General features: G+C 43.8%; 1 protein-coding gene across 2 annotated transcripts; it reads right to left on the bottom strand.

Moving 5' to 3' along the window:
- Nucleotides 1-370: 370 nt before the first annotated feature.
- SCNN1B (sodium channel epithelial 1 subunit beta) lies at nt 371-38,525 on the bottom strand. 2 transcript variants are annotated; one of them, XM_069984146.1, is made up of 13 exons: nt 38,418-38,525; nt 25,589-25,908; nt 25,201-25,501; nt 22,505-22,695; nt 22,155-22,261; nt 8,638-8,801; nt 6,860-6,967; nt 5,602-5,719; nt 4,680-4,755; nt 4,147-4,204; nt 3,601-3,662; nt 2,973-3,048; nt 371-926 (listed from the first exon to the last, which is right to left on the bottom strand). In XM_069984146.1, exons 1-13 carry the CDS (start codon nt 38,433-38,435, stop codon nt 576-578), a joined length of 1,950 nt encoding a protein of 649 aa, XP_069840247.1. In that variant the 5' UTR covers nt 38,436-38,525; the 3' UTR covers nt 371-575. The 2 variants fall into 2 exon arrangements, with proteins under 2 accessions (XP_069840247.1, XP_069840248.1); XM_069984147.1 differs by lacking the exon at nt 38,418-38,525 and adding an exon at nt 28,993-29,050.
- Between the last annotated feature and the right edge of the window lie 13,076 nt (nt 38,526-51,601).

Below are 51,601 nucleotides of genomic sequence, written 5' to 3'. Positions count from 1 at the left end.
TTCTCAGCTGCTGTATGCCCTGCAGGAAGTGGTTTATTCTTTCTAGTCTGACACAGTGCTCTCTGCTGCCACCTTAGTCCATGTCAGGAACTGTCCAGAGCAGGAGAGGTTTTCTATGGGGATTTGCTGCTGCTCTGGACAGTTCCTGAGCTTCCCATGCTTTATAGGGACATTCATAGGGACACTACACATAGGGTCACTATAGGGACATAGGGATTCATCTAACCCGCTGATAGTTTTCCTTTAAGAACACCTGAACTTTGGTGAGCTCTAATATATATGGATTTATAGATGGGGCACAACTGTCTTATATAATATAGACAATATTCATGAACTTCCTATCTCATCCATAATGAACAGGCAAAGCCGATTCTAAGACAATAAGTATTTAAAATAACTTTATTGTAAAGTTTTAAGTAGATCAATACTGAAAAATGACCCAAAATGAGTCCAAAAATACGATATATCTCCCCAAAAATATACAATAACCTGTCTTAGTGTTACTAGTAGATTTCTTGAAGGTGCAGATTACAGTAGCAGCGGATTGATTAGTATTGGGTGTTATATATAAATAATCATTCTTCATCACTCGATATGACTTCAATGGCATCGCCCATCTGCTGCACCCGCAGGGAGTCATACTTGGGAGGCGGGGTGCCCGGTATGGGTTCAGCCTGCCGGTCTGACTCTTCATGATGGAAGGCGGGGTTGGTGTATGTTTCTACCAGCTCAGACACTGTGGGTGGTGGATTAGAATACTCGGGCTGGCGTCTCTTCTCTTTTCTCGCTCTGTTCCAGGCAAGGAGCTTGAGTATCGTGATCCAAAAACAATCTATAATGATTTCTCCAAACTCGATAATGCACAAGACCGAGCCCCCCATCCAGAATCCAAACTGACCACCCAAGTTGGACAGCAGCCAGACCACCTACGGAGAAAAAAATACCATCGATAATTTGTTTCCTTCATGTTTTAATTGCCAGACATCCTCTGTATCTTAAAGGGGCTGTCCTTGGATCACAATTCTTCAGGCCTGGCTGACCTGGAACACTATCAGGATGGCCGCCATGTCATGTGATATTTTCTCTGCAGGGAATGTAGGCTTGCGATACCTCCGTTCCTCCTCCCTGCCCTCCTTGTCATTAGGAACATTGGGATTTCTCTTCTTCAGGGCTTTCAAAATCCTGCGCATGCTTTACAGCGGGCCAAAGCGGTGCAGACGCACACTGATATGGCCGGGCTCTTTGCTTTAGGCTACCCTGTCATTGCGTCTGCACCGTCTTCTTTACCAATGTTCGTAACTGTCCTTTCTGCGGCGCAAACACGGTGAGAGCAATGACCCAGTAGCATAAAGCAAAGAGCCAGGCCGTGTCAGTGCACCTGAGCTGCTTTGGCCCGCTGTGTGTCACATGCACAGGATTTTAAAATCCCTGAAGAAGAGGAGTCACCCAGGGACGTTCCTAATGACAAGGAGGGCAGGCTTAGGGCACAGACGCTGTAGGCCACACCTCTTTGACACCGCGTCTCTGGATTAAAAGATGTATTTTAGGAAAATAACGCCATCAACAACCGAACGGACCCCGAAACAGGTCTTGGATAGAGATGAGCGAACCTGGAGCATGCTCGAGTCCATCCGAACCTGATCGTTCGGCACTTGTTAAGCGGTGGCTGCTGAACTTGAATAAAGCCCTAAGACTATGTGGAAAACATGGATATAGTCATTGGCTGTATCCATGTTTTCCAGACAACCTTAGAGCTTTATCCAACTTCAGCAGCCCCAGCTAATCAAATACCGAACGTTCGGGTTCAGATGGCATGCTTGAGGTTCGCTCATCTCTAGTCTTGGATTGAAGGTAACTATCCGACAGGACGAACGATTGGGCTTGATTGAACAGCTGAAAAAATTCGATTGAACTCGGACCTAGCCGGACCTTCCGCATTTGATTCCTGATGCCTTCCCGGTCCGTGCGGAAGGAGGAGACATCCTGGGGACCGCCTGGAATTCTGGGATTCAGCCTATTACCTAGACTATTACCTAGGCTGTATCCCGGAATTCCAGGCGGTCCCCGGGATGTCTCCTCCTTCCACACGGATGGGGAAGGCATCAGCAATTAAATGCAGACGGTCCGGCTAGGTTTGAGTTCGATCGAACCTAGCTTTTTCCGCTGTTCGATCAAGCCTTTGAACGATTCGCTTTAAAGAGGTTCTCCACTTAAAGGGGTTGTCCAGGATCTGAAACAGTATAACCTTTACTCAATCCCTAGCATGCCACTTCCAGGTCCGTGCTGACATGGCCCTATAGCTTTCTCCTCAATTGAAGGGAGCAGGTCATGTTGTCAGGGCAGGTACTAGTTGTGATGTTATGTGCCTCTGAAACTATATGCCCCCATGCAGTGAACAATGGCTGCACAGCCACTCCACAGCGGTCCTAACTTTGTACAGTCCTCCCCTTTAAGTAGTGATAAGCTATCAGCTACCTGTCTGAGTGTCTCTCTGTATGGGTGTATGGACGGGATTCATCACCATGGTGGGGTTATGTGACACGGTAGTCCTTTTTGATGGACCCTATGTTCCGGAATTTTACTTTCGAGGAGACAGCACCACTGGGCCTGTTCACCATCCAACCATAGCCAGGAGGATTGTGCTGTCTCCTTGGCTGCTGTGTAGCTGTTAGCTTAGTACAGGGATTCACATAGAGAAAGAACTAATCAGATTATGTGACGGAATACATTTTTATGGACTGTGGTATTTGCAGAGTGATTACCAAGTAATAAAATGGTGATGAACCCCTAACCCATGTCTCCATTGTAGAGCAAAATCAATATTGTCTCAGCGCCAAAAGATTGTCCGGCAGCCTGAAGACAAGGCGTTCATTTCACAGGAATACCCTCCTCCCTGCTTCGTCCTACCCACCAGCCCTTAGATAGGAACCCACGGGCCACCTCCGACCCTTGCCCCAGTACTCGCCACTCACGTTGGTGGTTGCCGACTCCGATATGCTGCGGTAATTGAATTCCTGGAAGTAGACGTTCAGCCTGATGATGCCGTTTCTGAGGAACGAGAGAGAGGATTTAAGATTTGCACGTTCTTCTTTAACCCTATCATGACCAGGGTTGTTCTGGGTCTTCGTGCCCATTGCAAAATATCACTTTTTGGAGGATGGAATTTCTTTATTTGGGGGCTTTCTGAGACAGAGAAATAAAATAGTAAAATCATACTTACCAGGGATCCTAGGCAACTGCTGTCAATGTGACAGCGAGAGAAGAGGGACAAACTTAAAAAAAAAAGCAATTTTGCCAAAGCAATGCATTGGCAAAATTGTCTTCTTTTGCATTTGCCATCATCTAACAAAAGTTTAGATGATGGGACTTCCCCTTTAAGGCAAGTTATTCAGTGTATACTTAATGCACCAGTTCAGGCTGTATGAAAATCTGGTGCATCTTTCAACTGTCTAGTCTAAGGTTTTTCTTTTAGGCCATGCCCCTTTCAACTAAGCCACACCCACTCACTGCTGAGTCATTTCCCCTTATGGGATGAGAGGTCGGACCCCTGTGATCTCTTTTGATTGGAAAACCCCTTTAAGAACAAAGCCTTTTACCCACCTGTTCACGGTTATCTTCTCACTGCCTTCTCTCTCATAAGACAGAACATGAAAAATCCAGTCCTGAAAGGAGAGTACACAATAATCAACTACTGTATAAGTGTAAATCCTGGATAGTCCAAAACCTTGGCTTGTTTAAAGGGGACAATGCTGTCACTAAGCTTCATGTTCAGAACGTCATCAGGAGAGCGGAGAGAGCCCATTATCGGGGTAGGTACATTGGAATCCCCCTTTAAAGGGATGGAGGTAGGCAGTGCATGAAAAAAATTAAAGGAACGCTACAGGAAAAAGTGAAGCACCAATGTATAGGGAAAATGGAAATGAGGACACAATTTATAAGATGGGTATAGCCCTTTAAGTGGATGTTTGATTTCCATGGATGGTTCAACAGTCAACCAGTCACCTGTCTGACCACTAGTAGGGGTAACACACGTCCAGTCCTGGAAACATAGGCAATAATGAGTCACACCATGGCAGGAACGTGGCCACGTAGCTAAGGCACCCATAGGTTTCCACCATTGGGAGCATTTTATACCGGTGCACTTACCTCAGCAGCAGCAGACGGCCAGTCGGCCATGGATATGGTCATCTTATAGTTGCTGTCACTGTAAAAATAACAGAAGACATTAGTCTATATACAGTATGGCACATTCTTACTAATGGTTCCTCACTGATGTTTCTTAAAGGGATTTTTGTAAATGACAATGGTAAAAAAGTACATAGGACCCAAGGCAGCAGTCACCTCTATGGTTGTTGTTTGAGGTCACGGAAACCATTTTTACCTTGAAATCCCCTTTAAGTGATTAAATATTTACAGTCTGCAGAAGGTTACTGCAGTGATTGTGAGCTGTATCAGTCTGTACACAATAGCAACCCCTAGTGGTGGCTGCTGGTCACCAGAATTTTATCACTGCACTCTATACTACACAGGGGATTTAGAGGGCTGTATTATAAATCACCAATTCTAAGCGTATATTAGGAAATGAATCAGGACTGGATTTTGCACGGCTTCACTAAGGATTGCATAAAGATCTTGCCATGTGGACAAAAGGATAAGGAAACAAGAAAGTCTTTACTTACTTGCACGGCTGCTGGCACAGACCGATACACTTTTCTCTCTCTATCACTGAGTCTTTCATCTGGTAATAACAGGACACTGCAAACAGAGACCTGAATAAGTGACCGTACATTTAGGAAGGGGAGAGGTCACAGTGGTTACCAGGGGGTCCAACAGATGAAGATACCAGTATTCTAGGTGGGGGCTCGGATACAGAATCTGCATTGGAGCCCAGTTACAGCTGCTGCTCCATCAGTAGACAGCACCTAGAGAGAAGCTACTCAGGGTGGGGAGCCAGTCTGGGCCGGCGACTGTGCGGGGTCAGGGCAGGTGCTACTTTGAACAGTCCCATAGAGGCAGACTATACACTGTTGAGACGCGCCCCGGGCCATAGCTGCTGCGTGGTCTGCCTCTATCGTAGCTAAGCCAGTGCATGACACCATGTGCAGTGGTGTAGCTAGGATTCATGGGGCCCCATGAATCCTGTACGGGCTCCCCAGATAGGGGGAGGGATCCTGGTGCCAGGGGAGCTTTGCCAGTGGGGGAGGGGAGATGTACTGTCAATGGTGTACTGCAACCACCGCCCCCAATCTCACCTGTCCGGCGCAGCCCTCCATCGTTCTGTCATTCTCACAGCTCCCCAGTGCATGAGTGACATCATTTGCGCACCAGGGAGCTGGAAGAACGAAGGATGGTGCTGCTGTAATCCAGAGGGCGCTGGGACCTTCACTGGGCTCCCTTATCACCTGGGCCCCTTAGCAGTTGCATGGTTTACCTTCATGGTAGCTACGCCACTGCCATGTGACTACATTTCTAGGTGTACAGTGGTGCCAGCAGGATGGTAAAGCATAGGGTGCCCATCATCTCATCTGAATAATAATGACCTCACTGACCCAAGGAGTGAGGAGGATTCAACAGCATTTCCATTCTGTAAGTCGTACATACCCCAGTCTGGATCTTCCTCATTGTTGCAGTAGTGGGCGCCATCTGGTAGGGGATACAAGTAGTGAGCACAGTTACACTCTTCCACCATGGCTTCCTGGAAACACGAGCGCAGACAGGACTGGCGGGGACAAGATAAATGTATAAATACATATAACACAAGCGTATAAACTGTTGTTCATATAATGTCTCCAAACCGGAGTTTAAAGTTTACTTTTCTATCAATCAAGACCCCCGTCTCTAAGGGAGAGAGCCCACAAAGGCAATATTTCCTTCAGGAGGACCCAACACGTCTTTACATTACACAGGCGATCGAATGCAAATTGTGTAATGCCTCATTTTTCCTGCGGAGGTGCTGCAGGGAAATTCATCACTACCAGTAGGTTCACTACTGGAGGTTACAGCGGTGATAACACCTTATTTTAGAGGGAACCTTGGAACAAAATGTGATTGTGTAAAGCAAGCACTCGCCGGTTTTGAAAACTTAAGCTGTCCCTGGTAATGTCGGCTGATTCTTTCTGGCATCAGTCATATTGAATTGATGTAAAATCCATCAACAGGGATTAGATGATATTTGCTTGAAAGGTACATGTAATAGGCAGCTGACACTGGCCGTCTCTGGGCTGACCGTGCTCTGTGTGCCACTCCTAATGGTTTATGCTGAACCAACCAGTCATGGATGCCAGGTGCCCTGAACCATCTGTGTGCTTCTCAACTAACATTATACTGATTACATAACACATGGAGCTCCATCTATATGGAATTTATTACCACTTAGTACATAAAAGGAGTCAGCTGGTCTCAAAGACATTGTCTAGGGTCTCTTCTCTTATCCATAGGTTGTGCCAGGTACTGCAACATTCACTTGAATGGGGCTTACCTGTAATCCCAGACACAGCCTATAGTGGCGCTCTTTCTGGGGAATGTAACAGTTAGAATCGGATTCCTTCAAAGGGGTCTTCTTATACATAAGTCTTATACCACCTACTGGGGGTACGAGGTGGCTGTCAGCTGCCACATCCAGGCATTGGTGGCCACAGATGTCTTAACAAGCTTTGTCCCCTGGTTCACATCTTCTCTGACGCAAATTTTGTAGCCAGTTAACCAGCCAACTGGTAAGTTGGTGTATACCCGAGCTGGAGCTATTGATTTTAATGGAGTCTAACAGTGACCAGTTTGGTCCATTTGTATACAGTTTGTGTGCAGGCGACCCCTTTAGTGCGACCATGTACTCCATACTACTTACAACTTTCGTCTTTACCTGAATTGAATAGGAACTGTTGTATTTTTCATAAAGATTTGCCACAGGAATATCGGAGCCGTCCATTGTGCATGATGAGTACGGGGCCTCTAAGTGCTCCGTCTGGTCCTGGATAGAACAACAGACATATGTGAGGTGTTTTACTGATCTATAAGGGGATATATAACAAGTCCAGGCCTATAGCATCACTTTATAGGTCAACTAATCATCAGGGTTTTTATAAACCACCAGTCCACCAGGGACTATATAGGCCGCTTAATGTTCAGGTATCCACCAATGTCCTGTCTCTCACCGCTGATGGTTCCCAGTTCGTGCCCCCCCTTCCCCCAGTCACGGCCATGCTGCTTTTTTCTTCTGCCTGGTCTGTTCTGCCGCTACCTACACCAGGACCTCTCTTGGGAAGTCCAGCTTAGAGGGTACATAGACGTTGCTATGAAGTGTGGTCCTAAGCCAAATGGGGTCCACCCCCCCCCCAAATTGCTTTGTTACCCAATGGACATTTAGGTGTTTTCTAAGACACTAGGCATCAGGGATATTATAAACCACTAGGTGACTGGGCAGTATATGATCCAATGGATTAAAAGAGATCTTAAAAAAACACTAATCCATTGGGGCTTTTATAAACCACAAACAAACTGGGGATATTATAAGTCGCTTGAGCATTAGGAGTTTTATAGGGCACTAGACTGCCAGGAAGTTTATAAACCACTGGGTCACTGGACACTATATGAGCCACTGGATTACCAGGGATCTTAAAACCACTGGATACTGGGGGATTTATAAACCACCTAAGCATTTTCGAATCATTTAAGAGATAGATATAGAATTTTAATAACCACTAGGCTGCCAGGGACAATAAAATATAAGGATTTCCAGAGATCTTAAAACTCCCTGGGCCATTGGGACATATATAAAGCATTAGAATAGCCAGGGTTTTACTAAACCACTGAAACCAATGATTGTATAAACCTCCTGGACACTGGATCGTTAGGGATTTTATTAACCACTAGGTCACCAGGGATAATGTAAACCACTGGATTATTAGGGATCTTAAAGGGGTCTTCCACTCAAACATAACTTTTGCTATATTGTTGCCCATGGTGATACCAACAATTCATTCCATACTTGTTATTATCTATTTAGTCTCCTTCCCCCAGTTCTGAGCTGCTGCTTTCTGCTGAAAATACAAAAATCTGTGTGTAAGCTTTTCACTCTGTCTCCCCCTCCTCCCCCCCTCCCTTGTGAGACAGCTAATGTAAACTAGTCCCTGGCTGGCTTTATCTGCAACATTGTCGGCAACTTAATCCTACCTTTGTGCTTCAACCATTGACCATGTAACCACTCACCCAAGACCATGTGACACGGAGAAACTTATTATAACATTGTACAATTCGAGTATCATAAAACTCGAAGGCACGAGGCTCCAGTCCGTCACCTTTATGCCTGGATTCCAATGTTAAGTATTACATTTCATGGTAAGATCCTTCGGTTGCTGAAAATACATTCATCTACACAAGGGCAATGAATCCTTCCTCCCCCCCCCCCCCCCCCCACTCCTCCTCATCGACTACCTGGGAGGTTGGGAACTTGAAAGTCAACAAATGAGATAACATCCACTCACAAGTAAAGAACATTGTTATAATAACGGCCATAAACAAGCCGGAAAAGAAACCATTATAAGACTGTCTTAGGTTGGATTCACCCAGTTTTAACCAAACCAGAAGCTGGCCGGCGGCCAATCAGATACCATTGTTCTGTGTACTTTCCCATCAACATACCACGAGAACGGCTATGGAGGTCTCGGTCCCCGGCATGGCATAAATCCCCAGGTCCTTCAGGAATGGGAAGCTTCTCTGCTGGTGGAGAATAAGTCTGGCAGCGGCCGTGGTCTGGAGAAAGGGAATGTATTCTTCCTGGTCAATGTCAAGAACCATCTTCAGTCCTGCGGGGAAAACAAAGGAGGTCGCACACTGAATACTAGTAGATCAGGACTTTTTTGGTGCCAGTCCGAGAACATGATCTAAGGCTGGTGCCAAGGAAGAGACTACGTGTTCTAGGGTCCGACTGTTCTGTTCCTTAGAGCGGAGTTCTCATCTCTTTCTCATTTCTACTGGCTGATGAGGCCAAAAAGCTTTATACCGAGTCCATTGTAGGCCCCAGCACCTATTGTAAGAATGGGGGTCCTAAGAAGTAAGGTGCGGAACCAGTCAGACTGGCCAACACTGACAACTGGTTGTAGGATTTGTGCATCTGGCCATGTAATGTGGCTCTACAGACCCATATGGTACTTCAATTTATGAATCATTGTCCTTCGATCACTACGTGTAATAGTGATGTGGGCTGAGGATTGTGTAAAGGAAAATTATACTCTTTATACTTACCTGTCCTCGCTCCCTGGTGTTCTTCTAGCTTCTCCCTACAGCCACCAGTGGCACATCTGAAACCATCTGTGTAGTGACTGGTCGCTCAGCCAATCTCTGGCTGTGGCACTCTTGCAAGTGATTGGCTGAGCAGTCTGTCACTTCAGAGACGGCTTCAGCATTGCCATTGGCGGCTGCGGTGAGTGGGGATAAGCTAGAAAGACACCAGGGAGCGTGGACAGGTAAGTATATACTTTACTATTTACTATATACAGTGGACTTTGCTAATGATCATCGAGCCATGTTACACATAAAATGTTGGCAGTGTAATACGGCCCTTTCACACAGGCAGATTTATCTGACAGATTATTGAAGCCAAAGCCAGGAATGGATGTGAAAAGAGGAGAAATCTCATTCTTTCCTTTATGACCTGTTCTCGGTTTATAGTCTGTTCCTGGCTTTGGCTTTAATAATGTCAGATAAATCTGTCTGTGTTAAAGGACCCTTAGGATGATGTAGTATATTGGTCATTTTGGTATTTTTTTTTTTTTTTACCAAAACCAGCAAAAGGTACAAACTTAGTCATTACAGTTTTTCTCTGTTCCGGTTCTTCTCGTGGTTTTGACTAAAAATAATACGGCCCAAAGTCTACGTGTAAACCCTTATTACACGGGCCGATTATCTGCCAATGCCTGAGAAATGGCGCTCATCTCACCTGTATAACACGACCTTTAGATGTGACTAAGGACGTTGTGATGATGTAAGTGATGCTGTGAGATCTGTACAGGATCAGTCATGTTACACAATATTACACGCAGCTTTGACCTGTAACATTATGTTCGACAACAGGACACGTGAAACCATTTTCCCTCCGAGAGATTTTCCACAAGTAGTAAACACATATTTGCGGAGAAGACATTTCATCAGAAGACTCACAGCACGCCATAAAGTGATTCAGCTCTCATAGTGTCTATCACCAAGCTCCATCTAGTCACGTGGTAGTACGATGCACAAGATAAAGGAAGCTTACTGAGCTAACAATAGGCTTTTCCTGAAACATTTACGTTGTGTTTTTAGGTCGTGTTCACACAGCGCAGTACTTATGTGATTTTATCTTATGGACTCTAAAACTGTCAATTTGACATTTAACTTCCCCTCACTCTAAAAGGGGTTATTCACCAAAAATGTTTTCTTACAAATCAACTTGTGCCAGTAAATGCCAAAGATATGTAATGTACTTCTATTAAAAAAAAACCTTAAGTCTTTCAGTACTTATTAGCTGCTGTATGTCCTGCAGGAAGTAGTGTATTCTCTCCAGTCTAACACAGTGCTCTCTGCTGCCACCTCTGTTCATGACAGGAACTGTCCAGAGCAGCAGCAAATCCCCATAGAGAACCTCTCCTGCTCTCAAGACTGGAAAGAATACACCACTTCCTGCAGGACATACAGCAGCTGATAAGTATTGTAAGATCTGAGATTTTTAATAGAAGTAAATTACAAATCTCTGGTACTTTCTGGCACTAGTTGATCTGAGAGAATTTTTTTGGTGAACTACCCCTTTAAGATTTAGTCATTTCCATGTGTACAAAGCCTTAGAATGTTTTTTTTTTAAAACTTTGGACATGTATCAGCGGTTAAAATTCAGCATGCCCGACCCTTCTCTCCCCAAGATTGTCCTTGTCAGGAGAGAGTTGGGAGACTGATTAGTCAGTGGGCGAGTCTAGACGCCTATTTACATAAGTGTACGGGGACCCTAAAGGATGCAGATAATGTTGACCTTTAGGACGCAGCCCGATTGGTCAAATCTGACCTGTCTCACTTTAGGTGGTTATAACTTTGTCATGCTTTCACTTATCCAAGTGATGTTTTTTTTCCATTTTTTTTCTACCTAAAATTTTGATTGATACATTCAGCAATCATTTGTGAAAAACTCCAACATTTTGTAAAATTTTTTAGGAAATTTCAAATTCTCTGCTTGCAAGAAAGATAGTCATGCCGCACAAATAAGTTAAGGGGGTCCTCCAGCGAAATGTTTTTTTTTCTTTCTTCAAATTAACTGGTTTCAGAAAGTTATATAGATGTGTGATTTACTTCTATTTAAAAATCTCCAGTCTTCCCGTATTTATCAGCTGCTGTATGTCCTGCAGGAAGTGGTATTTTATTTTCAGCCTGACACAGTGCTCTCTGCTGCCACCTCTGTCCATATCAGGAACTGTCCAGAGCAGGAGAGGTTTTCTATGGGGATTTGCTACTACATGTGCTACACCATTTCCTGCAGGACATACAGCAGCTGATAAGTACTGGAAGACTGGAGATTTTTAAATAGAAGTAAATTACAAATCTATATACCTTTCTGAAACCAGTTGATTTGAAAGAAAAAGATTTCTGCTGGAGTACCCCTTTAAAAATCCACATTTACAATACCTCTTCTTTATGTTAGGATCATTTGGCAAGTCCTCTTTTACTTTTTTTTTTAGGACATTAGAGGACAGGAAATTTAAAAAAATTCTTTAAAATTTCCAACATTTCTAGTTTAGTTTAGATCTGAGAGGTCTGAATAATAATTTCCTATAAGTATGGCAGTACCCTACCTGTGTTCCTTGCTTTCTAAACACACAGCAGAGTTTAGAAGGGAGGAATTGTGCAGATTTTGTGCTGCTAAGTTATAAAATCCTGTATTCTTTCTAAGCTGTAGAGGCCGTGCTGAGCTGCAGTATGCACGCCTATTCCCTCCCTCATCTCTTCTGCCCTGCATGATAGATGTACATGGCTCAGTGCTGGAAGGCAAGTGGGGAGGGGTGAGAGGAGGCATGGATGCTGCAGCTAAGCACCTCCTCTATGACTCTTGACGCTTAGAAAGAAAACATGATTTTATATCTGACCAGCTATCTGTCAATGTCTGCAGCTCTAAGTCTAGTACTACATCTCATTTACTTGAATAATGCAATAAAAGACTGAGCCCATGGACAAGAAAAAGGTGTGTTACATATCAGACACAAACATGAAGGTAATTTACCATAACTGTGACAACAAAAAGGGACAAGACTCTGTATAAACCATAAACACAAGTGATACAGTCTGAAATGAATATAAACAGTGACTCCTGAAACCGGTTATTTGGCGTCCTCTTTATATATTCTTCCAGGTATGAAGCACGTTGCTTTGGCATTACTGGGCACTGCATGACACTATTTTTGCTGGGCACTGTATGGCGGCATAGGCAGCGTATTGCTTTATAGAACTATCATTATTTACGTCCGTAATTATCAAAATGCGGCCGTATTTTCACCAACAAAAAAAGTTGTGTTAATATACCCTAAGGGTACTGTATACGTATACGTATTCACACAGCTTTAGTAATACACCTTTCCTAATCCTATGGATTAAGCCTATTACAGAAACATTGCTGGGTGAATATAAGGGACACACTTGGAAGTGCTGCCTGGATTTCTCTGGTTTTGCTTTTGCGGGGAATGTGGACCCAGGCCCTGCTGGACAAGCACTGGTGTGATATATATAAAAACCCTCCCTAGACGCCTCCTGTGCCGCCAACTACCCACCTGTCTCTAATCTCCCTTTTATCTCTAAACTCTTGGAACGTTTGGTCTATTCCCGCCTAACCCGCTACCTCTCTGACAACTCTCTCCTTGACCCCCTCCAGTCTGGTTTCCGTCCTCACCACTCTACAGAAACTGCCCTGACTAAAGTAATGATCTCCTCGCCGCCAAATCTAAAGGCGACCATTCTCTGCTCATTCTCCTGGACCTATCTGTAGTATGTGACACTGTAGACCACCAGCTCCTCCTCTCCACGCTCCGCTCTATCTGTAGTATGTGACACTGTAGACCACCAGCTCCTCCTCTCCACGCTCCGCTCTATCCGCCTCAAGGACTCTGCTCTTTCCTGGTTTTCCTCCTATCTCTCCGACCGCTCCTTTAGCGTATCACTTTCTGGCTCCACCTCATCTTCTCTCCCCCTTACAGTCGGGGTTCCTCAGGGATCAGTCCTGGGCCCTCTCCTTTTCTCACTTTACACTTTACCCATCGGACAAATCATCAGCAAGTTTGGTTTTCAGTACTATCTCTATGCTGATGATACCCAGCTGTATACCTCCTCCCGTGATATCATCCCTGCTATATACCATCTCTATGCTGATGATACCCAGCTATATACCTCCTCCCGTGATATCACCCAGCTATATACCTCCTCCCGTGATATCACCCCCGCACTTCTACAGAACACCAGTAACTGTCTGTCTGCCGTCTCTAACGCTATGTCCTCCCTATTCCTAAAACTAAATCTTGCTAAGACTGAGCTTCTTGTCTTCCCTCCCTCTGCTGACCGCCCTCCACCTGACATCTCCATCTCTGTCTGTGATGCGACCATAACCCCTACACAACAAGCCCGCTGCCTTGGGGTTATATTTGACTCGGATCTGTCCTTCATTCCTCATATTAAATCTCTTTCACATTCCTGTAATTTGCATCTAAAAAACTTCTCTAAAATCCGTCCCTTCCTTCCTGTCGAATCTGCTAAAGCTCTCATTGTCGCTCCTATTCATTCCCGTCTAGACTACTGCAATTCCTTACTAATCGGCCTTCCTTCCTCTAAACTCTCCTCTCTCTAGTCCATTCTCAATACAGCGGCCAGGCTCATCCCCATGTCCAGCCGTTATACCCATGCCTCCCCCCTGCGCCAGCCGCTATACCAATGCCTCCCCCCTGTGCCAGCCGCTATACCAATGCCTCCCCCCTGTGCCAGCCGCTATACCAATGCCTCCCCCCTGTGCCAGCCACTATACCAATGCCTCCCCCCTGCGCCAGCCGCTATACCAATGCCTCCCCCCTGTGCCAGCCGCTATACCAATGCCTCCCCCCTGTGCCAGCCGCTATACCAATGCCTCCCCCCTGTGCCAGCCGCTATACCAATGCCTCCCCCCTGCGCCAGCCGCTATACCAATGCCTCCCCCCTGTGCCAGCCGCTATACCAATGCCTCCCCCCTGCGCCAGCCGCTATACCAATGCCTCCCCCCTGTGCCAGCCGCTATACCAATGCCTCCCCCCTGTGCCAGCCGCTATACCAATGCCTCCCCCCTGTGCCAGCCGCTATACCAATGCCTCCCCCCTGTGCCAGTCACTACACTGGCTCCCTATTAAACACAGGATACAATACAAAGTCCTCCTGCTCACCCACAAGGCTCTCCACAGTGCTGCACCTCCCTATATCTCCTCCCTCATCTCTGTCTACCGCCCTACCCGTGCCTTACGCTCCTCTAATGACCTAAGACTAACATCCACCTTGATCCGCACCTCTCACTCCCGTCTCCAGGACTTCACCCCAGCTGCATCAGTTCTATGGAATACATTACCCAAGACTGTCAGACTCACCACCAATACACAAAGCTTCAAACGTGCCCTCAAAACACATCGGTTCAAACAGGCTTACCAGGTTCCCTAATTTTGACTGCTACCCTAAACCCCCCCCCCCCACACACAAACACACACACCTACCTACCTCCACCACGCACACATACATACATACATACATGCACGCACACACACACCAAGCATTTAAGCACTTAGACCTGTGCATGCAGGCATTGGCTGGTGACCGATCACCCCCCCTTACCTGCACTGCCTTATTTATAAAGATGGCCGGACCATAAGAACAATGATGCATTTTGCCCCTCTACCATTTTGTCTCGCACCCCTTCCCGATAGTCTGTAAGCTCATGCATGCGAGCAGGGACCTCACTCCTCTTGTATGGATAACTATATGTATATCTCTGTAATGTCTAATTTCTGTCTATGTATGTACCCCCAGAATTGTAAAGTGCTGCGGAATCTGTTGGCGCTATATAAATAAAAATTATTACAATTATTATTATATATATATATACCTGTGCTGCTTCAACCAGATTCCTTCTGTTAGGGTACTGTATGGCACTATTTTAGTAAACCCTATGACATTATTATTAAGTTGTATATATATATATATATATATATATATATATATATATATACACACTGTATATCACTATTATTAGGATACTGTAAGGAATTGTTATTAGGACACTGTATACCACTATTATTAGGATAGTGTATGGCATTATAATTAGGATAGTGTATGGCATTATAATTAGGATAGTGTATGGTACTATTATTAGGATACTGTATGGCCCTATTATTAGGATAGTGTTTGGTACTATTATTAGGATACTGTATGGCCCTATTATTAGGACACTGTATGGTACTATTATTAGGATAGTGTATGATACTATTATTAGGATAGTGTATGGCCCTATTATTAGGATAGTGTATGGCACAATTATTAGGATACTGTATGGCACTATTATTAGGATAGTGTATGGCATTATAATTAGGATAGTGTATGGTACTATTATTAGGATAGTGTATGGCACAATGATTAGGATAGTGTTTGGTACTATTATTAGGATATTGTATGGCACTATTATTGGAATAGTGTATGACACTATTATTAGGATAGTGTATGGCACTGTTATTAGGATACTGTATGGCACTATTATTAGGACACTGTATGGTACTATTATTAGGATAGTGTATGATACTATTATTAGGATAGTGTATGGCACTATTGTTCTGATACTGTAGGGCACTATTATTTGCTCACAGTATCACAATGTTATTTTCTGGACGTTCTTTAATCTGTTCTATTAATCTCCTTCAGAGAGGAGGGAAGAGGGGCCAGCAGTATTCTTATCATATCAGAACCCTACAGGCGGAGTAAGAGAACTAAGGCGACACAGGAGAAGCTGTTTATACACAGTCAGAACATTGATCTATTCTGGGCACTGAATACAGGATCCCAGGCCAGATAAGACCTTACTTTATTGACAACTATTTCTGGACTCTCTTCAGGTCACATATTCTATTTCCATATTGTATTTGAAGACATTAGAAACTTTTAGCTGGAATCTGCTGAGCTTTTAGAGTCTACAAGGTTGGTAAGAACACAAAATTTTATACACCCGTAGCTATGTCTAAGGGTGAACCCTCCCATAATGCATCAGTAGCTTCAAGTGGTGCTGGACATTCTTTCATTTAAACAGATACAGACTCCAGACCAGACCTACCTAAATAAGTACACACCCAAGACCTGACCTACTTTTTTTAAGGATTAAAACCAACACAGCAACTTTTTTTTTTTTTTTTTTAGCAAAAATGTCACCCCCCCCCCCCTTGTGTGTGATATTAGAATCCAGCTGAATTTATTTAAATGGAACTGAGCTGCAAAAGCGTAAGGACATAAGTGGCGCAGTTTTTGGAAGAAAGTGGTCATGTTTTTGTAAGCCTGTATAACCCATTTAAATAGATATCTCCCCTAGACCAGATCTCCCTAAATACATAAAGATGTGATATAATGCACCCTAAATAAATACAGAGCCCATTCCAGACATAAAGACTAAGCCCAGAGCAGACCTCCCTAAACACATACAGACCCCAGACCAGACCTCCCTGAATACAGACCCCAGACCAGACCTCCCTGAATAGATACACATGTGATATAATACACATTAAATAAATACAGACATAAAGACTAAGCCAATCCAGACCTCCCTTAAAGGACAACTCTGGCCAAATGTTTTTTTTTAATTATTACTTATGGAAAGTTAGACAAATTCCTAATGTACATTAATTATGAGAAATTCACATATAGGGCTATTTCCCTTAATTAAGTAAATCACTTCAAATTCTCTCAAAAACAGTGATGTCACGAATCAGGTATAATTTCAATGGAGTGTCCAGCAGGGGATGCAGTATATGAAAAAGCCTATGGACTGTATTGAAGTATATGGAGTATGTAATGTAATGTAAAAACTAAACTTTATTAATGCACTATGTGTATGGAAAAATTTGGGGAGCAAGGACACTTGCTCCCTAAATGGAGGGCACCGAGCAGGGAGGGAGAGAGGTGCCGGTGCATCTAACTACCTCTTCCCTCCCTCCCTGCTTGGTGCAGTGGGACAGATAAACACTATTACTCTTCCCATCATCTGCTCATAGCATGAGCAGATGATGGGAGGAGTAGTACCAGAGAGATCCCCAGCACCAAGCCCCCCCTCAGCCAATATCAGAAACAGCGACCACACACCCGCCGCACATCACTGCCGCCACAGATCACTGCCGCCCCGCGTCCTGCCGACTCGAACCTGGATGTCAACCCAAGCAGCTCTCATCATACTATGGTCAGATGATGGGAGGAGTAGTAGTGTCTATCTGTCTCACTGCACCAAGCAGGGAGGGAGGGAGGAGGTAGTTGGATGCACTGGCACCTCTCTACCTCCCTGCTCGGTGCCATCCATTTGAAGAGTAAGTGTCCTTGCTCCCCAAATTATTCTATACACATAGTCCATTAATAAAGTGTAGTTTTTACATTACATTACATACTTCATATACTTCAATACAGTCCATAGACTACTACATATAGTGCGCCCCCTAATGGACACTCCATTGGAATTACACCTAATTCGTGACCTCACGGTTTTTGAGAGAATTTGAAGTCTCCATGATCTACTAAATTAAGGGAAATAGCCCTATATGTGCATTTCCGATAATTAATCTACATTAGGAATTTGTGTAACTTTCCAAAGGTAATAACATTAAAAAATACTTTTGGCCGAACTTTTACTTTAACACATACAGACCCCAGGCAAGACCTCCATAAATAGATACAGACCCCAAACCTCCCTGAATAGATAGAGATATGATATAATACGACATAAATAAATACAGAAGGAAAGATGAAGATATGAGACTCAGGAGACTCCAGGAGTCTTAGAGGTCTCCTCTTCTGCTGGTTCTGTTGGCAAGTATGTTCTTGTGACTAAGATGTTCACATACCTACCAAGCCCATGTAAGCAGACCAGGCCAGTTATCAGTCTATGGTCTTGTCGAACTGTACCGAAAACAGAACGCTTGGCATTTGACTTCCAGTGGCTGAAGAAGTTGGATGCCGACCTAGGACTGCCAGAAAAACATGAATACAGCCTATGGCTGTTTTTCCGGATTCCCTAGGGCAGCATCCAACTTCTCCAGCCAACAGGAGTCAAGTACCTAGAGTTCAGGTTCAGCACAGTTCGGCAAGCTCTCAACTTGTGGTATGGCAGCTACATGGCGGTATTTAAAATAGTATTTGGATCATCCTGATTTGTACTTATCATACATGGACCATCCTACTAGGGTCAATAGTATTAAGCTGCTGTAAGAAAGCTACAGAAAGCCAAGTGTTTGGGGGAAAACCTTTACCAATATTTCCCCCCACCCATAACCAGACTACTGCTACCTTGTATGTAAGATTATCTCTAGTACAAATTAATGACTTATAATTATGTCTGCCCACAGCGCATGGTTTTTCCGGAATTCTTCATTGCTGACGCCCATGTTCCGAGCTGCATGTCAATACAAATACCACAATTTTACTAAACATAAATAAAATAACAAATGTGTCCCAAGACACACATGACATATCTGAAAGATTCCACAGCACCGAAATTGCAACACCAAGAAGTCGCCAAGAAAGAAGCAAACTGAGGAAGTAGCACTGCTCGGCATTGTGTATCCTAGTGGTTGGGAGGCCAACAAGGAACTGGAAGGACAGCAGGGATGCAGAAGTAAATCTTCTCCATGGTTGGATCTTAGAAGAATGGCACATATTGGGAGATTTATCAAACTGGTGTAAAGTGAAACTGGTTCAGTTGCCCCTAGCAACCAATCAGATTCCACCTTTCATTTTCCAAAGAATCTGTGAGGAATGAAAAGTGGAATCTGATTGGTTGCTAGGGGCAATTGGGACAGTTCTTCTTTACACCAGTTTGATAAATCTTCCCGATAGTGATCAGTTTTGTACTGCAAGTGAAATTGGATGTGACATACCAAGCCTAGGCTGCTGAACAGTGTCTACACAATCCATGTAAATTTAGCAAATTTTGACAGCTCAGGGGGCCCAGTGTATTGCAGCAGTGGGCTACTGGGCCCCCTGGTAGTTACGCCCCTGGTCTGAAGACCACATGGACAACACCATGAAGAGGTCTTCACGAGGGAATGTCACACCAGTCCCACTCCTGGGAATATGGTATGGGGCATAATATACTGTAGCTGGGCCCTTCTAGTCTTTATTTTAGGTACATAAACAGCTTGGTGGTGCATTGAACCAATGCTACGGCCCAGGAGTTGTTTTTTAACACCATAACACCAGGCCACATGTTGCTCATGCTATGGTAAGCAGCCTGTGCGGCCTAAACATACTTCTATAGCCTGCAGTGTCTCCAGACTTGTCTCCCATCAAGCACATATCGGACGTCATTGACGTCAATGGAGCTGCCAGCAGGGGATCCTGATGATCTCAATGCCCAAGTGAAGTGAACATGGCAGGAGATTCCTCAGACAAAAGAACTCTACTGAAGGAAAGGATTCCGGGAATTTTCATATAGTAATGAACAACTACATGAGACAATACTAGGTGAATGTTATATTGGCTGACTACCTGCATGATGAACAATATAAAATACGGGAGTGCCTCTTTAAAGGCTATGTCTGATCCTTAGATAATGTTTTATTCCACTCTCTATCTGTCCCGTCTTCTTGGTAAGCTACTTACAATAGGGGTAGATGAGGTAGATTGCAGAACCAAGGTGTGTCGGTAACTACTGATACACATAAGCCTGCATGGGAGCTGTATACACACAATTATAGGAGAAGTCAAGACTCTTTGTGATGTTGCTTAATATTTATCATATCCTTTCTAAGAACTTGATGTCCCCAAACTCCATCATTAGCTACAGAGCTCAATTTATAATCCCCATAGATGACATGGACGGCCTGTACCTAACAATAGGAAACACACATCTACTATTACTCTCTATTTGCTCTCTGGGACTCTGATGACAAGAAGTAGATCGTATAATACAAAACTGACACACGGTGCTATGGCAGTACTGTGATCTACCCAGTCTGGTCAAGTTGTGGCCGCAACTCCCGTTGTCCTCAACTACCTCGCCAAGTATACAACTAATACACAGTACTGAAAGAGTGTTCCAACCAGTAAATCACTGTATAGGGTTTCAATCAACATCTATGAAGATGCCACCGATAAGGATCATGATTCTATTCAATCTTGGGTAGCGTAGGCCTAGGTAGGTCTTTATCCAGGCTAGGGGCTTCTTTCTCCTCCTTCCCTACTGGTTGTTGGGAAACATATCCTTGCATATCCTTTCTTACCAGAATTCTCAATGGAGCAGCAATGGTCTGTAAGCCTCTATACGTCTTTATGACAAACTCTCCTTAATATGAGTTAGTATTCCTTTGACCCACGTCAATAGACCTCTCACTGGCCGTCCAACTCCCTGCTCTGCACTGATGAGGGGCAACAACCCTGAAACAGCTGTCTGCAGATGGGAAACCTTTCCTTTTGGAGAGATTGTTTGGCTTGGCATAATATCCCCAGTCAATGTTCTAAGACTTCTAGATTAAGCAAGACTTGACTTGAAGGGACATCTCTTTGATCAAGAAGTGTGAGAGATATTTTGCATATCCTTTGTTCCCAGAATTCTCAATGGAGCAGGAATGGTCTGTAAGTCTCCACACATCTTTATGACGAGCTCTCCTTAAGGAGAAATATTATCCCTTTGACCCACGTTGATAAAGAGCTGAAAGCCGATACTACAATGGACCTCGAGGTCTAGCAGAAGGCAACCCCATCTGAGGTGACTTTGGAGCCAATCACTCTAGATCCAATAGGGTCTATAACTGAGCCAAAAACAACCCATTACAACTTATTGATGATAAATCTTGATTAGAGATTACAATCTAGATTTTTTCTAATGGTTTATACTGTTATGTTATTTATATACTAGACAAGGCTAAGAGAACTATAGTGGGTAACCTACCCACACAATGAGGAACCTTTCAGAAGGGAGCAAGGAGCTTGCTGTGCTTTAGCCTCACTAGTAAGAGGAAGTTTAGTTATTTGTTAGAAAGCAGCTAGTGTTGAGCAAACTTCCCAAACTGTTCAGGTTGCCTATGCCTGTATCCATGATTTCCAGGACTCCCTAGGGCGGCATTCAACTTCTCCAGCCAGTGGGAGTCAAATGCTGAACGATTGGGTTCGGAGAACATTGGAGAACCTGAACAAATCGGCAACACTAAGAGCAGCCTCTCTGCTGAGTTCCGTGTTAGTTTCCTTCCATGTGAGAGGAAAGTAGTCCAGGACAACCTGGGGCAAAGTCAACTCCTGTTATGAATCTGATTCAGAACACTATCCTAACCTAGTCCTAATCTGAGTGCAGGACAAGAGAAGAAAGGAGAAGTTCATCTTGTGGGGAGAAGTTGGGCAAGGACCCCATGGCTACAAACCAGAATCCTAATGTGCTTCCAGTCAGGCCTAGTGCAGCATGGCTTCCTGGCCATGGTTCTTCAGATCTGCACCTCACCAATAGGATCTGCAGCACAGATGAGACAAGTAAATGTATTTTAACACCGAGCTTTGCCATGGTAAAGCAACTGATAGCAACCTGCTTACACCATTTGCTATTTTTTTTTTACCAATGAACACAGGATCAGTGGGGGTCCAACCACTTGAACCACCTATAATTTGGAAAATGGAGAGAAATTGCACCCCAGAAGCCCTATAGAGAATGAGTATAGTAATGGATGTGCATGAGCAGTGTGTTCCAATGTGCAATTTTCCCCCTGTTCTGTGGATCAGTGAGTGTCTGACCACTAGGATCAGCATGTTATTCCCTATCCTGTCGATAGGGGATAAATGTATGATAGTGAAATACACCTTTAATTCTTAATCTTTTGAATTTTCCATCCATGCCATATTTAGAATCTGAAAAAAGTTCAAAAAGTTTCTGCATTTTTGTGGTATCACTAGATGAAGACGCACACACCTACCAAAGTCTGCTCCCGGGTTTACAGAGGATAATAGCTCCTGACCATCTTGGCCCCAGTTGAAGATGTAGCAGTTCCCATAGTCCTGGTCGTAAATATGGGTGAAATTTCTGCAGGAAAGAAGGCTGCTGTTACTTTCTGGGTGTATATGGTAAAACAACTGATGGGATTGGAATAGGGAAATAGCTAAGATTCATGCCCCCCCTCTCCTCACTGGGCCAATGAGTAAGTAAATTATAGCTCTGAAGCCTACACAATTGTGTTCTCCCGCCAATAGTATACTACAAGCTGTACCACAATACAATAGGTAACACAAGGATATATATTTGTATTGAGTCCATTCCCCCCGGTACCTGTAACTGCAGGCCTCCTCTCCGAACATGCAGGTCAGAATCATGTCTTCTGCCTTGTAGCCCATTTCAATCTTTTCTTCTATTGGTATTTTCGAGAAAATGCTAGAAAACTGCAGAAGATACCATTCCTTTAAGGCCTGAATACCACTGGTAAAGTTCCGGTATTCACATTGCGTCCCATTGTTGGTGCACTGTCGAAAAAATGAGATATTACATAGTTTATGAAAGGTAATCATTTTCCTTGAGGAGATCGTGTGCTTAGGGCAATGCTCTCTGGGAAAAATATGCAAAATAGCTCATCTTTAGAAGTAAGAGAAGGGTCTGTGGGTGGAGTCCTTGTTAATGTCTGATCCCCATGAGTTGGGTAATGCAACTAAATGAGACTGAACTGTAGTATTAGACAGAGTCACTGAACAGTTCAACTCTTTAAGAGAATTTAGAAATGGGAGGCTTTATGTTTTTTTTTTCTCAAATCAACTAGTGTCAGGCAGGTATATAAATTTATAAATTACTTCTATTTGGAAAATCTTCAGTTTTCCGGTACTTATCAGCTGCTATATGTCCTTCAGCAAGTGGTGTATTCTTTTCAGTCTGAAACAGTGCTCTCTGCTGCCACCTCAGTCCATGTCAGGAACTGTCTAGCACAGTAGCAAATCCCCATAGAAAACATCTTCTGCTCTGGACGGTTCCTGACATGGACAGAGGTGGCAGCAGAGAGCACTGTGTCAGACTGGAAAGAATACACCACTTCCTGCAGGACATACAGCAGCTGATAAGTATTGGAAGACAACATATTTTTTTAAAGTAATTTACATATCTATATAACTTTCTGACACAACATTTTTCTCTGGAGTACCCCTTTAAAAAAGTTCAGAACTGGCAGGTTTCATGGTGGCACTTAAAGGGAAACTTTACTTTTGATAAACTTCATGACAACGATTTATAAATAGCTTATATACTGAGCCATGGAGATATTTTCGAGTTGAACCTGTGGCCCTCTAGCTGTTAATATTACAACTCTCAGCGGGTATATCATGCTGGGGGTTGTAATTTAGCCACAACTAAACAACAGGGGAATGACCACCCAATGACTCCCCCTCCTCCCCCCTCTGGGATATTGGTGGTATTCGATTGCTATTGTTATATTTCTGGCACTGTACATGAGATATGACGATAAAATGCATTCATCTCAATGCGTGACAGTAACTCTGTATAAAAGTAACTGGCATTATAATATCTGGATAGAACCTGACGGTGACTGATGCAGAATGAATGCATTGTATCTTGATGCTCTATGTTCCAATGATTTGTTTACCGACTTTTTTTTAAAATTATGCAGCCGAGGTTTTACAAGGATTACGCTCCTCAGATAAGTGCCTGACAATGGCGTCACGTGTAGCCTGACTATCTTCTACATCAGGGATGGAGAACTTTGGCCCTCCGGCTGTTGGAAAACTACAATTCCCATCATGCCTGGACAGCCAAAGCTAAAGCTTTGGCTGTCCAGGCATGATGGGAATTGTAGTTTTGCACAACACACCCTAGTCCCTTCTGTCCCAAGACAGGGGTGTGAATAAGACCCAACCTGAATAGGGACCCTTTATATCTGTTGCTTCTGTATACCCTTACTCCCTCCAATCTGGTCACGCAGAAATAGACACTTGCTTATTTGGTGCAGAGACATCAAAGGTTTACAAGCACAATTATATCAGAAACGTTTTATAATCTCTCATCGTCTTCCGCCATGTGGAACCATTTACTGATTTATAGTCCCAAACAGCTTCACAAGGCGAGGTCACCCCCTGCCCCTCATGTTTACACCATTGTGTCTGGTACAGCATATCCATTTTATTATCTGAAGGTCTAAGGGACTTTTGTAGAGTTGCCTGTCTATAGTGTACCTACCCAACAGTCTTCCCTGCTGTGGAAAGGGACGGGTTAAAACGAAATTTGATTAAGATTAATGAGCCCAATGAGATCTCCGGGCACCTTGATTACCATTGCCGTTCTTAAAGGGGACCTGTCTTTATTATCATGTTATAGACCAAGAGGAGTTGAATGAATATTATTCCTATAGCTTTTTTGAAAAAGATTTGGTATATCTTATAGCATATTGATTGAAATCCCTCCTCTTTCTGTGCTTAGGGGTCCAGTGGGCGGAGTTGGCTGTCACAGATTAGGACCACCCACTGGACTCTAAATGCAGCTTTTTGTGGCACATGTTTGTTTTACTTTAAAGCGTACCTGTCACTAGATCATTTGATCTGCAATCTAAATAGCAAACGATCAGGAGAACCAGCGGGGAAAGGACTACGCTACCCGCTCTGTGTCTGTGTAAGCTGGACGGCTCCATAGACTTGGATTATGCAGCTGTCCAGGTCATGTGACACTGAGCCAGGAGAGAACATGCTGCATGCGGCTTTCTCCTGGCTTGTTCTCCTGATCGGTCTTTGTGACATTTAAATTTTTTTTTCTAATGACAGGTATGCGCTAAATATTTCCTAATGTGGGTGGGGCTTAGCTGTCACATGACACGTGCCATTGCCAACTGAGTAAATAATGTACACCTGACACATTGTAGGGAAAAGCTGTCATAGAGATAACAATACATATTGCTAAGATATTAAGCCCATACTGTAACAGTGACTACAGGTAGCCCAATGCAGTATTCACCCTGTTGGATAGCAGCCACGTACCAGCTGAATGGCCACCTTATATCTCTCGGCGTAGGATGTTTGGTTGCCTTTGGTGGGATTAAGCCGGGTATAATCTGTGCTGCTATTAAAGATGTTATAGACCAATGGATTCTCGGGGTCATTTTCGTCGATAACAACTAGAGGTATGTGATTCCACACACTGGGGTCAAGGGTCACATTTTGGCTGGTGTTTGTTGGATTTGATGCACGAACGTCCCTTTGGCTGGAGAACTGGATACGGTCCAAAGCTGTGACAACCAGCTCATCCAGATTACGCAGGAGCGGCTTAACGCGCGAGTATCTGAAATGAGACAAGACATACAGTCAGGTAGATAAACTCGAAACAAATTAAGAAAACGTAGTCAAATAGATGACTCTTCCTACTCACTTGTAAGGATTGGCATTGCAGATGGTCACAGCGGGGAACACCATAGTGTTGAAGCCTATGGACAGAGAAACACTAACTCCATAGGAAAGATACGTCTGTATGACAAGACCCCACTGCCAGAAGACGAGGCCTGCGAAGACTAAGGTCAGGATGAACCACATGACCCGCTTTTTGGGTCCCTCTGAGATAATTCGCTTTGGGCCATGAGTGTTGGTGTTATTACAGAACCAGACCAGTAGCTCTTTATAGGTGTAACCTGGACCCTTCTGTATCCGATGGAGGGCCCTCGTGAAATAGCGTTTAACTTTCTTCATCTTGACCTGAAGTCGAAACAATGAAATTGTCAATACATTAAATGTCAATGTACATTACTGCCAATTCATAAAGTTGTAGCTTGACTTAGTTCATCTTAGCATGTGAAGCCATTGTAGGATTAGGGTAATAAGATGGCAAAAATATAGCAAAAGAACCTAAGTAACTAGTAACCTACCTGTACCTACATAGTATTTTGTTTGTGTTTGGCCATCATTTTGGTAAAAAATTTTTTGCCGAAACCAGGAACGGGTCAATAACATGGAAAAAGCTGCAAATCTTTCTATTATACAGCATGGGGTCAAAAGTCTCAGGACCCCCTTTATATTTCAGAAATGAAAGGGAAAATAACTAGTAAGCAATGTATGAGGAAGCTATCTTTTAGACTATATCCAGATCATGGCCGCCATCTTGAAAGCCGCCATATTGGATTCCATAAGAAGGTGGTCATGTAACATATCAAAGAAGACCAGAACTGTCTCAGGAATTGATTGGCACAATCAGAATTGCAACAACAACATTCCCTGACATGTATAGCTATTTGACATATTCAATGTGTTTTCCATGGGACTAAACACAAAGCTGAAGCCCAACACAATTTGAAGTAAATTACAAATCTCTGGCACTTGCTGGGACCAGTTGATTTAAAAGAATTTTTTTTTTCTAGTAAACTACCCCTTTAAAAGGTGTAGTCAGTCTGTATACAGGTGGCACCATAGATTCCTATTAGGTACAGTATTATGGCTCTAAACAACTCTGAGCTTGTATTAGCCACAATACATGTGCTTGATCCAGATACTGAAACAATTTCGACTAAAAACCATATCAGCCATATAAGAATTGCTTAAAAGGGTTCAGCCTCCCGGGACTTGTCAGACAGGAACCAGATCCATGTATTGTCAATTGCGTCATCATTTCACAATGTACCAGCTATGCTGCAATTACATTATTTCATCAGCTGCCAGCGCATACTGACAGTCTCAGACAATAAACACTTGGTTGATCTATGAGCAAAGGAAAACATGTGAGGCCAAAAAAACGGGCCAAAAATTAACATGTAGCCTAAAGGTCCTGACCACCTTTGCAAACATTGTTATTATTGCTCCATTGCACCTAGAATAGAAAAAAATTAAGAAGCTCTTCAAAAATCTCATTAAAAACCTTCTATTGTTTCTTGTCTACAGCTCCTATGTATCCATGGTAACAGACTACAAACAAGCCCTGTGTTGTCTGATTCTACAGTCCAATGTCTGCCTGTCCACTCCTTCATGCATCCCTGCTTACTACTGTACATTTAGTAGAGATTAAGTCGGCAATAGTCAAACGTCAAGCAGTGTCGGGGGCTACTAGAGGAAATAATCCTTGGTGGCAGTCAGGGGTGTAACTAGAAAAAGCTGGGCCCCCTTGCAAACTTTTAATTAGGTCCCCCTCCTTCCCCATATACCCCTGTAGTTAATTCCCCTGTATGTTAGCCCTTCGCCCAGTAGATAGCATATGTTAAGTCTCCCCTGGTATCCTCCCAGTAGTGTCCCCCATGGAAGGCATCTCCTCTAATGTCCCGATTGTAGGCATCTCCCTGGCATCTCCCATGGTAGGCATCTCTCCTGGCATCCCTCCTGTAGATAATGTTCCCCAAAATAGGCATCTACCTAGTATCCTACCCCCAGTACATAGTGTCCTCCATGGTAGGTAGTCATCTCCTATGGTAGAATGATGACAGCTCAGGAGGCCCAGTGCATTGCAAGGATGAGCCCCCTGAGGCAGGTCGTTATGTCTCTGTTGCCCGCCCTACAGTCTCCACATTTCACTGCAACAATATTAGGACATGTTCACAGAAGATTTTACCACTGCCATGTCATGACCGCTACCGTTACCACCATACTGTTACTGACCGAATCCAGTATACAAAGACCAATAAAACTAGTAGTGCCAGTTTCCAGGGAACAAAAAATACCACCATATAATGACCACATATTACCACCCCCATGACTAACACCACCACACTGCTACTGAAAACAAATGACTATAGTAAGACGAATATTTACGCCCTATAGCGACCGTATAAACGTAGATACCAGCTATACACTGGTTCTGCAGAACTCATACCGTAAGTAATTACAGTGCAGTTACATCCAGTGGCTCACAGTGGGGTGTCTTGTCTGAGTAAATCGCAAGTGATGTTTTCTCTGATCAGTGTACTTCACTTTTCCTTTTTCTTCTCCATCCAGCTGGCCCATCATGAAGACTACTTCACATTCGGTTACGGCTCATTTACACAGAATATGCTGGACAACCATCTTTTGGCTCTTCACCCCATCTGTATTGCTCCCTCTCTGCCTTCATATAGTAGTTAGGCCCACCTCTGTGCCTCCATATAGTATTAGGCAACTTCTGTGCTGCAATATAGCATTAGGTCCCCTCATTTAGTAGTTAGGCCAGTCTGTGTCCCCAAAGAGTATTAAATCCAACTCCTTATGTTCTCCTTATAGTATTATACCCTTGCCACACTTGCTTTGCCCTGGGTGCTGGCAGCCTATACTATGCTACTGGTAATTTTAGTGGCATAATGCCATAGATAGGTGGAAATTACCGCTCAACAGACTCTGAATTATACAGGAGGCTTTCCCGCTCTTCAAGGAATCTCATAGATCTCCCATGTATTGTCCCGAGTAAGGAAATTCATGAAAATGAGTACACCCAATATATTTTTGGATTGTCACTGTGTTACCAAGTGGGTCAGCATAGAACTAAGACATTTTGGAACATAAAACATTCACATTGACTGGATTATACGGGAGAGTCACGGATGGTGGAAGACATGGGGACTTCCAACAATCTCAAACAATGGGGGATTTACTATTGCAAAGTCTCCAAATTTCTGTCCTATTGGGCGCAAAGTTTGAAACACGGCAGGCGCATGGCAGTCATCCAAAAATCTCGGCTCCTATTTTTGTCCTTACACTGGCTTTAGGTGGACTGTTTGTAATTTTTGGTACGGTGTATAAAGAGTTTACTACATGCATTGTATCCAATATTTGCTCTTAATTCGTAAGAAATGTGAATATTTCGATATTATCTGAGGTTGGAGTTACCTGTCCCACGCAGTTGTGTCTCCCAGTCGAATGTGCGAATTGAATCACAAGCCGTGACTTTCAGTCTATGTTCCAGGAAAAACATACACGCTCCCAAGGAAAGTTATTTTTAGCACAGAAACATTAAGAGAACAAGTGGGTGGTGCTCTCCTTAAAGTAGGTGGGGCAAATTGGCTGGATAACTAACCAGACAAGTTGAAAGGATGGGCATACCGTCTTGTGTGCTGCTTAGAAGTGTCGGGAGTAAAAAGTACTAAGCAATATGGTTCTATATAGATGCCAGGTCTTCTCCATAGACAATGAATAATACTGTGAGATATTTGTAAACTGATACATATCTGAATTCTTCCTAAACACAATGACGCCTATGTCCAAATCGAGACAAGAGGATTTACTTTTGTATTCATTATCATTATCATACTATATTACAGTGTAATGTTTGAGATTCTTTCTTATAGTCCTCCACCAATTAGAAAGAGGCCACAAAGAGTGTCTCTGTCTCTCTGGATAAGTTTGTACATTTCACCGACAACTCATTGATGCCAATGGGAAAGGTGTAATACTTCCTTTTTCCTGTGGGAGTGCTGTAGAAAAATTGAACATGTGTTGTCAGGCTCTCCAGAGTTCCCATCTGGTTGACGGTGGTCCAATCATAGGATGAGAGACTTTTCTATTAAAATGGACCTAAAAGGCTATGACAATAGTCCTCATCTCGGATATTTCTTGAAGCCTTTCGATTATTGACCCTGATGGGCAGAGATAATGTACAAGGTGGAAAAGTAGAAAAGGAATTTCTAGAGCAGGACTCCTCTTGGAATTTTTGATAAGTGAGGGTCTAAGCGTTGACCGACCCGGCTGCTCGAACAAAGAGGGACAAGTACTCCTGTCATGTACTCTTGACAAGTGGTCTTTGGTACTCTTCAAAGGTGAATATGACCTATTGTTATTGACTATAACTACCCATAGATGTTCCTGTAGTGATGGACGTCTGAAGAAATAGGGATCGGCCAGGTTGGATTCCATCATGTACCCTCTGGTGCCAGCTTAGCCCTGCTCTTGATGGTGTTCACCAAATAGGACCATCAACAACACCATGGATGGATACAATAGCAGGAGACATGACTATAGTCTTTAGTAGCCAAGTACCAAGAACCCCCATAACAGTTCTGTAGAGAAGCAATCCAAAAAGTTGGGTGCTGGCTAAAAAATTTCTCATTGGCTACCTGGCTTCTAGGCTTTATCCAGCTGTTTATTCAGCCCACCAGGAGGGGCTACTTAACAGCTATCGAATCACCTACTGTCTTGTCTTAGTGGCCATGTGTAGTCAACTGTTCATGAATCCAGCATACAGCCCAATTTGTTCTCAGCACTCATGGGGGTCCCATTACCTTCATCTCACATTCAAAATGTTTAACTTTTGTGGTTACAATTCTCTTTGTCAGATATGTTCTTGTTTTGAAGCCAATGTAATTATTATAGGTCAAGTATATCTAAATAAATGCAGAGGAGCATGGTCCTAAATTCTCAGTGACACAGTCCTCGAGGTGTGTACCTTACTATGTGAGTGCCCGCATAAGAAACGCTGAAGTGCTGTTGTTCAAACATTTTACTTTTTTTTCCCCCCAATAGTGAGTGGAGGTATGAGGTTATATAATAATACAAATAAACCAAACACAAGTCAACTAAATACACATAGAAAAGCAAATATGGATCCCAGCATTGATGGAAAGCATCCAGCACTGGATGACTGTTAAGAAGGAAGCGGATATATGGGAACATAATGGTGAATTGTAATGGTCCTGGCCTGACTTCTGCTATTGTACCTGCCCAATGGCCCACCAAAGGGCCCAACAGTGATTAGAAAAATAAATCCCGACTGATGCCCTTCCACTCAATCCCAATAGATTTTATTGATTTATTTAATAATCCCATAGTCTGTAAAATCCAGGCGGCTGGAAAATATTGTGATGGGGCACAATACTAGAGATGAGTTAATCTCCTAAGAGGAATTAGAATGTCAGATTTGGGCTATGTTCACACTACCTAAAAGTACGGCCATCGGCAACAACAGCCGTACTTTGCATGTTGTGGAACAATACCTATTGTTCTATGGGATCCCGGCCGGAGCATATACACATTGTATACACTCCGCCCGGGATCCCGTGCAACGCCACAAAGAACTGACATGTCAGTTTTCTGCGGCCGCAATTCGGTGAACAGTGGCCGTAGGAAACCCTCTCAGTTCACACAATGAAGTTAGCGGCTCCGGCCGCTTGCTTCATTGTGTCCTATGAGGAGTTCTAATGCGGGCACGCGCTGATGCGCCTGCATCAGAACACTACGGCCATATAGATCATCCGGCCGGTACTTCAGTACCGGCCAGGATGATCTTTGCAGAGACCGGCCGTTCTGTGTCCATGCCGGGTCACGGACGGCCGGTCTCTTACATAGTGTGAACATAGTCCTGTTCTGGATCCTGATTTGGATGTGTCATGACTCTATTCTGTAAAAAGGAAAAAACTTAAAAAAAAAAGTTATCAGCTGCTTCATGTTCTGCAGGAAGTGGTGTATTCTCTCCAGTCTGACACAGTGCTCTCTGCTGCCACCTCTGTCCTATGTCACCTATGTCAGGAACTGTCCAGAGCCGTAGCAAATCTCCATAGAAAACCCTTCCTGCTCTGGATAGTTGGCAGCAGAGAGCACTGTGTCACACTAGTAAGAATACACCACTTCATGCAGGACATACAGAAGCTGATATGTACTGGAAGACTTTTTAAATATAAGTAATTTGCAAATCTGTATAACTTCCTGACACCAGTTGATTTGAAAACAATTTTTTTTTCACCGGAGCAACCCTTTAAGGGTGCCTCCACTCACTGCAGGAGATCTGCAGCAGATCCGCAGCAGATCCGCAGCAGATCCGCAGCAGATTTGATGTTGTGTTCAGTTATTTAGATCAAATCAGCTGCGGATCCGCTGCGGATTCACAGCAGATAATCCGCTGCAATACGGTGTGTGTGTATCTACCCTAAGGGGGTTATCTACAAACGTTTTGCATACAGCAAATGGCAAATACTGACGTAAATGGAAACAGACTGGTTTCCATGTGTATCTGGTGGTCTCTCATGGTGGAGGACCCCTCCTTTAATAGATAATGGGGCAAGCAGAAGCTATGGGTGGTGTAGAGAACACTTTACAAATAACGGGCTCTTAAGATGGTGGGAGCCTCTCCTTCACTGCATTTCACCTGAGACTCCACTTTATTGGCATCAGTAATTTCACAATGGTTCTTATGACATCCCCCAGGTAACAGCGAATTCTCAGAATTCTGTCGATCCTCCACTCGTAAAACATTATATTATTGCACTTAGACTCCATGTGTCCTGTACAAATCCATTATTCTTCACTTTCTAGAGGGATTTAAAGGGACTGGAAGCTGTCGGGCTGCATAGAAAACTTGCCACCGCCATAAACCGTAAAAACACAAGTCTCACAATTTGTTGACAAAACTATAAGATAAGAGAATACGACCATTTACTGAACGTTTCCCACAAACCGAGGTAGCGAATGTTATGTTGTCATAACATTTACACAATGTGCAGGAGGTTTAGAGGCAATAACCTCCTCCAGATAAGGAACTGCTAAAATTCAGCTCATTCCGGTCACCAGGGACAATATGGCTCAAAATGAAATCCTTACATTATGTGGAAGCTTGTGAACCCTTCAGAATTTTTTTATTTATATATTTCTGCCTGCACTTTACCCAAAACAACATCAGAATTTCTGAGGGAAATGATTCAATCTCTGTGAGTAGCAAATGTAAACAAGTAAAGGGTAACTGTCGTTTCACAAAACTTTTGACTTGTCACAGAGACATGTAAAAAGTTTTGATTGGTCCGGGTCTGAGTGTTCAGACCCGACTGATCACATGACACAGAGCGGAGAGAGGATCGCGCTTAGCGTGGTCTTCTCCCGGCTCTATCTCCTGATTGTTAGGGGTCTGAACACTCAGACCCAGACCGATTAAAACTTTTGACATGTCTCTATGACATAAAAAAAGCAAAAATTGGCAACACTCCAATGCCTTTGTTCACACTGTAGGTTGCACACTGCATGTGGCTTAAGTACAGACAAAAAAATAAAAATGGAAACAGCAACTTACAGGTGCAAGTGCTTACTGTACATACTCCCTCCAGCGTAAACACAATAAAATCCTACTCTGTAGATATTTAAAAATGAGGATCTTAGCAAACCATCTGATCAAACAGAGTGTACCATGTCACCACGTTAAGGTGTCCTCAGAGACATGGTCAATATTCTAGCATTCTCACTCTAGCAATGGCCTCTCCTGGGCAGGACTAGAGTAGGACCATGTCTCTGAGGACATCTTAACAGGGTGACATGGTTGACTCTGTAACGTGATGATATAGTACACTATGTTTGATCAAATGGTTAGCTTAGAGCCTAATTTTTTAATATCTATAAAGCAGGGTTTTATCATGTGTATGCTAAGGAGAGTATGTACGGTAAGCACTTGCACCTGTAGGTTGCTGTTGCACTTTATTTTTTGATGTCTCTGTGAGAAGTCAAAGGTTTTGAAAAACAACATTGACACTTTAAATTTAGCAGTTTGTAATCAATGGGATGACAATCAGGTGTGATAGGCGACCTGTTTTATTTAGATAATGGTGATATATCACAGCCTGATCTTTCCAACACGTCCGTAGATGTGTAGGCCCCAGAAGATGAGCTCATTAGTATGGAAAAGATTATAAAACTATCTCTGAAGAGTCTAGTATCCACTAATTCACAGTTAGACATATCAGGCCTCATTTAATAACGATGCCTTAATTCGAAGCCGTTATGCTGTCAATTGTGTCTGTTTTGTGGCGCACGCCCCCTGTAAATCTGGAAGGTTTTCCACAGGACAAAACTAAAACCCGACTATCCCACCACACTAGAAGTGACTGTTTTTTTAGAATAGAAAACCTGTTAAAACAATGTTGGTTTGCTTAAAGAGGATGTACCACCCGGTACATCCACTTTAACCTGACCCCACGGATCGATCGGAGACGGCCCGGGGAAGCCGGTGCCACGGTCCGTTTTTCGGACCGCCGCCCGGTTCCTGAGCACAGCACCGTTCGATCCAGCGGTACCGGCCAGTGCTGAAGCACTGGAGGTCGGCCGGCCCGCCCCCAGTGGGAGGGAATTCCCTCCCCTGTATGACACGGCTCCATTCATTCTAAGCGAGCCGCGTCTACTCTGGGCTGCTTGTACTGTTCTATAGGTTATAATACACTAGGCTCTGCCATTCCTCTCGAAATGTTCTCCGTGCTTCTGTTTTCATATACAATGATTCCTGTGCCCCAGGTCTGCTACTACCCCTCATAGTGCTTCAGCCTTTCCCCCTCCTTTCCAGTAAGGCAGGGAGGGTATCACAAAGAGTTCTACCCAATGACCACCTCAGTCATGTAACATCTGCTATATCTAAGTTAGGCTAGGTTCCTACCACATTCTAAGGACCTGTTGGCAGTAGATATTGGCAACCTGTCAGAAAAGTATACCAACATATACCATGGTATAGTCCTGATGGCCTAATTTCATTTAATAGACAGCAAGTGACAAGCTGGTATAGAACTGGCATGGGTGGCAGTAGGGTCTTTCGTATGTAGTAGCTTACTGTTATGTACTTAATGTGCCCCTGGTGGAAGAAGCTCTGTCATTAGCAATGATCTGTAATCCATCACTGTAAGGAGACGTGTGGGGATTCTTGTCTTCCCGCAGTCATACATATCCCACAACTCCATTTTTGCTTGTTTTTTACCCCATAGGTAATTTTCTTGAAGAATGTGCAAGTAATGCTAGATAGACAGAAAAGCACTGGCACCTTCTAAGGTCCTCAAGGCTCATGGCGGTCACCTTCTAAGGTCCTCAAGGCTCAATGCTGGTCACCTTCTAAGGTCCTCAAGGCTCATGGCGGTCACCTTCTAAGGTCCTCAAGGCTCATGGCGGTCACCTTCTAAGGTCCTCAAGGCTCAATGCTGGTAACCTTCTAAGATCCTCAAGGCTCATGGTGGTCACCTTCTAAGGTCCTCAAGGCTCATGGCGGTCACCTTCTAAGGTCCTCAAGGCTCATGGTGGTCACCTTCTAAGGTCCTCAAGGCTCAATGCTGGTCACCTTCTAAGGTCCTCAAGGCTCATGGTTGTCACCTTCTAAGGTCCTCAAGGCTCAAGGCGGTCACCTTCTAAGGTCCTCAAGGCTCATGGTGGTCACCTTCTAAGGTCCTCAAGGCTCAAGGCGGTCACCTTCTAAGGTCCTCAAGGCTCAAGGCGGTCACCTTCAAAGGTCCTCAAGGGTCACGGCGGTCACCCTCATTTACATGCCGTATACTGAGCACTTGTTAACATATAGCGAAGCAGTGAGGGCAACACAATGGTTGACAGGGAACCTAGAGAGTCAATACTAAATATACAGTACATTGTATCAGTGATTGGACCTAGCCCCATCTTAATATACACGACTGAGGGATCACCAATGGCTTCTGTGGGCCCCCAGTATTACACGTGGGTGGTATGTTGGCGCACTGACTATATGCTGTGCATGGCTGAGATCAGAGATGACTTAGATCCCAGATGTCAGTCACAACCAACCTACCACCGCTAATTCCAGTAATGGCTTGTGGTAAAAGTCACAAAGGTCACTACCTTACCCCTCTCTGTCACATGGTATTATGCCCTGAAGGCGGATATAGCGGATAATGTAGTCCAACCTGCTGCACGGACAAGTCAAGATGGCTACTGTACCTCCATAATACACTTGGTACAGTATACTGATAGTGGCACCATTCAGAGATCCTATAAAATGACCACAACCTAGACGACCTGACGTAAGGGCTGCGATATTGTCCGCTACCACCAAGGACTCCTGTCACTCACCTCCTGCTGGATTGTCTCCTGGAAAACCCTTAAAATCCCAAAGACGAGTCCACCAATGGAATCCCCGATGTTCTCCTTAACCTATGTCACTTTAAGAAATAGTATAGCGGCTGTGTCTGCCAGACCAGTTCCTTCTAAAGGGGTGGAGGTGTGGAGTTCTGAAATCCTATACAGTTGTTTCATATACACGACATTGGAAATTTCCAAGAGGACTACAAATGCATTCATCTCTGGATGTAAGAGAGTGCTGGTGGGAAAGTACTCGACATCCACACATCACCATTTTCTTGTACAATAACGTCATGTCCCCCCAGTCCACTTAGCAGCCCCCATCTACATTGACCTGTTACACCAAGTCATCCTACCTAGTGGTTTTATGATTCAGGACTGTCTCAGCTTTATCATCTATATACAATTTATTAAATTCCTGTCTCATGTTATTTATATCATGCTATTTATGTCCCATGATGATCCCGCAACTAGTAAGGGAAACTCGTAGAGACTAACCTGCTACTCAGGTGGGGGTATGTCTGCAGATCTATTCTGAGGACTCTGACTACCAATATATGTCCCTATTCCTGTCCGTACAGGACACTACATGGACGTACACATGTCATTACACCTACCTGCAGTCAACCAATAGCAGCATAAAGAACTGCAGGAGAATAAATATTGCAGGTGTTAAACACTGGACTGGATTATACTGTCCGGCCACTGGTCACGTGCTGTACCCACGGCTGTATTCAAAACAAAGGAGCCCTCCCTTGTTGATTTAGATTTTAAAAGTTATAACTACAGGGACACTTAAACATCTTACTATGGGAAGCAAAACAATTAAAATATGTAAAAAAAATAAATAAAATTATATATATATTACCCCTCACTTGGAGTGGTGACTATAATTGGGGTGAGGTGGTAGTAGAGTCTGGAGATCTAGAAAGGGATCTGGCTGTTATTTATATAATCAATAAGGATCTGTTTATATGATAAAATTCTGGGCTATGATATTCAATATAGGATATAATCAATACGCAAGTATAATAATAATAATAATAATAATAATAATAATAATAATAATAATAATAACAACATATAGTAAGCACAATGCATACATGTAATGATCTAAATTATGTACCCACATTTTATACAGACATACATATACACATACATGTATACACAATATATACAGACATACATATACACATACATGTACACACAATATATACAGACATACATATACACATACATGTACACACAATATATACATACATGTACACACAATATATACAAACATACATGTCCAAAGAGAACCTGGGTCCGGTTTGGTGAGACGTGCACCCGCACATATATGTTTTTCTAGTGCTGCTGAACTTTTTTCAATTTTACAAACATACATGTACACACAATATATACATACATATACACATACATGTACACACAATATATACATACATGTACACACAATATATACATACATACATATACACATACATATACACACAATATATACATACATATACACATACATGTACACACAATATATACATACATGTACACACAATATATATACATCTACACATACATGTACACACAATATATACATACATACATACATACATGTACACACAATATATCCATACATGTACACACAATATATACATACATGTACACACAATATATACATACTTATACACATACATGTACACACAATATATACATACATGTACACATACATGTACACACAATATATACATACTTCTACACATACATGTACACACAATATATACATACTTCTACACATACATGTACACACAATATATATATATATATACATACTTACATCTACACATACATGTACACATAATATGTACATACATACATACATACATACATATACACATACATGTACACACAATTTATACATACATACATATACACATACATGTACACACATGAAATACGCCCATTTTATATATTTACACATGTGAAAAACATTTGTATGTATTTAAATAAAATACAAATGTACAGATACAGATACATACACACAATTGATACATACATACATACATACACATATACATATACATACATATACATGAAAATGCAAATAAATGTCCACACAATAGATGCAACAACACAATAAAACTACTACTAACATAACTGATCATCTTTACTTATATATAGTGCCACATACAGCACCTTGCAATCTTGTAGGATTGAGAAAATAAATAGAATAATAAGTAACCATAACAAATGAGCAAGTAATACAGTAAAATCTAAAATATATAGATACACAATGGATAAAAGCTACACATACGTGACATGCAATACATACATAAACGACACACACACACACACACACACACACACACACACACACACACACACACACACACACACTTCTATAGTTACACAGGTAATAATGGAAGAGACCAGAAACAATAGGGAATTACATCTCTAGCTATACCCTCACACACAGCCCAGCATACCTGAGGGAAGACCACCATCAGTTACCGGACGATCAGCTCAGGTTCCTACTGGAGAGCAGCCCGGGGCAGCAGCAGGTTCCGGCTGTGGACACCGGCAGATTACAGGGAGCCGCCTACTGCCTGATATCTCTCCTGTGCTGTATATACAGGCAGTGCTCCCTCTGTATACAGGCAGTGCTCCCTCTGTATACAGGCAGTGCTCCCTCTGTATACAGGCAGTGCTCCCTCTGTATACAGGCAGTGCTCCCTCTGTATATACAGGCAGTGCTCCCTCTGTATACAGGCAGTGCTCCCTCTGTATACAGGCACTGCTCCCTCTGTATATACAGGCAGTGCTCCCTCTGTATACAGGCAGTGCTCCCTCTGTATATACAGGCAGTGCTCCCTCTGTATACAGGCAGTGCTCCCTCTGTATATACAGGCAGTGCTCCCTCTGTATACAGGCAGTGCTCCATCTGTATACAGGCAGTGCTCCCTCTGTATATACAGGTAGTGTTCCCTCTGTATACAGGCAGTGCTCCCTCTGTATACAGGCAGTGCTCCCTCTGTATACAGGCAGTGCTCCCTCTGTATACAGGCAGTGCTCCATCTGTATATACAGGCAGTGCTCCCTCTGTATACAGGCAGTGCTCCATCTGTATACAGGCAGTGCTCCCTCTGTATATACAGGTAGTGTTCCCTCTGTATACAGGCAGTGCTCCCTCTGTATACAGGCAGTGCTCCCTCTGTATACAGGCAGTGCTCCCTCTGTATACAGGCAGTGCTCCCTCTGTATACAGGCAGTGCTCCCTCTGTATATACAGGCAGTGCTCCCTCTGTATACAGGCAGTGCTCCCTCTGTATACAGGCACTGCTCCCTCTGTATATACAGGCAGTGCTCCCTCTGTATACAGGCAGTGCTCCATCTGTATACAGGCAGTGCTCCCTCTGTATATACAGGTAGTGTTCCCTCTGTATACAGGCAGTGCTCCCTCTGTATACAGGCAGTGCTCCCTCTGTATACAGGCAGTGCTCCCTCTGTATACAGGCAGTGCTCCCTCTGTATACAGGCAGTGCTCCCTCTGTATACAGGCAGTGCTCCCTCTGTATATACAGGCAGTGCTCCCTCTGTATACAGGCAGTGCTCCATCTGTATATACAGGCAGTGCTCCCTCTGTATACAGGCAGTGCTCCCTCTGTATACAGGCAGTGCTCCCTCTGTATATACAGGCAGTGCTCCCTCTGTATATACAGGTAGTGCTCCCTCTGTATACAGGCAGTGCTCCCTCTGTATATACAGGCAGTGCTCCCTCTGTATACAGGCAGTGCTCCCTCTGTATATACAGGCAGTGCTCCCTCTGTATATACAGGCAGTGCTCCCTCTGTATATACAGGTAGTGTTCCCTCTGTATACAGGCAGTGCTCCCTCTGTATACAGGCAGTGCTCCCTCTGTATATACAGGCAGTGCTCCCTCTGTATACAGGCAGTGCTCCCTCTGTATATACAGGTAGTGTTCCCTCTGTATACAGGCAGTGCTCCCTCTGTATACAGGCAGTGCTCCCTCTGTATATACAGTCAGTGCTGCTGGCCCTCCCTCATATCACACTGCTATCCTGTCTCCTGAAGGGGCTCTCTGATACAAGTATAGAGAGATGAGGGACACTGTTCTCTCTAACCTTCTATCTATCTATCTATCTATCTATCTATCTATCTATCTATCTATCTCCTATCTATCTATCTATCTATCTATCATCTATCTATCTATCTATCTATCTATCTATCTATCTATCTATCTATTATCTATCTATCTATCTATCTATCTATTTATTATCTATCTATCTATCTATTATCTATCTATCTATCTATCTATCATCTATCTATCTATCTATCTCCTATCTATCTATCTATCTATCTATCTATCTATCATCTATCTATCTATCTATCTATCTATCTATCTATCTATTATCTATCTATCTATCTATCTATCTATCTATCTATTTATTATCTATCTATCTATCTATTATCTATCTATCTATCTATCTATCTATCTATCTATCTATCTCCTATCTATCTATTATCTATCTATCTCCTATCTATCTATCTATCTATCTATCTATCTATCTATCTATCTCCTGTCTATCTATCTATCTATCTATCTCCTATCTATCTATCTATCTATCTCCTATCTATCTATCTATCTATCTATCTATTATCTATCTCCTATCTATCTATCTATTATCTATCTATCTATCTATCTATCTCCTATCTATCTATCTATCTATCTATCTATCTATCTATCTATCTATCTCCTATCTATCTATCTATCTATCTATCTATCTATCTATCTATTATCTATCTCCTATCTATCTATCTATTATCTATCTCCTATCTATCTATCTATCTATCTATCTATCTATCTATCTATCTATCTATCTATCTATCTATCTTATCTATCTATCTTATCTATCTTCTATCTATCTATCTATTTATCTATCTTATCTATCTATCTTATCTATCTTCTATCTATCTATCTATCTATCTATCTATCTCCTATCTATCTATCTATCTATCTATCTATCTATCTTATCTATCTCCTTTCTATCTATCTATCTATCTCCTATCTATATATCTCCTATCTATCTATCTATCTATCTATCTATCCATCCATCTATCTATCCATCTATCTATCTCCTATTATCTATCTATCTCCTACTCCATCCCTGCTCTCTGTTCTATCACTCCATCACTGCTCTCTATTCTACCACTACATCACTGCTCTCTAACACTCTCTTTATTCTACCACTTTATCACTGCTCTCTAATTTTCTCATCTATCACTCCATCACTGCTTTTAACCCTCTCTCTATTTTAACACTCCATTACTAATCGTCTCCCTATTCTATCCCTCTGTTCTTTAATCCTCTTCCTATTCCACCACTTTATCATTGCTCTCTAATTCTCTCTCTATTTTATCAATCTGCTCTCTAATCTTCTGCATATTCAATCACTGCTCTCTAACCATCCCTCTATCTATCACTCCATCACTGCTGTCTATCACTCCATCACTACTGTCTATTACTCAATCACCGCTCTCTAACCCTCTCTATTCTAACACTCCATCACTGCTCTCTAATCCTCTCCATTTTATATCACTTTTGCTTCTGCTTTCCAATCCTCTGTATATTCTATCACTCCATTACTGCTCTCTAATCCTCGGCCTATTTTATCATTCCATCACTGCTTTCTAACCCTCTCTCTATTCTATCACTCCATTACTTCTCTGTAATGCCCTCTCTATTCTATTAATCCATTACTGCTCTCTAATACTCTCTTCATTTTAGCTCTCTGCTCTCTATTCTTCTCCCTATTCTATCACTGCTCTCTAATCCTTTTCAATAATACTGTATGACCTCTGTTCTCTCTCTGTCCTCTCCTGTCATCACCACTCTCTTTTACCCTCTCTCTTTCTGTTCTATCAATTCATCACTGTGCTCTCTAATCCATTGCTGCATTCTCTATTCCTTCACTGCTCTCTTCTCTAATCCTCTCTTATTCTATTATTCCATCACCACGCTCTCTAACCCTCTCTTCATTCCATCACACCATCATTGGTCTCTACCTCTTCTCCAATTTATCACCGTTCTCTCCACCACATTCACACCGTCACCTCTCACTCAGACTTCTCTATTCTGCCATTCAGTTACAGCTCTCTCCGAATCTCTATTTTATCACCATCCAGTACTTATCAGCTGCTATATGTCCTGCAGGAAGTGGTGTATTCTCTCCAGTCTGACACAGTGCTCTCTGCTGCCACCTCTGTCCATGTCAGGAACTGTCCAGAGCAGTAGGTAGCAAATTCCCATATCTACTCTCCAGACTGGAAAAAATACACCATTTCCTGCAGGACATACAGCAGTTGATAAGTACTGGAAGATTTGAGATTTTTTTTTTAATAGAGGTAAATTACAAATCTCTGACAATTTCTGGCACCTGTTTATTTGAAAGGAAAATATTTTGGTAAACAACCCCTTTAATTTACTGTTATGGTTAACAGAGAAGGTTGTGTCGGATTTATACCACCCAAAAAGTTGTGTTGATTTATTTCTTTGATTTTTTTTTTTGGTGCACTATTTTATTTTGTCATTTTTCACATAAATCTGAGATGAAGGCTCCTATCATATCTTCCAATGGAGATAGCCTTAATATTAGTTAGATCTGGACTGAGGATGGAGACATGGACAAGGCCCTCGTATATGGGAAGCATAAAGTGGAGCGACACATGCTGGGTATACTGGGGGAGATTTATCCAACATGGTGTAAAGTGAAACTGGCTCAGTTGCCCCTAGCAACCAATCAGATTCCACCTTTCATTTTCCAAAGAGTCTGTGAGGAATGAAAAGTGGAATCTGATTGGTTGCTAGGGGCAACTGAGCCAGTTTCACTTTACACCATGTGTATGGGGACCTTTAGGCCTCCTTCACATGACCATAGTGGCTTTTCAGTCTATAAAAAACACTGATCTGTAGGGAATGGATGGCCCATAGAGTGTCATCTGTTGGTTACCCACCAAAGGATGGAACGTGCATAAAGAAGGCCTAAAGTCTATGGGGGAGATTTATTAATGATGCGCCCTGGGAGTGTGCGTCAGGGAAGGTGCAGATTGTGGCCTTCTTCTTGGTGGTCACCTACCGTATCCTCTGCTCGCCTGATGGACAGGCAGGGGAGGCCCCGCAAAGCAGAAGGGAGGCATGGCCTCCTCCTACACCTCATTTATGAAATTTTAAACCAGGCAAGAATTTACACCTGCAAATTCCGGCTCCCCAATTCCCTAGGAGGTGGAGTGGGGCTTTATCTATGACGTAAGCCAGTCCCCCTAAGTTTACTGTATAAACCATAGGTCATGTGCACTGATCCATAGACTAAAATGGGTCTAATTCTACAGAACATGTTCTACAGCCGTGTGAGGGAGGTCTTAAGGCCCTTTTCCACGGAACTATTATCGTTCATATTCGGCCGCTACGGACGATAATCGTCCCGTGGAATAGAGTGCAACGATCAGCCGACATCGTTCATGTTGGCTGATCGTTGCAGTCGCTTGTTTTTCAACATGTTGAAAAACAAGCGACTGATATAGCAGCGATCTGCTGCTGTCGCTCCATTGAATAGGAGCGTCGGCAGCAGACGCTGCTATATCCTATGGGCTGCCCGGACGATCAGTGATCCCCCGGGCAGCCCCCCCGCAGCTCCCCGCCGCCCCCTCCCGCACTCACCCGCCCGCTGCAGCCACGTTGAATAGCGGCGGCAGCGAGCGGGGAACGGGGAGCAAACGAGCGCTGAGAGCGCTCGTTTGCTCCTCTAAACAACCGGTGTAATAGGCCCATTAGACTTGTGGAAGAATTTGACACAGAAGGAATATAAACCAAACACAAACCATATAGGTCAAAACAATTCCTAAAGGAACAGATGACCCTGTGGAGCGGATACAACCTCATGGGACAATCAGGAGATATAGGACACCTTCCATGAGAAATCTTTCCGCCATTATTTATGATTTTGTGTTATATTAAAGAAAAAAATGAAAAGGTTTACGGCTCAGCAATTTTACAAAAGATGGAAGCGCTGCCAATATTCTGCGCGGAGTGACATAAGCCGGATGAGCCCAGTTTGTGTTTGGTCTTTATCCAAATCTTTTACTGGAACAACAAGAAAGCTGCAAGACACAACATAACAACAAAATCTGTCTATAAAGAATGGATCTTACATAGCCAATAAAAGAAGAACAAAAGAGGCATTATTGCCCCGCTATTAGTCCAGGACTGGAGCCACTTGCTGGCAAATCCTACCACACCCGCAACATGGGGATAGCTGCCAGATTGCTCTACCAGTATATTGCACCAAGAAATCAAAAAATTCAGAGAGGCTAAAAAAGAGAGACCCCTTAATAAATGGTAAGAAAATGTGTTATAAAAGAACCCAACAATTTATCTGTGGTCGAATAACCCTGAAGAGTGGCAACAGATGTGGGTGCTGGAGGACCTATTGGAGAAAGAGCAGTCCCGCTGGCTGATGGTTTCGGGAGACACTGATATTCAAAAAGGGGTAGAGAGCAAGCTGAGATAGAGAAATCAGGCACAGGGGAGGGAGGTCCTGCTGTGCTAGGATGCTTCCTGTGCACATGGCATGTTCCTCCCCTCCTGCTGTGCTAGGATGCTTCCTGTGCACATGGCATGTTCCTCCCCTCCTGCTGTGCTAGGATGCTTCCTGTGCACATGGCATGCTCCTCCCTTCCTGCTGTGCTAGGATGCTTCCTGTGCACATGGCATGTTCCTCCCCTCCTGCTGTGCTAGGATGCTTCCTGTGCACATGGCATGCTCCTCCCTTCCTGCTGTGCTAGGCTGCTTCCTGTGCACATGGCATGCTCCTCCCCTCCTGCTGTGCTAGGCTGCTTCCTGTGCACATGACATATTCCTCCCCCTCATGCTATGCTTTTTCCTGTGCACATTACATGCTCCTCCCCCTCATGCTGTGCTATGCTGCTTTTCTATCATTATATTGTTGTTCTCTTTGACTCTATAGTCTCTCGTTCTATGATTTCTCTACTTTTAAAGATGTTTTATTTCATCACTTTATTCATGCTCCCCCCCTCCCCCCAATTATTCGACAATTTCTTAAAGTTTTATGTTTTCCTTACTTAAGGTTTTATTCCCATCTTCGACAATTGTCACATATCCTACGCACCCTTTGTCATCGTGGTATGGCATGTCACCAGGTCAAGTAAACAATGACGGAGGGAGCAGAAATCCTGATAGAACTTAGCTCTTCTTCACAGCCCCATAGAGGATTATAAGTGGCAACGTTTCAGCCTTACTGGGCCTTCCTCAGGCCAAAACTGAGAAACACCCAATATATAAAGCACTTTATATTACACCCCCACAGGTCAACCCTCTTCTGGGGCGCACCCTCCGAGCCATAGCTGCTATAGACACAAATATACAAGGTCGAGTAAAATACAAATGAAAAACACTATAAAAGTTAACAATAATATAGAGGCAGACGGAATCTTCCTCCTAGTTATAGTAGGATATATAACATCCTATTATTGTCTCTATGATGTGCAAAAGGTAAACAATTTTATCATCTATGTATTCTTTTACAAGGAACCATTGCCTTGCACGGGCACTCTTAATGTGCCCTCCACCCATCCCTGCCCATCACTATATAAGCCTGCTCTACCAGCTCACCTGTGTAACAGCAATAAAGTGATATTCCCATAGGGACAGTGTACCTGTATCTGACCTATTCTTCTAATGTTACCTCTGCCTGACCCCTGTGCACTGTGCTGACCTGTGCTATCTGCCCCAACCCTTCTGCCTGTACCTGACGCCGCTACCTGACTGCCAGCCTACCATCCGCACCAGCACTACACGTCTTTTATCCAATATGGCCAATATATAACCTCAGGCTACCCACCCATCTTATAGACATCTCTGTGGTCATATAAGATAGGTGTAGTTATAGGGTATTCCTATGATGGTAAGTAATTGCACAGAGCTGGGATAGGCCATTGATGTTATTACTGCCGCCTCCCTTACCGAATGAAGAAACCGCATGGCTTGTTAAAGTGTAGCTGACATCTTTTGCATTTTTTCTTTTGTTTATGAAAAATTTACACAATTCTAAACTTTTTTGCATTATATTAACCTGTTCAGCTTGTATTTAATAGAAAACAACAACTAAACAGCAATCCCCACACACCATAAAATACACATTGCTATGTAGAGTCCATAAAGCATTGGGTACAGTATCCAGGAAACTTATTTCAAAAGCTGAGGTCAGTTCTACGCGCAATTCTCATTGTTCTACTTTTAATCACTAGAGGGAGCAACACCTATGAAATCCCATGACACAGTTGTGTTGTCATATTCTCCTACTGGGCATAACAAATTCTCAAGATTATTAATATAAAATAAAAAACTACTACTACTAATGATGATGATATATAAATAAAAAGAACCATGTGTGCTAAGATGAAACATGGCTGCATCTTCCAAAAACATTGGCACACCTGTCCCTAAATTGTGGACTGAATAGAGCAGATTCTTTATCAGCAATAGATTCCTCCCCTAGTACACCAGCAAAGAACTTATAGGGGTTATCTAGACTTAGAAAAACATGGCTGCTTTCTTTCAGCAACAGCACCACCCCTAGCCTCAGTCTGGGAGGTTTTGCAGCTCTGTTCCATTGAAGTGAATTGACCTGAATTGTAATACCACACACAACCTGAGGACAGAGGTGGTGCTGTTTACGCAAGAAAGTAGTTGTGCTTTTTTCAAATTCTGGATCACCCCTTTAAACAGTCACTAAACAACTTGCATCCATTTAATAGCTTGTTTGATATTTTAATAGTTTGAAATGACTTTATTTACCAAAAATGACTCCTTATCCTAGAAAAAAAAAAAGCTCTAAAGCCATGGCCACTAGGTGTCTCACTTGCCTGCAAACAGTTGTCCACTGCCTGTTGTTAGGGTAATTCCATCTGTAGTAGCAGAGAGACCAGGACAGAACACAGGAAGTGGGGGCGGGGCTTCGTTACTGCTATGACTAAGATAGGAGAAAATGCTTGAGCTGTGTGAATGCAGGTTGAGGTTTTTCTGCCTCCTGCAGAGGGTCCACACTTTGCCTAAAAGGTAAATTAAGTGTTTCCCTTATTTTTATTTCTTACCACTCCTAAAGTTCTGTCAATCTGTTCCTTGTAAGAAAAAGACTGGAGATATAAACCTTATGAGATATAAACTGTGCCTCACCCTTCTGCCCCATATAGTAACTCACATAAGTCTTTCTATCTTCTTCTTCATACCATTATCATTAGCCGTATACTTTCCGCAGGATAGTAGCATATATATAATATTAATATAGCCAAAGCATATAATTACCTTGTAACATAGGATAATCCAGTTCTGAATGTGGCAGCAATTATTGGCCGATAATTACTATTATCAGCTCCGTGCAGAATGTTCTAGTAGATACATATTAGTACATGATATATGCATATACAGATGTCTTATAATACTCACCCGGCCTAGTCCTTTTTGCTGCATATACCAGGAATTCAATACAATTTGATGATTTTTTTTTCTTTTTGTAGTATATGGTATATGGATGTAATTAGCTTACATCAAGCAGGGGGTATATATGGACGCTAGTGGTATAATAAATGATTCCGGCATGTTGTTAAGGTGATACGTATTAAGGCAATGTTCACACTATGTAAAACTACGGTCGTAGTTCTCGCCGCAGAACTACGGCCGTAGTTTCGAGGAGGTGAACAGCCTTATATTTGCAATGGGATCCCGGCTGGAGCATACACACTTCCAGTGGCGTCGCTAGGCTTAATCATTCAGGGCCCCAGCCCCGCATGATTTCAGCCTAGCCCCGAAAGTCTTTTTTAACCAGCCAGCGCTGAAGTAACAGCGGTGATAGATCACTATCAGAGGCCTCAGGCTGCTGTTATTTCAGCGCTGGTGGGCCGCGGGAGCGGGATCGGCCGGCACCACTTCCCGATGCCTCGTGACGTCACCCCTCTCTTCATTGGACGCAGTGGACGCTGCACGCTCCGGCCCGCCTCTCTCCTGCTCTCCAGGGACGTCACAGCCGGCTGTATCGCCGCCAAGCTTCTCCCCTGCCGCGCTCCTCCACCTCAAGATGCAGCACAGGGATGAGTATTGTAACCCCCGGGGGGAGGTTACTGTGTGTGTTTGGGGCAGGGGGATGGGGGCTGGCAGTGTGTGACCAGGTAGTACTCAGTGTGTGTGTATGGGGGGTCAGATGGGGGTAGTAGTGTGTGTGTGTGTGTGTGTATGGGGGGTCAGATGGGGGTAGTAGTGTGTGTGTGTATGGGGGGTCAGATGGGGGTAGTAGTGTGTGTGTATGGGGGGTCAGATGGGGGTAGTAGTGTGTGTGTATGGGGGGTCAGATGGGGGTAGTAGTGTGTGTGTGTGTATGGGTGGTCAGATGGGGGTAGTAGTGTGTGTGTGTATGGGGGGTCAGATGGGGGTAGTAGTGTGTGTGTGTATGGGGGGTCAGATGGGGGTAGTAGTGTGTGTGTATGGGGGGCTCAGATGGGGGTAGTAGTGTGTGTGTATGGGGGGTCAGATGGGGATAGTAGTGTGTGTATGGGGGGTTCAGATGGGGGTAGTAGTGTGTGTGTATGGGGGGTCAAATGGGGGTAGTAGTGTGTGTGTGTGTGTGTGTGTATGTATGGGGGGCTCAGAGGGGGGTAGTAGTGTGTGTGTATGGGGGGGTCAGATGGGGGGTAGTAGTGTGTATGGGGGGCTCAGATAGGGGCAGTAGTGTGTGTGTATGGGGGGTTCAGATGGGGATAGTAGTGTGTGTATGGGGGCTCAAATGGGGATAGTAGTGTGTATGGGGGCTCAGATGGGGGTAGTAGTGTGTGTATGGGGGTCAGATAGGGATAGTAGTGTGTGTATGGGGGGTCAGATGGGGGTAGTAGTGTGTGTGTATGGGGGGGTCAGATGGGGGTAGTAGTGTGTGTATGGGGGGCTCAGATGGGGGTAGTAGTGTGTGTGTATGGGGGGCTCAGAGGGGGGTAGTAGTGTGTGTGTATGGGGGGTTAGATGGGGGTAGTAGTGTGTGTATGGGGGGGCTCAGATGGGGGTAGTAGTGTGTGTATGGGGGGCTCAAATGGGGATAGTAGTGTGTATGGGGGGCTCAGATGGGGGTAGTAGTGTGTGTGTATGGAGGGCTCAGAGGGGGGTAGTAGTGTGTGTATGTGGGGCTCAGATGGGGGTAGTAGTGTGTGTGTATGGGGGCTCAAATGGGGATAGTGTGTGTATGGGGGGCTCAGATGGGGGTAGTAGTGTGTGTGTATGGGGGCTCAAATGGGGGTAGTAGTGTGTGTGTGTGTGTATGGGGGCTCAGATGGGGGTAGTAGTGTGTGTGTGTGTGTGTATGGGGGCTCAGATGGGGGTAGTAGTGTGTGTGTGTGTGTATGGGGGCTCAGATGGGGGTAGTAGTGTGTGTGTATGGGGGGCTCAGAGGGGGGTAGTAGTGTGTGTGTATGGGGAGCTCAGAAGGGGTTCGTAGTGTGTGTAGGGGGGGCTCAGATGGGGGTAGTAGTGTGTGTATGGGGGGCTCAGATGGGGGCAGTAGTAATGTGTGTATGGGGGGCTCAGATGGGGGTAGTAGTGTGTATGTGGGGCTCAGATGGGGGTAGTAGTGTGTGTGTATATGGGGGGCTCAGAGGGGGGTAGTAGTGTGTGTGTATGGGGGGCTCAGAGGGGGGTAGTAGTGTGTGTGTATGGGGGGCTCAGAGGGGGTAGTAGTGTGTGTATGGGGGGCTCAGAGGGGGTAGTAGTGTGTGTATGGGGGGCTCAAATGGGGATAGTAGTGTGTATGGGGGGCTCAGAGGGGGGTAGTAGTGTGTGTGTATGGGGGGCTCAGAGGGGGGTAGTAGTGTGTGTATGGGGGGGCTCAGAGGGGGGTAGTAGTGTGTGTGTATGGGGGCTCAAATGGGGGTAGTAGTGTGTATGGGGGGCTCAGATGGGGGTGGTAGTGTGTGTATGGGGGGCTCAGAGGGGGGTAGTAGTGTGTGTGTATGGGGGGCTCAGAAGGGGTTCGTAGTGTGTGTATGGGGGGCTCAGATGGGGGTGGTAGTGTGTGTATGGGGGGTCAGGTGGGGGTAGTGTGTGTGTGTAGGGGCAGTCAGGTTGGGGTAGTGTGTGTAGGGGGGGTAAGGTGGGGGTAGTGTGTGTGTGTGTAGGGGGTCAGGTGGGATAGTGTGTGTAGGGGGCAGGTTTATTGTAGGCAGAGGGAAACTTTATTACTATGGTGGGTACAGTAGATGCTATATTACTAAATAGGGGGCACAGCAGTGGGGGCATTTTTACTATGGGTGACACAGCATGGGGGCATTATTACTATATTTGGGTGCACAGCAGGGACATTATTACTATATAGGACACAGCATGGACATTATTGCTATATGAGGGGCACAGCAGGAGACATTACTACTATATGAGGGGCACAGCAGGAGGCAATATTACTATATGAGGGGCACAGCAGTTGACATTATTACTATATGAGGGGCAGAGCAGGTGATATTCTATACGGGAATAATGCACAGCGGGGGTATTCTATATGGGGATGCTGCACAGCAGGGGGGGGTTATTCTATATGGGGATGCTGCACAGCAGGGGGGGTTATTCTATATGGGGATGCTTCTCAGCAGGGGGGTTATTCTATATGGGGATGCTTCTCAGCAGGGGGTTATTCTATATGGGGATGCTGCACATCAGGGGGTTATTCTATATGGGGATGCTTCTCAGCAGGGGGGGTTATTCTATATGGGGATGCTGCACATCAGGGGGTTATTCTATATGGGGATGCTGCACAGCATGGGGGCTATTCTATATGGGGATGCTGCACAGCATGGGGGCTATTCTATATGGGGATGCTGCACAGCAGGGGGGGGGGTTATTCTATATGGGGATGCTTCTCAGCAGGGGGGGTTATTCTATATGGGGATGCTGCACATCAGGGGGTTATTCTATATGGGGATGCTGCACAGCATGGGGGCTATTCTATATGGGGATGCTGCACAGCATGGGGGCTATTCTATATGGGGATGCTGCACAGCATGGGGGCTATTCTATATGGGGATGCTGCACATCAGGGGGTTATTCTATATGGGGATGCTGCACAGCATGGGGGCTATTCTATATAGGCAGGATGCTGAGCAGGGGGGCTATACTATTTGGAGGCACAGTTGAGGCCTATAATTTATGCAGACACAGAGGGAAGGGGGGGGGGCTACAACTATGTGGGGGTAGAGAGAAGGCCTACACTATGTGAGCACAGATAGGGCATATAGGCACAGAGGAGACCTAATTACTGTGTGTGCTGGAGCAAGGAGCCTAAAATGTTTTTCCTGGCAGATTCTGTAGAGAAGGGGGTTATGGCTTGGGCTGAATGGAAAAGAAAGAGAAAAGCGAATCTGATCAGAGTTACACACACACACATATTATATATATATATATATATATATATATATATATATATATATATATATATATAGTGTGTGTAACGTCACTGCAGAAGTCAACTCAGGGGGCCCGTGTATAGAGAGAGAGAGAGAGAGAGAGAGAGAGAGAGTGGTGCCTTGGATTACGAGCATAATTCGTTCCGGG

This window comes from Dendropsophus ebraccatus, chromosome 9 (genome assembly GCF_027789765.1).
Source record: "Dendropsophus ebraccatus isolate aDenEbr1 chromosome 9, aDenEbr1.pat, whole genome shotgun sequence".
NCBI classification, from domain to species: Eukaryota; Metazoa; Chordata; class Amphibia; order Anura; family Hylidae; genus Dendropsophus; species Dendropsophus ebraccatus.
Note: the sequence above shows the minus strand (reverse complement) of the source record. Positions and strands in the feature narration are given on the sequence as shown.

What these genes read in the sequence shown, in the direction of transcription:
- SCNN1B (XM_069984146.1), bottom strand. An exon ending in TGAGGAAGATCCAGACTGGG is followed by an intron (nt 4,756 to 5,601) that starts GTATGTACGACT and finishes CTCTGTTTGCAG; the next exon opens with TGTCCTGTTATTACCAGATG. An exon ending in CGGAGTCGGCAACCACCAAC is followed by an intron (nt 927 to 2,972) that starts GTGAGTGGCGAG and finishes TTTTCTCCGTAG; the next exon opens with GTGGTCTGGCTGCTGTCCAA.